The sequence below is a fragment of the Cupressus sempervirens genome, chromosome 3 (genome assembly GCF_028749045.1).
Source record: "Cupressus sempervirens isolate cs-2001-9-10 chromosome 3, ASM2874904v1, whole genome shotgun sequence".
Taxonomy (NCBI): Eukaryota; Viridiplantae; Streptophyta; class Pinopsida; order Cupressales; family Cupressaceae; genus Cupressus; species Cupressus sempervirens.
This window is the reverse complement of record NC_143120.1, coordinates 1,091,075,678-1,091,147,766: the sequence shown is the minus strand read 5'-3', so window position 1 is coordinate 1,091,147,766 and position 72,089 is coordinate 1,091,075,678. Positions and strand designations below refer to the sequence as shown.

At 34.9% G+C, this 72,089-nt stretch overlaps 1 protein-coding gene across 1 annotated transcript; it reads left to right on the top strand.

Annotated features, from left to right (window-relative positions):
- The first annotated feature begins 21,321 nt into the window (after positions 1-21,321).
- LOC149570576 (uncharacterized) lies at positions 21,322-50,608 on the top strand. Its single transcript, XM_089823158.1, has 3 exons — positions 21,322-21,491; positions 21,631-22,876; positions 50,165-50,608. The coding sequence occupies exons 2-3, from the start codon at positions 21,690-21,692 to the stop codon at positions 50,277-50,279; spliced, it is 1,302 nt and encodes a 433-aa protein (XP_089679284.1). The 5' UTR covers positions 21,322-21,491; positions 21,631-21,689; the 3' UTR covers positions 50,280-50,608.
- The last annotated feature ends 21,481 nt before the right edge of the window (positions 50,609-72,089 follow it).

Sequence of the window (72,089 nt, the reverse complement as noted above, 5' to 3'; positions counted from 1 at the left end):
AACCCCATGAGCTCTAGCCATTTATAATGACACAAATTATTGTGAGGAAAAGGCTCAATGCCTTATAAGTTTTAAAACTACCTTAACTACAATCAGATGTATTTAGACATTTGTTAAAGTGCATTTACTTTTATCATCTATTGCCAACTTTTTCCTTACTTATTTTTCTTTTCAGGTATGATACATCACTTAAACCAGCATAAATCTCTTTTATAATAACCTATTAGCTATTTTTTTTTTCTTGAAAAATATATATTATATTTAATATTTTTGATGCGAAAATGACAAATTTCCACAGATCCACGAAAAATGTAGGGCAATCCTTTTTCAAAAAACCAAAAGGAAAAACCCTAGGCAGTCACTCCTGAATGGCAATTTGTGACAAAATGTGTCTACTGATCAAGGCAGAAGGCGATTTCCCATGGCCATCCAAGATCGACATAAAGCTAAATTTGCAGTAGAAACAACAAATAGCTTAGCCATTCTAGAAAAATCCAAGGGTAAACACCACAACCATCAAAGGAATGAGGGGATTCGAATGCAACAAAAGATAAATAGATGCCAGGAAGTCGCATCCGAAATTCCTCACCCTCTCTCAATTTTTCCAGGTATTCACAAACTCCAACCTTTCTTCACTATTGAGCATCTAGACAAACAATTAGGATCTTCAATTTAACCAAGTACGCTCATCCTCTTTTTCGTGAGACATCTCCCAAAGCAAGTCTTCATACACCTGTTGCATCACCCTTGCTAGAAAAATCAAGGAGTCAGTATGCATCTAATTTGATTTCCTCGACTTCATACATTCCCCTACACCACTGATAAGCATCCTTGAATGCCCTCCCTTCACCAAACCCCAAGGTACCTTCTAGTTTGCAATCCTCGATTAAACTCACAGATAGGCCCATAATTATTACAAATAAAGAAGTCGAAGAGACTTGGATTGAGTGTCAAAAGGGAGGAATCTTCACGATTTGGAATGCCCCCCTGAGAGATCTCCCCCTTCTATTTGATTGGCTCGAAGAAAATTGTGAGGAACACGTAAGTATTTTTAATTTCTCAAATAGAATTCTTTAAATATAGTGTGAGGATGAATCTATAAAGAAAGAATTTATTTCAGTCTCTATGTGCTTCTTTAATGGTCATGTCATCAAATTTGTTGAATGGTCTCATGATTTTTGCATAGAAAAGCTAGAATGTAAGATTCCAACTTGGTTTAATATGCCTTCTCTTCCTCCAGAGCTGCTTCAATTAGATATTCTTAAGTCTATAGGATCTGCATTTGGGAAAATTATCGGTATTGATTCTTCATTTCATTGCTACAATAATGTTAAAATGCTCATCAAAACCAAGTTCAATCATCCAACAAAGATGCAAAAGAAAGTAATTACTAACAAAGCCTCATATGACCTTAATTTGCAAATCTATGAAGGCAAAATATCAAAGATTTTAAAAATAGATGATACCAACAAAATCAGACTCAAAACTCTTCCTCTCACTTCTAATTTCAGAAGTAATTTTCCCTGGATGAGAATAATGAAGAAAAAAAGGAAATAGAGGTATCTGGATTAGACATTTCCTACAAATTCTCGGGATAAGTATGAATTTCAGACAGAGTCATTTTGTACAAAAGAAATAAACACCAGACAGACAGAGGATCCTGTAGCAGACAAAGGAAGGCTTAAATTAGTCATAGTGGTTGATCATAGGGAGAAAGCAGAATTGATAACTGATGGTCAATCCCTCAAAAAACAAAGTTGAAAAGGGAAAAGAAAAACATCAAAAAACAACAAGGGTTCAAGTAAGATTGGAGATAGAGAGCCCCAACTCTCTCAACAACAATGGATAGAGAAAGAAAAGGGAAATGAAAATTCTGACAATAATATTGTAAAGTTGAAAAAGGCAGAGGTTAAACCTAATGAAAAGCCCCTTAAACTTAATTCAAATCTCACAAGTAAAGATGTTGAGCAGGGAAAGATCTTAAACTCCAAATAAGCAGTAGTCAAAAGGGATAATAAAGGGAGTAATATAGAGGATATTTAGAATCATTTTTTTATCAAACTTAGATAAGAAAAATGAAGAGGAATCTAAAATACAAAAGGAAACAAGAGAATTGGAGCACAGTTAGGGGCAGGAATTGGAAGACAAAACACTATCTCTAGTTACCAATAAGTTATACAAGTTTTGGCAAACTCAAATAGCTACAATGAGCTCTCATTTACTCTAATCAGTGGTCAATAGAATAGGGATATGAACACAAAGACAATAGATAAGGTACCAATAAAAGAATTCTAGGATTTCTTGAATAAGGATAGCATCATGGATCCAGTAATGGGGGAATTCAGCATATCAAAATCAAAAGAAGACAGTTTGAACCACCTTACTAACGAACTAGTTTAGGTTTTTTGTGTTGAAAATATTGATGAAAGCACCAATGCACAAAAAGAGGAATTAATTCAGAGAATCCTCAAATTAGGAGGGAATAACTACACATATGAAGACCTAAGAAAAGATTTATTAAATATTAAAAAGGAGGATAACAATTTGAGCCAATCTCAGATGAAAGAGCAAGGGTTAGCTTCAGAACAAAAGGACAAAGATATCAGCAAAGACAACAAAGTGGGATCAGATTCAAACTTAGGGCAACATTCTGGCCTTTTGAATCAAATACTAAAAGAACTAATATAGGAAGAAATGAAAAAGAACTCTAAAGGAAAAGTTTATGCTATTGAGATGGCAAAATCAAACCTAGATCAACTTGGGATCCACATGAACCAAGAAGGCCTTAAATCTCCTATCTATGGCAAATTGAAAGGTAAAAGAGGTAGAAGATCATTAAAAGAACTCAAGGAAGTAGATGGGCACAACAGAGAACAAGAAAAGATAGACCAGATTTTTAATGATGGGAAGCGGAAGTGCCTTCTCGAGGAGATATGAAGATCACCACATGGAATGATAGGGGTCTTATTGCCCCTGGCAGAAAGAAGTTATTAAAACATAACCTCAAATCCTTTGATTCTGACATTGTTCTCATTTAGGAAACTAAACTAAATAAGTTAGAAATTTCTAAATTAGATAAAATGTTAGGTCTTTGGAGTTATGTATTTCAAGAATCAATAGGGGTTTCAAGGGGTTTAGGGATCCTTTGGAACCCCAGGAAGGTATACATAAATATCCTAAATATAAGTAACAACTGGATTAGTTGTTGGGTTCAGAGCTTAAAATCTGACTTCAAATTCATTCTCATTAATGTCTATGGGCCAATTACCAACCTCGGTAAAAAATCTGTTTGGGAAGAAATTGGCTCTTTTATGGATAATTTTAAAGATAATTTGTTTTTATTAGGAGGAGACTTTAATACAATTCTAAATATTAATGAAAAAGTAGGCAGTAATCAGCAATTATCACAAGCTTCTGAGGACTTCAAGGTATGGTGTAATTCTCATAGTTTGATCAATATACCAATTAGTAATGGGATTTATACATGGAATAGTAGGAGACAAGATTTTGCATACATTGTTGAAAAACTTGACAGGTTCATGTTAAAAGGAGACCCGCATGCCAATAATTTGAATTTTCACTCTTTGATTTTACCAGTTGCTGGGTCTAATCACTTTCTGGTTAGATTTGAATTTTCAAAGCCACATAAACCTGTTAGGAATCCATCTAAATGTGAGAAAACGTGGTTTCTAGATTTTGGTTTTATTAATAACATTAAAGAATGGTGGGCACAGGACAACTTTGAAGGATCTAAGATGTTCGTGTTTGTTGCCAAAATGAAGAAGCTCAAGGAAAAAATCCTCAGATGGAATAAGGAACATTTCAATAACATTTTTAAAGAAAAAATAGATATAGAAAAGCAACGAAAGGATTTAAATGTAGAAGTGATCAAGAAAGGGATGGACAATACCAGCTACATGCTACAAAAAAATCTACTAGCAAGGCAAGAGGATATTCTAACCAAAGAGGAAATTTTTTGGAGACAAAAATCTAGAGAAAGATGGTTAGATGAAGGAGATCAAAACATGAAATACTTCCACAATTCCACCTTATATAATAGATCAAAGAGTAGAATAACTAGTATTAAAAATCATGTGGGCATTGTAACAGATAAACCGAGTGAAATTGTAGACACTTTCGTAAAATATTTTTAGAATATTTTAAATAACTATGAAGGTTCAAATAGAACAATGCAAGCTAATCTACATAAAGTGATTCCTAAAATTGTCACATCAGAAGATAATAAGGTTCTAAATAAACCTATTTCATTGGAAGAAGTCAAGAAGGTGGTTTTCAACATGAATCTGGATAAATCCCAGGGCCTAGATGGCTTTCAAGCCTTCTTTTTTCAAAAATGTTGGGATATCATAGGCACATATCTCTGTAATGCAATTGAAGCGTAAATAAATAGGGGTGCTCTTTTATTAGATATCAATCATTTGTTCCTCAACTTGATTCCCAAAAAGTCAGAACCTATAACCTAGGGAGACTTTAGATGAATCTCTTTATGCAACACTATGTATGAAGTTTTTTCCAAGATCCTAGCTAATAGGTTAAAGGATATACTTCCTAAAATAATATCAGAAGAGAAAGCATGCTTCGTGTTGGGTAGATCTATTCTGGATGGTATAATTACCATTCAAGAGACAATCCATTCAGTGCGTATGAACAAAGAGCCATGTATGTTCATGAAATTGGATATTCAAAAAGCATATGACATGGTTGATTGGAGATTTCTCTATAAGGTTTTGGAAGCTTTTGGCTTCTCCCATCAATGGATCAACCTCATTTACAAATTCACATCCACCCCCAAAATCTCAATTCTCATTAACGAAACATCTAAATGTTATTTTGATATATCAAGAGGCATTAGATAGGGAGACCTGTTATCCCCCTCCCTTTACATCATCATGGAAGAAGCATTTGGGAGAGCAATGACTAATGCACATAATAGGAAAAAAATCTCAGGAATCACAGTCACTAAAAACATGCCCAATATCACTCATCAAAAATATGTTGATGATACCATCTTACTGGGAAAAAGTAGGATTGATGAGGCTCTTGATCTAAAATCCATCATTAAAGCATACTAGAAGCTTAAATCAGAGATTTACTTTATAAACACGAAACCAACATTGGAACAACAAATTTGCAAAATCATGGGATACAAAAAAGGTCTATTCTCTTGTAAGTATCTAGAAATCGCCCTAGAGAAAGGGTCAAAATCTAGCAAGGTATGGTGCAATACCTTGGAAAAAATGAATGCCAAGCTTGGTTTTTGGAAGGATAGATGGCTAACAAAGGCTAGAAAATGTACTAAGATCATATCAGTATTATCAGCTATTCCGACCTTCCCTTTATCTTGTCTGCCATTGTCCAAGCGGAACCTCCTCAAATTCAAATCCAAAATGAGGAATTTTCTCTGGAAGGATTGTGAAGAGGACAAAAAATTGGCTCTCATTAAATGGGAGAACATTTGTAAACCTAAGGATTTGGGTGGGTTAGGGATCAAGAATTTACAATGGCAAAACAAAGCCCTAGGGGAAAAACTTATTTGGCATCTCTATAAGGATAGAGATCACAAATGGGCCAAGATAATATACAACAAATATCTTAACGAGGATGACCCTTTATCAATTTTTAGGATGAAACACCCTCCAAAAGGGTCAGAATGTTGGAACTTTATGCTAAAATATCGCCATTTGGTATCAAAGTATTTGACTTGGGTTGTAGGTAAGGGCAAAGAGGCCCTATTTTGGGAAGATTCATGAGATGGTCATCCCCCATTACATCTTAGCTACATACCAAAGGATCTCAAAGACAAATTAATTACTCAATGGGGAAACAAAGTCTGTGACTACAAGGAGGTGGTTTATGAAGATAGTGTACCTAAATAGGCATGGAAATCTTTGAAGGGTATGGATGTGGATGTTGAATCGATTAAAGTTTATGAAAAATTATTAGAAGACCGAAGGATTGGGAAATCAAAGAAGAAAGATGAACTTATATGGGAAGCTTCTAATGATGGTAATTATAGCGTGAAAAATGGATACAAAACCATATTAGTCTCTCACAGATGGGACAATATGGATATTCTGCTCAAGCTGTGTTGGGACTCCTCGTGTCTCCCTAAAGAAGGATTCTTCTTATGGTTTGCATTCCAAAATAGAATCCTGACTATGGATGGGTTGCGTAAGCTTGGTTTCCAAGGTCCATCTAGATGCATCTTATGTAAGCGTAATAGTGAAGACTCTGACCACATCCTTTTCAACTTTCCATTTTCCCAAAAATGTTGGGAATGGCTTAGGTGTATGTTGGGGTGTTCGACACTGTTCCCAAATTCTCTGTCTAATCTTCTTAAGGGATGGCCCACTAACCAAGTCAAGGTGTTTACAATAAACTATGGAACATTTGTCCTTCCATTCTGATGTGGGAAATTTGGAAGGAAAGAAATCGATGGATTTTTTGTAATCTAGAATTGGAACTTGAAGAGCTAATTATAAAAATTGAAGCTAGCATTGTGGAAACTACTAATTCACATCTTAGAAATGCCCAGAAAGAGGAAGGCTCCTTTTCCATATGAGATGAGCAAATGAAGAAGAATTGGTCAAAATTGATTAAGCCCCTGCTTTTCTACCTAAAGAATAGTAAGGAGGCAAGAGTTAATTGTAGATGGGTTCCTCCTCCAAATGGTTGGGCTAAATTGAACTTTAACAGTGCTATCCGAGGCAATCCTAGCATGGTTGGCATTGGATGCATCATTAATGATGAATCTAGTCATTGAATAGCCAAAAAAGCTATGTCTATCCAACCTACTTCCAAAAATATTGTGGAATTAGAAGCTTTGAAACAAGGACTTCAATTGTGTTATAAGTTAAAATTAACTAAAGTCATCATAGAGGGAGATTCACATATTATATTAAATGCGATTAGAAAATGAACAACTCTTAATTGGGTTCAAAATTCCAATTTAGAAGAAGTTCTCGCTCTCCTAGATATGTTCGCAGATAGCAGGATCTACCACATATATAGGGAAGGCAATTAGAAAGCGGATAATTTAGCAAATTTGGGGGTAGATGGGGTCAATTCCTTAATCATAAAGGAGTATTCATCTCTGTCAAAATAATGGCGGTCAACTTATTTTTTTCTAGCCCCACCCTCTTAATTTATTTACATCTGCAAGTATATTTTCTTAGTTTTGGATATATATATTTACATATATATACATCCATACACACACACACACACACACACACACACACACACACACACACACACACATATTTCCGTCCTCCCGCTTTGCAACCTATCTTGTTGTTGTTGATTTTCCAGATTTGCTTCCAATCAGAGTATCTTGGTATTAGCATTGTTGCTATGATATTCCATTCTTTACAGTGGTCCTCATGTATTCTTAACACACCATCATGAAATCGGATGGCCTCTTTATTAGCCCTAATTTGTAATATTGGCTTCGGCCACTTTAGTGATGTTTCCATCATGTAGATGCTAAGGCCAACTCATGCTAAGCTTTAGCATGTTACATCATTGGATGACATCACTTCTAGATCTTTCCAGAGGCTTCCTATGTCTTTATTTGGGTTTCCCTTGCTTTCACTGTCAGCTGCCAACCTCCTTTCTCAAACATGGAAACGAATATTTGTCTTTGTTATGTATCCAAAAATTGAACAATGGTCTTTTGTGGAAACATCAAATCAGAGAGATCAAATAGAATTCTCAACCTGGTGGATGATATGTCTCAAATTGTCATTAGTAGAGCCGTCGAGGAAGGGGTCTTCGACTATCAATTCACATGGAGGACCAACAGTGATATCAACAGCTCCTTCATCGGATGCATGGTGAGGGAAAGGGTGGAGGCATAGGCCATTATCAGACTTTTCTCTAACATACTTGTCCCAACTTGAAGGAAGGGATTGAAGAAAGCCGTAAAAAGTATTGATGACAAATATTGAATTCCTCTGCCAGAGAAGTATATGAAACTACCTTTGGGATCCCCTAAATTGGAAACTGCTTACTGATGTCTATTGCTAGTAATTCAGGAGAGCTTGGCCTTTTATCGTGAGTGGCCTAGAATGGAGGTAAGCATCCAATTTTTGCTTTGTTGGAGAGGTATCTTAGTTGATGATAGCAAGAAATGGTTAATGAATTACCTTACTCTGTCCAAGGCCTACATTCAACCAAGAGTGAACTTTGACAACCTTGATGCCCTAGAGTTTTGCACATCGAATTTGAAAAAGTCCAGCAGGGCTAAGATGGGCTTCAAATTCCCTCCTAACAATCATGTAGAGAACCATAATGACATACCTGAAGTTATCATGGTGGTCTAGAAGTAAGGTGTTGCCTCTAATGTCCTTTTGGGATTTTGATCGAGTTATGTTAGGGTTTAGTCTATGTAGCTAATAGATACTAAACTTTATATAGTCTAGGTTGTATATAGTCTGATCCATAGATACCATATGATTAGCAATGGCTTATATATACAGATTATAATGTATGTACTCTATTTTTGTATGAAGTTTTGTATCACAGACGATTGTAGTTATACCCACTTCTACAATAATGTACATATATTTTGTTGAATATAAGATGTATGTTTTATACTACTATTTGCTTGGTAAGATTTTATCATGGATGCCCACAGGTTTAAAACTATTTGGAATTTTGTTTTAGATTTTCAATCACTAGTGCATAATACTCTTTTATGTTTGATTTGTTTAAAGATTTGAATTTGTGTTTCATAGTTTAATCATAATTCTTATTTGGTCTAAGGATTTATCAACATGCTCTCTTTAATAATCATTTGTTGGAGATAGGATTATAACGCTTTCTAGTATATGTTGTCTCGAATCTATGATGCTCTGCATCTAGGGAAATTTATGAGAAAGAAATTTAAGTTTATTATTGTGATTTGAATTTGATTTTATGGTGTTGAATGGTATCTAGTGGATTTTACTAATTCTTGTACTCAACTAGAGGATGTGATGCAGCTTCAACTAAAGTTCCAATTCCTTCTTAGCTTGATGGAAGATCCGTTATACTTTGACTAAAGTCTTAGATTAGGATTCTTCTCCTTTAGATTAGGGTTTGGTAATGGCTTCAGTTTGACAGTACAAACCAAAACTTAGATTAGAGTTTCTATCGAGTGTCCCTGTTATCAGCTATGAGAATGGATAAGTGGTGGTTGTTAGGATTGCCTATTTCCTCTTTAAAACTAAGTAGATTCGGAATGGTGATTTGGCTCTTGTTGGTAGTGGACTCTATACATGAAATTGGTGTTGATGGTAATCCGTGTTTAATTTGAATCTTAATTGTAGGCTTAATGGAGACCCCCAAAGCATTTTGGGGTTTATGGTACTGTTTAGACTTGGCTCAGTTGTTAAATATTTCTTGATAATATAAGTAATATATTTTTGTTTAGAGGTATAGTTTTGGATGAACATCAAATATTGAGCACTCTGTTTTTTAATGATGCTAAAAATTATCTTTGAGTATAGGATTTTCCAACTCTTGGTATCCATGAAAGGTGGTCACTTTAATTTTGTTTATATTGTTTCCTAATCTTGTTGATCGATCAAGCTTAAAAGGAGGGACTATTGCTCTAATCAAGAGGTTTATGAGCATAAAGGCGGTTCTCAACTCCAGATTATGTGAACTTTGATAAATGCATTGATAATTTGTATTCAAAATGGATATTATTTGGCAGGGGTATGCCCCTCGTTATGTTGTTATTTTGATAATGTATCTAAATAGGTCATGTTCTCACTGGGGTATGCCCCTTTTAAGATGTAATTATATAGGACCTTTTATCCCAAGCTAGACTGGAGGTTTTCTTCTCTGTTCTTTCTTTACCGGTGCCCGTTTGAACGGAGTCAAGTTGATGTAACTTTTTATTTTGAATCAATAAAATCAATCAAGGCCTTGGTTGTTTACTGATAAAAAAAATAAAATTAATATTTTCGATTATATTAAATTTTATACTTTTGTTCGGGACATTTGAGGAAGTTCATTGGTAGTGATGTAATGATATGACAAAAACTCCATGGGTGAGTCATAAAAGTTATAAAAGTTAAAGAAAGTATCAATATGATAAAAAAATCCATTGATACTTCATTTAGTCATTTGTTTAGGTAACTAATTGTTCTGCAAGAAGACTCATGGATGTATAATGAATTAATGAATCTCAAAAGGAAAATGGAAAAGGTGCAACAGAATTAGGAAATCGACCATGCAAAGATCAGTCAGATGGGAGTGTACGTGGGTAATATACTGGAGAAACTAAAGGAGTATGAACAAAAACTTTGTTTGCTAATAAAAGAAAGTGGCAATAAGATGAAGCAAGTTACTTCCAATATTTGTGCTGCTGCTGCAAGTTTAGGGAAGCACACCAACGAGGAAATTATGTCTCCAGGGGGACCAAGTAAAAGAACCAAACACAGCTCTAGGAAAAGAGCAACTGAGGCTACTGGAGGTTCAACTATTGATACCATCCAAGTCACTACAGAGATTGGTAAAGAGGTGGTCAAAATGATAAAAGAGCTGCAATAGCAGCTAGTAGTGTCTCTGGTTTTTGGTTTCTATTTTTTTGTAGTGGTCCTGGTATTTGGTCGCTAATATTGGTTATTTTATCTAGTTTTTGTCTGTTGTTAAAACTAGGTTCTAGGTCCTTGTAAAACTTGGGTTCGTTTTATGGTCCTTTTATGTGGTTTTAGGTCCCTGTAAAACCTGATTTTGCTACTGTTTAAACTATAGGTTTCAGGTCCTTGTAAAACCTGGTAGTGCTTCATGGTTTATCTTTTTCTTTTCTGTTAAGGGTTTCAAGGCCCCTTCAAAACCTATTTTTACCTTAATCTAAAACTAATTGTTATCGACTAATTGTTTAGTGATTTATTTGATCATTTATTTAGTGACTTATCTTTGTCTACCCTTATCATATTAGTTGATGACTAGATTAGTCATTTATAAATTGTAAAATATTTTAAGTATTTGATCATTTTTAGTACATGACTAAAAATTTTAGTCTTGTGACTAATTTTTTAAGTCATGTAGTCATTTATTTGCCAAAATTTTACTCATGTATTTTCTCAAGGGTGGTGAATCCCCTTCTCTATATTTTAGTGAGCATACCATGAAATGAATTTCATTTTTGCATCATCTTTTAAAATATTGATCAATTTTCCATACATGAACATGGATGACATCCCCCCAATCCACCTTGATCCAGAGGACTAAAAACATAAACATAATATTCACATATTTAGACTTTCCATATTATGGAGATTCATCTCCTTTATACATCTCTACCATGATCATTATTAATGTCATGGCACCCATCATGGTTAATCCTACATTAAAATTGGTGTAATCACATAGGAGGTTCTCATTGTGAATTGATTATATCAAGTGAGATATGACAAGTGTCAAGATACCATCTTCATGCATAATGGTCTTCCCATTCTCCCTATGGAGTGTACCACCTTGGCTATCCTCACAGGACCCAAGGTAGTTTCTATCATACTCCTTATCATTCTCAAATATAACCTATTTTATGTAAAGCTAAGCATCACATTGATAGTCTTTATGGAAGTGGCTCTCTCATTGATTCACTATTGGATACAATTGTTCAAATTGTGTGTTGTCTTTGATGTCACACAAATGTCATATCAGTCATCAGATAGTGTCTACCAAGATCAAAAGGTCAGCAAGGCAAAGGACAGTGTCTACCAAGCTCAGAAGGTTAGCAAGGCAAAGGATAGTGTCTACCGAGCTCAGAAGGTCAGCAAGGCAAAGGATAGTGTCTACCGAGCTCAGAAGGTCAGCAAGGCAAAGGACAGTGTCTACCGAGCTGAGAAGGTCAACAAGGCAAAAGACAATGTTTACCAAGCTCAGATGGTCAACAAGGCAAAAGGACAGTTCCTACCGAGCTCACTCGGTCATCAAAGGAAATGTGGCAGAAACAGTTCTTACTGAGCTCACTCGGTCATCAAAGGGAATGTAGCAGAAGTAGTTCTTACTGAGCTCTCATGAAGGAATTTAGTTCTTACTGAGTAAACTCAACAGCCAAAGGATTTTACAGATATTGCAATATTAACCGAGTCAAGAAGGTTAACTCAGGAAATTTCTAGAAGCAGTATTTACCGAGCAGGGTAGGCCAGTAAAGGATTTCATTGTTTTATGAAATAACGTTTATTTGTTTAAAGTAATATCTGTAGTCGACTGATGTATGGTTTATTGGTAAATGTAACATGTAAATGGGCTGACTTGACAATCTAAATGGTATAAGTAAGAGGTCAAGTTGCAAATTCTAAGTGTGTGGAAGTGTGTGGAATTAATGTGATATGAAGACTGATTATTGTGGAAGCGAATTTGAAGGATGATTAGAGATCATTGAGGAGCAGCAGAGCCATATTTGATCAAGGAGGATCTAATGATGCTGAATAGAGACCTATAGCCAACAAATTCAGTTGCATCTTGTTCAGGTCAATTCATTGTTGCTTTCTAACCATTGTAGCGGTGATTTCAAATCTCTTAACATAGTTGGTTTAACAACCATTTTGTAAATCCTCTAACAAGGTGACAGTTCAGTTGAATTGTTCTAAAGACCTCTAGCAAGGCCACTCGTAACAGGGTGATTAAATCCTCTAACAGGGTCACACCTAACAGTGTGTATTGTAACCTTTAATAGGGTTGGCTCCTAATAGGGCTCACTTCAGAAGAGTGAAAAATTGGTGACTAGTTACTTGGTGGTTTTTCCCATACTGGGTTTCCACGTTAAAACTGTTGTCTCTTGTGTTCATTTCATTTTAAATTGCATGCATGAATGCTTGAATATAAGTAATAGTTTAATTTACCGAGTTACAACATTTGTTTACTGAGTATCAGTAGTAACTAGATCTTTAAGACATCTAAGGGATCTATGGATTAATTTTTGTGAGTAACTGATTCACACCCCCTCTCAGTTACTCTACCTTTAATTCCAACAATTCACAAGTGTTTAAATTTCTCTCATGAGGACATCAACCACACTATCCAAGATATTGGGCACTAATTATTGGTACCATGTGGGGGATTTCTACTTGATAAAATTTGGAATGTTTTCCTAGGTCCCTTTCATCCCCTAAGGATCTATTATGTAAAGCATATCATCAATTAACTAATAATATAGGTTAATATGCAGGTCCTTTGGTCCTACATTTTCTTTTGCACCTCCCTCTCTTTATTTGTAGCATATTTTTCTTGCCTCTCTCTTCATCTAGATTTAAGGGCCCAAATTTGTTCCTTAGGGTAGACCTTCCCTTCCATTGAATATTACATAGTATTTAGTTATGTCTTCTTTATTGCATGTAAGCTTGATAAAGACAAGGAAAATGCACTTGTGATGTTAAAGGCTAATTTTCAACCCCCTTTTGAGCCACCTATCCTTGTGGACATCCCTCACCTTAAAATGCATGAGAATGTTAATTGGTTACTACATGCTCACTCTTCAATTTTTCACTTGTTTCTCAACCTTCTAGGGAACTTCATGTTCCTTTTACTTCTTAAGAAAAAGAAGGAAATGCATACATGGTTAAATCTATAATTGTTACTTCAATAGAACCCTACACTTCACTAGTTGGGTATTCTCCTTTACTAGTGATGAAATCAATAACTTCTCCTATGGATTATGACGTTACTAAGCCTTTTTAGGCTTCTCTTCCTTATGCCCATCTTTTCTAGAACTAGTTCTTGTATGAGTGTACAATCATTATCAATAGGAAAGGGCTTTGAAATATGAAGAAACATTAAAGGTTGAGGGTTAATCATCAATCCTTTTGTCTACTTCATCGACATCGATGAATTGTTTTTACCTTATTATATATTAATTTCTTTTATCTCCATCTTTTGTGTTTCTTCATGTTTCTCTAGAGACTATTGATGGACCTCACCTTAAATGGGAACACATATTCATATCAACACCCTTAGAGATACTCCTCATCACCTTACTACTAGGAATCCCTCCATTTTTTCATACTATTAAAATTATTAGGTTGTCCAGTGTAGTCATTTCTATCGTTCCTATTCCATGTTCAAATCCTTATCATGAATTTCTTAGGGTCCTTAAGCCCACTAAACTTGATACAAAGTCTTTTCTTCCATTATTCATGCACAAATTCAAGTAGGGTATCATTCATAAAAAAATTCATTTGAAGTTAGTTCTCTTGCATTTCTATTTGTACTTGAGGATGCTTACTTTTTGTACAGTTTGTCATTGCCTATTTTCTAGAGTTTACCATTGCAAATCTTGCTTCACAACTTGGGATTGATTCTCTTGCTTCCATCAAGGCATTTATGTTCCACTCTCTCGAGGACATTCATCTTTACATGATACTTGACTCTTACCTTGGTGGTTTCACTAATTTTTTTGAGGCAACTTCACCCTTGGCTTTAGCCATTAGTGAGATGCTCGAGCTACTTTAGTAGTTGTCCCTCTTTAGGTTACCCCTTCATCTCCCTATGATCAAGATTCAAAGAATAATGATTTGGTCATAGACGATCATTAAGAAAACCTCTCTTCTTATCTTTAAATTAGAGTGTGTCTACTGGTGTTCTCCCTATTGGGAGGTTGGTGCCTCTGTCCCCTCTAGGTGAAGGTATTGTTCAACATAGACCGATGGATTTGTGACATGTTCTTAACTACTTCCTCTGGATCCTTGTCTCTGGTTGCTATGACATTCATTGATAGCTCAAGCTTTTGGTGTAACAAAAATGGTTGTTCCAACAAGTGGTATTAGAGCGCTGGGTTACAGGTTCAAATCCCTTAGATCATGCTGAGGGGGGATTGTTGGGAGGTTGGTGCCTCCATCCCCTCTAGGTGAAGGTATTGTTTATCATAGATTGATGGATTTGTGACATTTACTTAATCACTTCCCATGGATCCTTGTCCCTGGTTGTTGTGATGTTCATTAACAACTTCAGCTTTTGGTGTAATGGTAACAATGATTCCAACACTCCCATGCTTGTCTTTATGTGCTCACTTGAAGCACCGAAGTTACTTTATATGTGATTGGATATAATAGATATACCTATCACACACTTACTCTTGTTCTTATATCTTTTGTATTTTTCTTTTTGATATTTTGGGATGATGCAAAATGTTGGGGGTAATGAGGCCTTCATCCATGTACAGTAACTAATTCCCTCCAAAGTAGGCCTTCTTTCATGTACAATGACTAATGCCCTTTACTTTGAAATGCTTAAAATATCATTACAATGCCTACCTTATTCAGTTATTGGGTATTCTTATATCCACCTACAATTGGATAAAGGGATGATAATTTTGATTCCTCGAAGATATAACATTTTTCCATTTCTAAGGGATCTTGGTTGATGCTTGTTAGACCTATCCACTAGTTACTATCCCTAGCATCACTAGTCAATTCTACCCTATAGAACTAGATATAATTAGCCTTATTTCCCATTTCCATTAATTAGCCCACTAGAGTAAGGAGTTGTACTATCTTGAGGTAAGATGCTAACCATAGAAAGTGGGGGCCACTAGAAAGTTACGGGTAACCCCAACTATATAAAACTCAATCCAATAAATAATTATTACTCTAAAATCTAGTTCCAAAATATATACATTATGCCTTCCCATGATTAAAATATCCTCTATTATTAATTGAATTGCTAGAATAATTGCCCATTTAATAGTCTTGTGACCCAATGTGTTAGATATGTAGCCCTCATCAAACATTTGCCCCATTTGATACCACTGGTAGTAGTAAAAATCACTTTGAAACTCTACCTCCTTTTATATCGATCTCCTAGGTTAACTCACTAGGTTATTTCACTTGGACTTGGTTGTCATTTTAGGCATTCTAGGCTATGGAAATTTATCCATAATGTATGGTGTGAGGTCCATTGCACATCACCCAAGAGTATTACCTGCAAATTCATATTATCTATTCAAAAAATCATGCTAAAACTTCACCTAATAATTGTGACCTTTTGTTGATAATTGAACTAACATAATTTAATCAGTCTATGTATTTAATTATTCTCTTTTACTCTGTACTCATTTTATTTTTGATCTTATCTTAACAATTCCAATTTTGAAAATTAAAACTGACCAAATATTATACACTCCATCAATCTCTCCACAACTAATTCTTATTCTTATTATTATCATTTACATTTTGTATATATGATATCTTAGAAATTGTAATCACATAATATTTAAATATATAAATATTTATTCTTAGCCTTTGCACAGATCTCATAGCCCAAGTGGCCATGGAGAAGATCATGATGGTGGTTCTAAAAAGTAGAGAATCGTCTCCAATGAAGATTCTTTTCCTAACTTCACTACCAACTCCTTGCACAACAGTTTCTCCTCTTTGAGGGACAAAGATGAGATGCAATAAATTTTATCATGAATCTCCTCTCATGGAATGTGTAGGTCTTATAGACCTTCCTCACAAGTACTATGTGCGAGATACTAGACACCAACTTGGTAACCTAGATATTTTGTGTCTCTTAGAAGTTAAAATTTTAGGGTTTTTGCTCACTGCTACTTGCCAAGTTATTTGGCCAAACAATGTAGATTTTTCTTCCCATCATGAAGTTGGTCAATGTGGTGTAGTTACTCCCTTTTCCCCTTGTTTAATTTCTTCAATTATTTCTCATGGTTCTAACCCCACAAAATGAATTGTTTGGATTTTTTTGTCCTTCAATAATCATTCCTTTGGTATAGTTAATGTTTGTGCTCCCAATGATGTTGTGGAAAGATCATAGTTACGACATTGGATGAAGGATTCTATGCCACTTTCCACTTAAGTAGTATGTAGGGACTTCAATATGGTTGAGTTAATCTTTGACAAAGATGAGTTTTACCTTTTTGATGGATAACTAGGGAAAGAGAAGCCTTGTACTACATGCACAAATAATTAGGCTTTTTTTATCCCAATGCTCATCACCACCACCATAGTGGAATTTGACATACATGGTCTAATTTTAGAGCTAGTTCTAACATGATTTTTAAGAGGGTTGGTCATGCGATGATATTTGCACAATCTTTTTCTCCTTTTCTAAAGATAGGGAAACACTTATCATTCCTTTGCATGATGTGACCTTGTCAGATCACTATCTCATCCTATATACCATCACTTGGAAAACAACTCAGAGATGTCCTTGTAAGACATACTTTTTCCTCAACATGTCATTATTGAGTCATAATCCCACTATGGCTCACATTTTGCGTGTTTGGAATTTAGAAGCTTAGCCCCACACCCACATTGGATGGATTTAATGGTGGAATGATGTTATGTCCGATATGACAAGATTACTCTGCATCTACGACAGACAACTTGCTCTATATCATAAGCAATCCTATGACACCACCACCAAAGATCTACGTGTAGCTTCTGAGGCCTTGGTCTTGAATTTGTTTGATTTTGACCTACAAACTTGGCTTGCAAATCTTTGCCACCAAAGTAGACTACTAACAATTATGTCACCATGAGTGTTCGGATCAAGGCTCGTCTCCATTGGTTTAAAGTTAGAGACCAAGCTTCTAAGGAATTCTTCCAAGCTCTTAGAGCTTGTCATACCTTTGTGGGGATTAAAAGAATTAAGGAAGGTCATCAAATGTTCTCTGAGTTTTGACATTCTTCAAGCTTTTTTCTAACACTATGAGAAGGTGTTCACAATGCAGGGAAATTCGGTTGACAAGGACCAAGCCTTGAAGGAATGCATCACAACGAATCCAAAGAGACTTGTGCTTGAGCAATGTGCATTTTGTGACCAAACGCTTACCCTCAATGACCTCAAGGAAGCTTGTTATAAATTTTTTCAACGCTCTGCTCAGGATTCGTGACAAGCGCTCAATCGCCTCCTGTGTATTACAAGTTGAGTGGTTGGATCGAGCAGGACAAATTGGTCTTTTGGTGCAACAACAACCCCACTCTAACAAGTGGTATTAGAGCTTGGTCACAAGTTCAAATCCTTAGACCCTCGAGTAACGCTAAGGGGGAGATTGCTAGAAATTTATTCAATGCTCCCCTTGGGATTTGTAACATGGGCTTAACCACCTTCTGTGTACTATAAGTTGAGTAGTTGTATCGGGCATTGACAGATCTGTCTTTTGGTGTGATGACAACCCTACTCTAATAAAGCTATCTTTTTTATGGTGGATGACAAGGCCCCTGAGTGTGATGGTGCCACCTGCAAATTCTATAAAGCTTTTTGGGATTCTGTTGAGCCAGATTTACACAAAGTCTACCTTGAAGCCTTTCATTCCAAATCCCTTGGCAATATTATTAACAAAGGAATTATTAAATTCATACCTAAAGCTGAAGATCTGGAAGAGTTTTGCAATTGGAGACCCATTACATTGTTGAATGTCTTGTACAAGATCATAGCTAAAGCCTTGGCTCTCAAGATTTTCTACCTTTTGCCTTTGATTGTGTGCCCATAGCAAACTGGGTTCATTAAATTCATATATATTCTTGACAACATTATTGCTATTTGGGAAGGTATGGAATGGGCTCGAGTCTAATTACCAAACCCTTTTTGTCAAACTTGATTTTGCGAAGGCTTATGACCACATCAAATGACCTTTCATTCTTGTGATGCTTCAGGCCCTTGGATTTGGTCTTATCTTTCTTCAATCAATGGAAATGTGCTTCAGAGAAGCTTCGACTTGTATCACCATCAATGGCAGGGAATCTAAGGCCTTTGGTCTCTTCTGGTCCATCCAGTAGGGATGTCCTCCGACTCTAGCTTTACATGTTTTGACTATTGAAGGTTTTGGGTATTTTCTTGCCAATGCTATCTCCTCTGGTTACGTTAGAGGCATTTCCCTACCCAAGTCGCCTTTTTAGCTTCTTAATGGCTCCTTTGCTGATGAGTCCTTTCTCACTCTCTTATAGGATGAGGAAAATGTTTCAAATGCTTTTCAATATCTTGACACTTTTTGGTTGGCTTCTGGTTTTGCCATTCAATGACACAAAACTTTGTGCTACTAGTAGTCTTTTGTTCTTGCTTTACCTTGGCTTTCGCAATAAAATTGGAAATGGATTCAACATGATGAGATTTTTTGCTTTTGGGGCATTCCTTTTGCCTTCCAAACTTTGATTGTTGACCTTTGGAAAGCCGTGCTTGCTAAGATTTCCAAAAAGCTGGATTATTGGTTCACCAAGCCTCTTTATTTCATTGGTAAATTCCATATTTTCTCTAAGGTTTTGGTTGCTACCCATGTTTACTACTCATCCATTTGGGCACCTTCTAAGGTCTCTTATCTGAAGCTAGATAAGTTTCTTTGAGATTTCCTTTGGACTTTAGGATCCAACTACCACAAGTTTTACAAAGTCACTTGGGAGCATTGTTACCTTCCCAAGGAATTGGACGACCTTGGTCTTATTTCTACTCAAAAGCAGGGTATTTCCTTGTGTGCTAAATGGGCCATCCGTGCCCTCGCTGGAGATGAAGCCTAGAAAATTCTCCTTAGGCATTGTATTTCTTCTAAATTCCTGGTCAATAGGCCCGCTGGGAAGGGGATTGGATTTCAAACCCTTCTCATCATGCCAAAACCAATGTGAATCCAAGGCACTTTTGTTAAAAGCATCCGGAGAGCTTATGAATCCATCAAGCCTTCACTTCATTGGGCAAGTGCTAGTTTTAGGGATGGGCTATCTATGAACCAACACAATATTTGGTGGTCTCCCTTGTTTGTTGTACAAGGAGTTCCACTGGCCAAAATTCAAGGTGTCAGTGTGCTGCATTTTTTCAAACGTGGTATTAATACTCCCAAAGGTATGTTCTCCAAAGTTACTACGAGTCTCAAAACATGGGAAGATATGCAAGTCCAATATCATCTGACTCATCCAGATTGATAGATTTTTGACCTATTGGTCTCTAGTTTGCCTTCTCATATATTTCGCAAGCTGGGTATCCAACCAACTAAGTCGTGGTGCAAGTACTAGTATGGTATCTATGCACTCCTCTTGTTAATAACAAGCCCTAGCTAAGATACCTTTGCTGGTGCTACATTTGCCTATGGTTGATACTCTCGACCAACATTGACACTTCTAGTCTTCGTAGTATAATTGGGGACACAAGTTTAATACTATTTGGAATGCTATCACTGAGCTGAAGATTGCACACATTGTTTGGTGTGTCTTGTTTCAGGGATTGCCCTTGGGTCCTCGACTCAAGCACCTGGGTATTCCTGACCCTCATTGTCCCTTTTGTGGGAAACCTAAGTCTTTCCTGCACATCTTTTGGTTTTGTCGCAAAACTCAACATTATTGGCTAGATTCGTGATTTTTTCAAGGCTTTTAGGTCAGAGCCTTTTTCTTGGCACATGATCTTGTTGGGTGATTCTCCTAGAATTCCCTTCAAATATATTCAGATTTGTCATGCTTTTAGGTTGGAGATTTTGTTCACTCTTTGGAAGGATTCGAAATGTTGGTATTTTTAATCGCAACTTTCTAGATATAAGTGTTTCTATGTATACTAAAGCTTGTATATAGAACAATGTAATGGTATAGATTCAAGTACAAGCCAACAAGGTGATTCTTGAGGTGGCCCACCTATAGAAGTTGCTCAATCATTAGGGCAACACGCCATGTATGATTGCCTAGGTTTTGCTAGATTATGCCTCTATGGACCAACCTTCGCCTTGTGGCCACTGTTGGGGTCATAGTTCCTTGGCTCGCCACACTCTTAGGCTCCTCACCGCTCCCCTAGTGGTGGTTTTGAGGACCATCATCACCACTCTGCAACGAGGCTCTGGTTGGTCCCTTGTTGTTGCTCTTGTTGCTCCTGCTGCCTTTGGTTGGCCTTCCTCTAGTCATGACTCAAGATTGTCATTCCCTCGCTTGGACTTGGCGATTTCGCCTCCCAAGACAGAGGAAGAAAAAAGAAAAGAAAAGAAAAAGCGGTTGATGATGGGTGGGCTCCTCTCGAGCCACCCACCAACCTTGCTGATGTTTGGGGCCTTTGATGACTGCCATGATCCACCTCCTCCCTCGTCTGACACTGCATTAGCCACCATAAGATAGTTTTTTTTTTTTTGATGAATAATTTTTATCTTTCTGATTTTACCGTATTAACTCTCGCAAGGTATTCCTTATATCCCCCAACCCTTTTTTTTTCCTGAATATGTAACTTTAATATTTTAATTAATAGAAAATGACCCCCAGCCGCTCCCACCCCCACACTATATACATATATAGATATATTCTTAATTACCATAATTGGATTATTTTACATTTTCGAAATTCTTTGAAAATTATATAAACATCAAAAGAGATCAAATTTAAAGAGACAAGTGAAGTCAGAAGCATATCCGTGTAAAGATGGAGAAGACGATGATTTACAGAGGAAATCGGGCATGCCTACGATAGCCATTTTGTCAATCTGAAGATTTTGTCAAGTTGTAGAATTCTGTTCACGCAGAGGGAAGTCGTCTGTTCGATCCGAGCTCAAATCTTCGTGTAAGCAAAGCCTGTAATGGATATGAGAGTAGAAATCAAGAAGTCGATCACATACGATGTCTCTTTATTACCGTGATGTAGTGTGATTTTTTCTGTATACTTTTTTCTTTTCAGTTGAATGTCTTTAAACTTTCTGCAGGGAAAAACACTCCGTACCCAGAAAGGACTTCAGAGGGTTTGATTTTTAGGGAGGTAAAGATGTCGGTAACTGCTGGAGTTAGCGATACTATCATAGCCATCCGAGACAAATTAAGAGGTAAAATTGGGCAAACTAAGGTGAAAAGATATTGGCCTGGTAAAGCCCCAGAATGGGCCGAAGGTATCGAGGAGGAAGTGGATATTAAAACTGCAAGGTCTGCTGCCCTAGAGAAAGCCTTCCCATCCAGAGAAGATGAAGTCGAGGTTTTGGAAAGTAAAGCTGATGCCAGGCTTCGGCGTTTATCCGAAAGAAAAAAGGTTAGAGATGAGGCAATTGCTCAGCACAGGCTCATTCGAAAGGCTGAGATTGTGTCAACTCAAGAAGAGGAACGAAAGGCCCAGGAGGGCTTGGAGGCTGAAGAAGAGGATGAAGATATGCTGGAAGAGAGGAGGCGGAGAATTAGAGAGAATTATTTGCAGAAGCAAAAAGAGGAGGTCTTTCAGCCTGAAGAAGAAGAGGAAGAGGAAGAGGAGGAGGAGGAAGAGGAATCTGAGTATGAAACTGATTCTGAAGAGGAATATGGCGCCATTGCTATGGTTAAGCCTGTTTTTGTCCCCAAGGCAGAGCGGGACACGATTGCGGAGCGTGAGAAACTTGAAGCAGAAGAGAGGGCTTTTGAAGAGGGGATAAAAAGGAGATTAGAAGAAAGGAAGGTTGAGACAAAGCAGATTGTTGTGGAGGAGATTCGGAAGGAGGAGGAGATTCAGAAGAATATAGAAAATGATGGGGATGGAGGAGAAATTGACACGGACGATGAGGTTAATGAAGCTGAAGAGTATGAGGCATGGAAGGCTAGGGAAATTGCAAGGATAAAGAGAGATAGAGATGATAGGGAGGCCATGTTGAAAGAGAAGGAGGAGATTGAGAAGGTGAGGAACATGACGGAAGAGGAAAGAAGGGAGTGGGAGAGGAAGAATCCAAAACCTCTACCGCAGCCAAAGCAAAAGTGGAAGTTTATGCAGAAGTATTTCCACAAGGGAGCTTTCTTTCAGACGGAGGCAGACGATCGCACTGGGACAGCTGGGGGAGATGGTATTTATACTAGGGACTTTTCTGCACCGACTGGTGAGGATAAGATGGACAAGACCATATTGCCAAAGGTTATGCAAGTAAAGCACTTTGGACGGAGTGGGAGGACTAAATGGACACATCTTGTTGCAGAAGACACCACTGATTGGAACAACCCGTAAGTATATATTGCCTATTCTGAAGAATGTTGAACAGTTGTTTGCTCTGTCTGAACTTTTAAATTCTCTTATAGAATGTGTGCTAGATAGCATGTTGAAATTGATACTTAGTTATTTGCGATTTAATAACTTATAGTAGTTTAAGTAGCAATTCCATCCCAATAAGCTGCAATGGTTACGCTGATAGGAAGATATACTTGGGTTATATATCGCAGGGCAAAGATAAAATTTCTAGTATAACCACATTTTTTTGTTTAATTTTATACAAACACGTTCTTTGTCAAGGTCAATAACCATTCAAGAAAATTTTCTAGTTTTTAAGATTTTCCTTTAAACCTTAACAAAATGAAGAATAAGTATGTACATTTCAATGGCATTCATAGGGGATGACTAAACAATCTACAACTATGCCTTTGTTTTCAACATCAGTAACTGCTTTCACTCCTCTGTTTTGTCTAAGGTGATATTAGGTATGATTTTGCTTCAGAATAAAACTATTGAGTTAATAATATTAGTACCAGTATCCTCCAACCCTCTTTTATACTATTGTCAATTTTCAATTAATTTCTTGGATAGTTTAGGATTTAAATTAAAGTTTACAAACTCATTTATATAATGATAAAATCAATAGATGGTCATTGATTTCTTCAGCTTTCACTCTACTATAAGAACTACTGAATTCCTCTTTGCAATGGCTGCAAATCCACATATAACCTCCACCACTGGGCATTGGTTGAACCATTTTCACATATTCCATAACGGGGAGCATCTGTCTATTTTGAAGTGGCAGTTTCCGGTGCCAGAACCACTTGCAGCCATTCAAAGTGCTGAAATAAGAAGCTACAGAGTTGAGCATTATTTAGAAATTAGAATCATGGAAGTCTAACAATTTGATTGTGTATATAGTATACCAATTGAACACAGTGGATAGAAAAAAAAGTTTCAGAATAAGCAATGTTTTAAAGCAAGGGAATACAAAATGTAAACTCAGGAGGGACTGTGATCAATATGAAAAATTTAGAGTTCTTATAATTTAAATTTTAGAGTAATATTTCTAGACACAGTAGAATTTAGAATTAAATTATTAATTATAATTACAAAATGATTCAAAATAAATAATGAATTTAGAGTTCTGTTCTGAATGATTCTTCAGTGAAGAATCTTTCATAACAGAACTCAACATTCATTATTGGTCAGTCATTCATCTACAGAACTGGAACAGAACTCTACATTCATCTGAAATAGCTTTGAGAAAAAAAGGATTCTGCAGGTAACAGAACATAATTCTACATTGAATTTGTAAATCATACTGTTATTGGTCCAAAACGGCTGGGGAAAAAACATACTGCATACGGCCAAGAAATGAAGCTTAGAAAAAAGCACTTTGTAAAAGTCTGAGGAAAAACAGTGGACAAAACGCTTACAACTTTGAAGCTCCACCTCTGCAAGGAATAAACCTGAGGAAAAATGGCAAACAAAACCTTGTGAAAATCGTCTGTCGTGTGGGAGGAGAAAACCGGCGGAAGAGAACTTTGCTGTCACGGGAGGAAGAAAGCTTTGTTGTTGCAGGCCAAAACAAATTAATTTAAGTCTGCTGTAACACTATTTTAGGTTTTAATCAGCAAAATAAGTTAAAAATAATGTTTGAAAAGTTAATGAAATGCAAATTCACTGCAAAGTCATTGCCAAGTAATTCCGGGTTCGCATGGGAAAAAAAATGCCATCCAAAGTCATTGAAAAATCGACCAGGGTCCCGCACAAGGAATTTTGAACGAATTTGTCAGATGATAGACGACTTTACATTGAATCTGCACTGAACCTGACTTCCAAGCAAACTGAATGTTGATTTTAGCCTGGGAAGGGCAAATATGGTAACTTAGAAAATTGGAATATTTTACCTTATACAAAATTAAATGGAATGAGACAAACACCAAAATAGAGAGGATTCAGTCCCTTGTCTACTCTAATGAATGAGAATTCAAATGTTTTCAGTTTCCCTTAAGAAATAACGTCTGAATCAGACTGCCTTATTGATTAACACCAGGAAAATTATGCAGAAAAAAACTCTTTTCATTGATATTTTGGTTCCTACATCGACCATGACTTTTATTTTGGACATTTATCAACACATTAAACTTGTTCTCACCCCATCAACTGACTCAAACTATCAACTACCTTTAGAACCACCATTGGTCAGTTTGTAGATTCTTAATCATGTTGTTAAATGGACAACTTTTGATTCTCTTGTATCAGATATTAGATCATCCCTCGTATTACATTAAAATGGGCACATGAGACCTTCTGAAACACACAAATCAGCTATATTAATCTACCCTTTAGAGCCCTTACATTCCCTGATAGACCTAGTTACTCAATATGGCATCATTGTGACAATGGGATTACAATCAACTTGATACGGCTTTAATAGCCTTCATTACATCATAAAATGGTTAAGTAGACCTTATTATGTTCAATGCCTCCATGTATCCTTCGGTAGGGCCTTATAGTGACCCTTGTGTCTTAGGTGCTTCTGTTTAAAGACACTGATAAGCAACCATTGATACTGTCTTGACATTCTCCATTGAATATTGACCATTCAATTGAGTGTCTATAATATGAAACAATTTGTGCTTATCATTCAGATAAGGCTTTGCCCATTCTACTAGGATATAAAAATATTACGATCAAAGATCAAATAAAAGTTGATGTGTAAATTGGCACAATTGTGATTGTAAATTGGAGAACTAAAATAGAAAATTTGGAATTCTGGAGGAGCAGGGCAGCCCACCCAGTTCTGCAAAAGTTCTTTTATGGAAAATTCATGTTTTTCAGTAAAAGTTCTTTTATTTTGTGTCCTATTAATTGTTAATGCCTAATTAGCTGTCAAAAGTTTGCAAATGGATTAATGACAAATTTAAAAGATGCACAAAAAACTACAAAAATAACAGTATCGAGGCAGAGCGCTAATATTAAATGTCACTAATTACTGTCCCAAATAAAAAATGACATGCATGGACATGGTTGGACAGGTTTGGCAATGACTCGATGCTAATTTAGATTCAATGTCTTCAATTCTCTATATGATGAAACTTGAGAATGATTATTTAGCTTCATAACATTGACAAGATGTTTGGCCTAAATATAGTTTGTTGTGGCCAAGGATTTTGGAGCATCCATGGGATACTATCTGGAGTCGGGACCTTCTCCCCTAGAGATGATGAAAGGTTTGTGGGATTGGGGGTACCCTATAGCAGACTGGGTTCCTCAATCGTCGAAAGAAACAGAACCATCTGTCTATAATAATCTCAGATACACATGCACCGTGAGAACTTTTACTTTTTAAATCAAACAATCAAACGAGGCCTTGGAGAAATAACTTCAAAACCGGACACCCAAAGAAAGAATCCTCTCAAGCTGTGAATAGTATAGATTGAGTTTGATAGGATCAAGTAAATTTTAAACCAAAGAAATTGAATGGAAGTTGGAGAACTTGAAACAGTCCTCCAAGTAGTATTGTTTAGATTCACTTTAGTAGGTTTTGCAGGCTGATTTCTCGATGGTCTGGATAAAGATTGGTTGATTTTATTGTGTAAGGTTTTTGTTGTGGCCAAGAATTTTGGAGCAGCTATTGGGTACTATCTAGATCTTCTCCACCCAGATACAGTAAACAGCTGTAACTTCTGGAGTGGACAGAATTAGGTAGAGATGAGAAAGTTAGAAACAGAGTTGGAGCCCATGATGTTAGAGATAGAGGATGTTTCACATCAACATGCAGGCTATGCAACAATGCATGATCAGCTAAGGAGAATCATTTTAATGTAAAAATTGTTTCAACCAAATTTGAAGGACCCAGTCTTCTCAAGCATCTAGACTTGTGCATAAACTCTTTGATGCAGAGCTGCAAAGTGGGTTGCATGCCCTATCTATCACTGTAAAAACACCACTCCAAAATGGAGAGCATGTAACCTTTGTGAAAGTAGAGGAGGCTTCCTTGTGGTCTTTATGAGAATGAAGAAGTAATTCTAAGGCAACATTCCAGCTTATATAGTTATACATTTTGGGCTCATTCCTAACCTCCTGACAGACAGTTTTTCATTTATACAAGTATAAATAACAGTAATCAAGGCAGAGTTCTACTATCAAATGTCACTGATTGTTTTTCCAAATAACAAATGACATGCATGAACATGGCTGACAACAACTCGATGCTAATCTAAATTCAATGTCTTGGATACTCTATATGCTGAAACTTTAACATAATTATTTAGCTTCATAGCATTGACAAGATGTCTGTGCTAAATTTAGTTTGCATGAGCCAAAGACCAAAACAATAGATTATGATGTATGTCCGAGTATATAATCTCGCAAACTGTTGCCTGTTGATTTATCTCTAGATAGAAATCAGTAAATTGACAAATTTCAATATGCAAGCTGAGTGAGTTGATAACATACCATTTCAGCTCCAAGATGTTCGCCTGATGCATCTATAGTGTCAGAGCATTTAAAAAGGAAAAAGAGATTATCTCCCCAAATCTCTCTTGGTTCAACAACATGTATTTTATACTAAATCCTGATTGCTTGTCCTCCATGGATGAGGGGGTGATGAAAATTTGGGAATTGATGGAAATTTCTCATTGATGTCAAAGGTACAATGAGATTGATGTAAATTGTCATTGATGTCAATAAGGCAATGAGTAATATCATAGAGCAAGTCAAAGATGAAAGCAAAGGAAATCATATCTTATATTGCTTAAGACATTGAATTTATATTCCTTGAGAAAAATTAATCAAAAGAAGACAATTGAAATATATATGAGAAAGATGGAATATTTACTTGTCTATATACTTCAATATAAAGCAGCTCCATTCATCATTACTGACAAGGACTTATGCTTGACCAGATTTACAAAGAAACTCCAATGTATCTAAAGAGACCAAAGCACATCTATTAGTATCAAACAACATGATTATACAGCGATATGAAAATTGGTATACGCATCGATTTTTTATGCAGCATATGGTATATTAGCACTGCCATAGAAGATATAGGGCTGCAAAAACAACGCAGATTATCAAGTTTGGAAACAATATATGTAGTAGCAATGATGATATGTGTAGCAGTGATATAGAAGCAGTGTTGGTGTAATATGTTTCAGTTTGAAACATCAACATGAAGTGCAGGGTAGTAAGAGACAAAAATCGAAAGGCCCAGGTCCGATAAAAGATAAAACAACATTTAAAAGTTCAATTACCAGATTTGCCTCTATACAAATTTTCCTCTGTATACAGAAATTAAAGATTACTATAGCAAGCGATTATGGTCACCCGACAACATGGAAGTTTAAAGTCAAGGAAGATGATGGAACTAAGGGCATTAATATGAATAGAGATTGTACGATACATTTAAAAGGAAGAAACTATATCTTATCCATTCCAAAGTGGTGTTAAGAAATATGGAAAAACCAAAGCAAACCTTGTGAGCTATTACCTTTGGGAGTCGAGCACAAATATTGATTATTTCTAAATTGGAGAGGAGCAACTATGGAATTATAAATGACAATATATGGCAGTTATATGGTTGTCAATAGAAATATAATATCCGCACATACATAAGTCCAGCGTTATGGGACTTGTACTCACCTTTGACTCGGAAAGTCAAAATTGGGCTTGAACTCGGACTCAACAAGGACTCGGAAAATTGAAAAACCCATGAAATTCAAATACACAATAATTGAGAAAAATAGAAGCTACTTAACACACATACACAATTTTGCATAGATCATAGAAGTATAAAAGAGAATTTTTGAAGGAAAAAAAACTGAATAACATAAACATAGTGTCACTGTTAAATGTCTACAATATTCATGGATTATGAAATCCATGAAATCAAAAGCTCAAAACATATATCAAAATAACAACTAGAGTGTAGAAGACTAAGGCTCATAGTAGCCTATGTCCTCCTATGAATGCGCCTAAGATAAGTCATGGAAGACTTTAGAGCCATCCTCTCTCCCTGTGTCTGAGGCTGAACCTCAGGGGCATCCTCATCCTCATCCACATAATCCTCATCATCAGAATTAGATCCATCACTCCTAGCCTCAGGGTCTTGCACTCGGTCTCCTCGCACTCTAGCCTCCTCGACTGCCATCGCTACTGCCTCTGCCTCCCAATACACATGATCAACCCACTCCATGTCTTCATCAGTGAAGACAGGATTAGCAATCTTTATGTTCCACTCTGTATGTGGATCAACAGTCTCTAATATAATCGGTGATGTATCGATGCCCTGAATTTGTCTATGACAAAGTTGAAGTGCGTAGTAAACAAAGACAAGATCATTCAATTTTTGCACAAACAATGGAAATGCAAGTAAGTTTGTAGAAGCCTCCTTCAAATGCTTCCTTTAGCTGCTCTCAATGCTTAAGTGCAAGCTACAAAGTTGCATAAGCAATCAATAGTTGATATGGGAGAGCCAATTGGTTTGCTAATTTCTCTCTCAAAACCCCAATACTCTTCTATAATTCTTTTCTCTCTGTCACAGGCATTAGTAAAGGATGGAATGACCTCTTTAGGTCAAATAGATGTTATATAGAGCACAAACAATTCAGTTGACCCTTTTTTTTTGCACTTTATGAGTCCTATTGCTGGCCATAGTCTAGAGCTCGGGACTCTGTGAGTTAGGAGTCCTTGGACTTGGCGAGTCCATGGTGACTTTGCTGAGACTCTGTTGAGTCCGAGGCTAGAGGCAATCTGCCTCGTTTTGATGTACTTTGGCTCAAACTCGACGATTCCTGCTCTGATTGCAGAGTCCTGAAACTATGCATAAGACACAGATGACAATATTGACACTTTTGTGCAGCCTCATAAATAAATGGTGGAAGCAATAATCAATATAAATATCGACAAGGTGGCAACAACCAGTTCATACTAAAAATAGTGCTTATACAAATTGAGATGGCTTGATATCTACGAGAGTGTTGAAGAGCTATGATGCACCACACGTGGCATGTAGTGACTACAACATAAGTGTGATAATTTCTTTCAAAGCTCTAGTTGGGGATGTGTAATCAAGGTCAAACCATGGAAGAGCAGCACTATATAAAATGACGATATATAGTATGTAACAATTTGAAATACAAGGTTTGATATGTTAAAATGATGTTTGCCAATAGCGATTGGGGACTATCTGTGTTCGAAGGCTTACCATGGATCGTAATATTCTAAATACCCTCTATGCAAAGAATGAAGATATGTGTGAACATATATTATTGTAGGAGATTGACGTTTTGAGTCTTCATGGGCATGTATAAAGACACCCAATTGTTGGTATTTTTTCGATAGTCATATTGTACAATGATATATTAGAGTATGCATCGACAACCTAAAACTCATGTTCTAATAACTATCGTATGACAGGTTATGATAACAAAAATAATATCAAAGTTCTATAAGATTAAGGAGATTGACTAATGTTTAAGTTTGTAAAGGTGCAATTTGATATAGTAAAGTAAATATTATTTCATGTTGAAAAGTCACATCCACTTATGAGAAAGATATAAAGGAAAGAGCAAAATCATGTGTGGAAGATAAGAAAGAGTAAGAGCTGAACTGTAAATAAAAATGATAAAGTGATGAAAGGGTATGCAAGCAGAGATAAATATATACATATTATAAAGAAGCATTGAGGCATAAATTTGTGTGGAGCATGAGATAAAAGGAAGGTATATTGTGCATGTACAAGTAAGATCATACAAACTGGGAGCATATATAAAGCATATAAATATAAAGATGTAAATGAGATATAGATATATACGTGTATATATGTAAAGAATATAAAAGCATTAATATCCAAGATAAGAAAGGAAAAAAATAAAGAAAGGAATCAAGGAGTGATTTAAAATTTTAAGCAATCCATTATTAGTTAAGTAAGCAACATCATCAAGGTGGAAGAACAATTTAAGAATGGTGGGTCCACAAAGACAAGCAGTGAGATTTGGTGCTTCTAGTGGGTTGGTGCTCATAAAACACTAGAGGTTGCAGCCTCTAGTAGGTTGGTGCTTACAAAACATTGTAAAGGAGCAAGCTTATGTAAAGCAATTATTTTGTTGCAGTTTTTCTCGTATTGGGTTTCCAACTTTCCACGTAAATATTGTGTCATTGTGTTCATGTGTATAATTCTTTATTTTTGTATTTGAATTTATTATGTGGAACAAAGATTTAAATTGCAAAAGATATTTTTAGCCAATTGGCTAATTATGTGGGAACATTGCGATGGCATATTGTGAGGTGTCACCTGCTAATTGTTGTTGGCAGTCATTCAATTTTTGATATCGCAGGAAAAACGACATAACCTTCTACATTCAATCTAATGAAAGCAGTGCCTTAGCTAGCAACGTAGATTTTAGGGCTTGATCGCCTCTTTTTTTGTCATTTTTTAAAGATGGATATGGATAAGGATGTGCGGTTTACATGTGAAAAAATATTAGATATTTTCTTCAATATTAAAAAAGTTGATACGGAGGAAGTGGAAAATGATGGTCGGTCACATGTCGCCAAATAAAACATCAAATATTTCACTTTATATAGAAGGAACACCTACTAATTAAATTCATATTTTCCTAGAAGAACTTGAACTTAGAACCGCAGAAGACAATAAATGTTCCAAAATCTTTCCAAGCTTTATATTAACATTATATGTAAATATTTTGTCTCTGGGAAAAAAATGTTCCTTTCAAGCTAAATTAAATTTTAGTTGGAGAGATAAAGTTGACTGAGTTTGGCTCATCCAGGGATTTGAATGATTGGCAATTTAAACGTGTTCATTTTATTTTAATTAAGAAAAATGATAGAAACAATCTTATTAAAATATTATGCTGTTGTTGTTTATGGAAGGATTTAAACATGAAAGCTTAACCAAAATGTGTGCTCTTTCAAATTTAATTTAGTCAAACTTAAATTAATGCATTTTCCTTCAAATATTGATGGTTGTGAATAGTAAATACAATGCTCAATAAGATTGTTTCTACGTGGAAATACTTCATTTTTTTGGTAGTAGTGTTTAGTTTGCCACTTAGTTCTTAAAGATTTATTTAAGAAAATTTAATTTTTAATTATTAAAAATTTTACATTTTAAATCTTGAAAAGTTTATAGGTCAATAAAGAACATTGGATTTATAAATTAAGGTAAAAATACATATTTTCTATTTAATCTATTATTCAGATTGTAGATGTAGAAAAATTAAAATATAATGAGTTATCACTATCACCACTTAGGGATGACTGGATTGACAACTTTAATTTCTCATGTTAAAATTTTAGAATAAATTTGTAAATAGTCTTATACACTCATAATTTTTAAATAAATAATTATTGAAATTAGAATAAATTTGTAAATAGGCTTATACACTCATAATTTGTAAATAAATAATTATTGAAGCTCCTTTAATCAATAAAATAGAATTGCTATTGTGTGTGTTTTACTTTCAAATATTAAATATATTATTTTTAATTAAAAAACGTAATATGATTTAGATTAAATTTAGACTAAGTGGAAGACGAGCCTACAACACAATGGTAAATTGTGATCCTCTTATCTAAGAGGTCTTGGGTTCAAATCTACTCAAGGGCTTAATAAATAATAATAACTTAATCATAACGCATAATAATTAATCATGGCTTCGGCCTCTTACTGATCAAAAATAAAAAATAAAAAATAAAATTTAGACTAAGTGGAATTCAAGTAAGAAAGAACAGATACAATGTAATAAAATATCATTTATTATTGTTTAAAAAAATGTAATAAAATATCATTCATTTAAAAAACTAATCGAATATTATATCAAAAAAAAATGCGAGCTTTTTTTAAAGCTATATTTAAAAGAATGGAGATTTCTTACAAGCATCTATAATAATAATGGAATAGGGTGCTTGCAGGTTATTCGAAAATAGTTTTAGCATTATAGGCTTAAGTTATGGAGAATAGAGGCTTATTGTGAGAAATCATAGACATTTGGAGTGATGCAACAAAGATAGAAATGCCCCCCACCTACAACACATAAAGAGGGGACGCCACCAATTGACTCCTCTTCAATGAATTGGCCGAGCACATGTCAAGATAATTTAGAAGGCCTTTCCAACAAGATCACTTTGAATAATCTTGAAATAATAGAGGAATTTAGATTAACGAGCCAAAATTTGCAAAATGTTCAAGACCGTAAGATAGAGAAGGTGGAAGAAGCACCATAACACCGGCATTTGATAAGCATACTGATAGATAACCACTTAAATTAACAACGAGAAATAAAATATGACAAGTACCAAGAAATGAAGAGTTTCTCAACACCGAAACAAATGTCTCACACCTTATCGGTATTATGGTAAAATAATGAATGTGTTATTAAACAAAGATCATGAATGATCTCTATATACAAGATATAAGAGAATGTTTCTATAACGAACAAGAGAGGAAATAGAAACATTCTTGTAGAGTGGAAAAGAAAGTTTCCATAAGGCCCGTTTGCATGTATGGGCATGCCCTTCCTTCTACGAACATAAGGAGTTTATGGAAACATTACAAAAAGAGTGACCATTAGAAAAAGATGGAAGAGAGAGAAAACAAAAACTATTTAATATCATAATAATCGAATGATGCTTGGAAGAAGATATTTATATAGATCATGTAGAGAAAGAAGTCATTTTTGTAGCTAAGAACTAACATGCCATACAACTAATAATTTTTTACAGCATAGAAATGCAAATGATGTATGGTTGATATAATGTATCAAACATTTTTTGCTTGTATTGAAGATGTCAAAATAACACTTGGAAAACTTGATAATCAGTAGACTGTATACGATGTCTCACAAGTAGATATTAGATATAAATATTTACGTACTAATCAAAGAAGTAAGCTACCATTATTGACACTAGAGAAATGTGCTAACATAAAGACTGAAATCGGACTTAGTATGGAATCAATAATTGCAAATTGGAAGTAGATGGTGGAGGTGGATATGATGTATGGCATGTTCGCTGTGCTACCCAAAAGGAAGCAAGCACAAAAGATGATAGTGAGAATGATACATGCACAATACAAATAATGAAGATAAATGAATGGCAAACATTTTCATACATGGGGCTCTCAAGTAGTATTGGCTTAGATGAACTTTAAATGCTCAATAGGCAGGAGTTTGACAAGACCAATAGATGAGATCAAAATGCAATACCCGAGCATTTACATGATACTACAACCCGATTCATAAATTTCAAAAAGAAAAATGGGAGCTATGGAAACATCTTCCGTGCCCTTGACACTCCACATTATACAATGTCCATAGAACAAGAGGACGCATTCACATAAATTACAACACACGATAAGTGTTTTGGTACCCAACCACTATACATAATCATCTAAGGAATAAAAGATACATGAAAGTCTTACTTGATAACACGAATAAGGAATGTATTCAATAATGTAAAACTAGATATATTTTGACATCAACTAAAACATTGTACCCCTTTTGGATGCAACTGCTAGTTACATTGATTCACCCCCCAACTCTCAGTATAATTGCGTGCTCTTTGATTGGTATGAGATGGGGTTCCTTCTATAAAGCCTTACCACTGAAGATAGATTTAAAGCGCACAACTGGCTGAAAGTTTTCAAAACAAGACACCAACATTTGATGGGATAAATTATGCATTTGGAGTATAAAAATGGAAGCCTATTCAAATGCTATTGGATTTGATGTTTGGCAATCAGTGTTAGATGGTTATACACCTCCAATACCACCACCAACAGATACAATTGAAAAGTGGAGAAGTGAAAATAATGCCAAAGCAAAAGACACCATTTATGCAATCTTGTCGATTCAGAGTTCACAAAAGTTATGCATTGTAAATCTGCTAAGGAGATATTGAACAAGTTGAAAAATAATAATGAAGGAGCTGATAATACGAAGAAAGCCAAACTCCAAACCCATTGAAGGGTATTCAAAAGTCTTAAAATGAAGGATAATGAAAGCATAGTCTCCTTGCTTGATCGAGTAGATGAAGTTAATTCAACAAAGGACCTTGGTGAAGATGTAGAGGAGCATCTTGTGGTGGAAAAGATTTTGAGATCCTTACCAGTGAGATTTGGTTCTAAAGTATCTATAATCGAAAAGAGGAAAGATTTAGACACACTAACAAAATATGAATTACATTGGATTCTTACTGCTTATGAAATGAGAATCGAAGGCAAAGAACCTACAAAGGAAATAGCATTCAAAGCATTCAAGAAAGGGAAGTATAAAAAGAATGGTTTCAGCAAAGCTCGAGTAGTGAATTAGATGAAGTAGAGGCATACTTCAAAAGAAAGCTAAAAAAGGGTAATGGAAAGTACAAAGGAAAATTCAAGTGTTTCAATTGCGAAAAAGTAGGACATTATGCATCCAGTTGCCCTCTAGACAACAATGACTCCAGTAATGATGAAGAGGAAGAATACACAAAGAAAAAAGGAAAGAAGCATGCTAAGCATAATCATAAGAAGTTTCACAAGCACAAAAAGAGCTTCTACTCAAAGAAAGAAAGCAACTCATTAGAAGAGAGTGATGATGAATACCGAAGTGATGATGTAGATCAAAAGATATTATTTTACTCATTCACTCCCTCCCCCTCTGAATATAATTATGTGCCATAGTTAACCGCCCTAGGGGACGACGAAACAAGGGGACAAGTTTTTGGGACGGGGGGACAAAAGGGCCTTAATTTGGGGACGGCGGGGGACAAGGGGCGATTTATATTACTATACATATGGTACTTAAAATGCTAGTTATGAAAAGATTTATTGTAATATAAGATATAAAAATGTAAAAGAGTGAATACTTGAACATTGAATTGAATTGGAACATCGAACATTGAACATAAATAGTCAAATTGACAAATAGTCAACATCGAGATGTCCCCCCATCCTTGGTGCAGGTGGCATAATCTAGTGGTGTTGTTGGGGATGGGGGGAATGCAAAAAGGAGGGGGGGATGCATCTCCGTGTTACTATGTTGTGTGCTCTTCAATGCTTACATTTCAAGGCACTTCTCACTTGATGTGCCAGTTGGGGTAATCTTGGAGTATTTAAAAAAGAAAGAGATAAGATAACAATAAAGTTGGTAAATATTCAATGGTGTGTGTGTGCTACGGGCGTGTGCGCATGTTAAAATTATAGTTGCAGTCGGATTGATTTAATCTTAAGATGCAATGTTGATATATATATATATATATATAATATTATAAATCTATATTATATTATTTATAGACATATGTATATTATATTATATATATAATATATGATACATCTATATTATATTATTTATAGACATATGTATATTATATTATATATATATATATATATATATATATATATATATATATATATATATATATATATATATATATATATATATATATATATATATATATATATATATATATATATATATCATAATATTGTGATTTATATTATTAATATATATTAACTAATAATGATTAATCATAAAGACATCTCTTCATGAGACATGTCTTTTACTCTTATATTTATAAGAGTTTTGGGATTTGCATTTGGAACATATCAATTAGAAGGCAATATTATTATGTTTGTAGAGATCCTAACCATTAACATAGTATCAGAGCCAATTGCAAATGTAATCATATACAATGATAGATAGATATATCAAAAGTGCAAAAAATGACATTGTCCAAATAAATTTAATTTGGAACTCATATCACATAGAGATGAGAAGAAGTACAGTAGTGGAGTTGAGTAATTAAGAGGGGAGTCAAGCAACCATGCTTGTTGAAGTTAAGGTTGTAAAGATCAAAATAATCTTCCAGCACGATTCACTCTAATCTGAAGGATGTGCGGGGCATAAATTCCAAAGCCCTCTCCATGCTATGTTCTATGATTTTCAAGATGGCTTCTCTGAGAAGTTGTACATAAGTTTTTCGAAGCGCACATGTCAGGATCTACAGAGCTGTGGAAGGCTGCAATTATCGAATAATTTGGGCCCTGAGCCACATGGATTGAACATTTTATGGCTAAATGTCTATAGTGGATTTCATGGGAGGTGATTAGAACATCAATGTATATGATTGTGGCGTGGAGCTTGATAGAAGTCAAAATTGTTAGGACTGCCTCCCTACAACCCGACAAGCATGCGCTAGGAATGGGAGAAGTCTGTTTTTTGAAGGAACATGGAGCATGCAAAACAATGTTAACTTTCAATAATTGCGCATACACCGGTTTTTGGGCATTGGAGGCACTATCTAGGCCCACGATGGTTTTGCTCTCCCCTTTAGAAAATGAATGCCCTTCACCACTTCTCTCGGGTGGTCTGGATGCATATGAGAGAAGACTAACTGTAAATTTGAAAATTCTAGGTTTGGGGTGAATAAGACCGGTATTGAGGAGAGCTCTCAGAATGAGGTTTTTTCAGGCTTCAAAGGTGAATGGTTGGTTTGCAAGGAGTGATGATAGGCCAGTAGTTGAGATTCAGCCAAATACTATTGTGGAGGATGTCAATTATCTTTCTAATAACACCTTGATTTGCAAGTTCATGCAGATTGGGGTTTCACTACCGTTTTAGGAATACACATGGAATTGGAAAGGTGAAATGGAGGTGATGTTGGCTACCATCATATATTTTGGTAGTCTTTTTGTGCATTTCACATAGATATAATGCATTTGAAAGAGGGCCTTATTTTATTACAACTAAGTTGGGCTTTCCATTAAGCCGTGACATGTGGGTTCAACCCTACGGAGGAGCTTCCATCAAGGGCTCTAATCTAGGAACAACTTTCATGGCTCCAGCTGGAACTTTGGATGTATGTAAATTTGAAACATCAAGCAAAGGGTTCTGCATCACTAGTGACTGTGCCAAGTCTTCGAAGTTCTACCATGTGAGGGGGGAACCTACAACAACTTTAGCAGAGCAACAGATTTTTTAACACGATGCGCATGTAGATGCCATCTCATCGAGTAGAACGATTGCAGATGTGTGCCGAAATAAAAGAAAATAAAGTGGATGTGTTTGTGTGATTAAACTTTGACATTCTTTGTGTTGTGCTAAGGATAGATGCATTAAAAGACATTCGGTTCTCTGTTCAACATACACACAAAATGTTGAATCATAATTAATCCAATTGATATGTTTGATGGAATACTTCAAGGTGAAAGGCCATCTCATAATCACATGATTAGAGTAGTCGACATGTGATAACGGAAAATGGGAGGTAAGTATAAGAGGTGTATTATTATTTTATGTCTTTTTTATACATCATTTTTATATAGATATGTATATAAATGAAAATTTATAAGGAGAATATCTTAATGATATTTAATAACTTAATATTATGTTTTGTTACATATAAATATGTTAAACAATATAAGTTATTAGTATTAATTTGAGGTACTAATGTTTTTATTGAAATATAAATGAAATGAAATATAAAATATAATTATTAATATTGAATTTATAGGAGAATATGTTATCTAAGGGTAAGTCATATATACAAATTAATTATTGTGTTACCTTAATTCTATTATTGATAATTAGGAGAGATGTTATAATCATGTTTGTAATGTGCATGAATTAAATTACTAGCATTCATGTTGACATTCTTATTTATACAACCAAGAGCTATATACCTTGATATTTTCCTCTAAGTACGTTGTTGTAGGAAAAAAGAGGGAGAGTGAATTTTATTTAAGAGGCAACCTTGAAAGAGAGGGAGCAAATAGAGAAAACATGTATTTTGAAGAGTAAAACATAAACGATCTCCTTAAAACCAAGGAAAAATCTACTACATATCAAAGTGAAAGGTGAGATATATTCTACAAGGAAACTACAAGGACCCTCTTGAAATTGGGAAATCAGATAGAATCAAAGCCACTGTATAGAGGGAACTTTTCACACGAAGGAGACGATGATATGTGGAATAAGAGCAATGATGGATCATTCATGGAAGCATAACATCAATACATTCCTCAAGATACGAATTGCATAGAACAAAATTTTCGCTCATGAGAACTAAGTTTCACTAAATAGATACTATCACCCAACAATGTTGATGGAATTAGTGAGAATTTTACATTATAGGGGGGAATAATAACCAATGTTTGATTCCCATTGTTTGGCAAATGTTTATATAGAGACATCATCTTAATTGATGCATATGGACCTTCATCGGAGCAACTTGTGTCAAGAACATTAATGTGTAGATAAGTATTTATTATCCTTCAGTATTATATTTACTTGCTTATTGTACTCTCTCTCTTATTTGTAATTTCTATAAATACTATAAAGGTTATTTACCTTGGTCTTTTCCTTTATGTTTGAGGATGTTCTTACAGGAAAAGAAAGTTGATACTTTACACATGCTACCAGATATTGTACAGACTCAACCTAATGATGGTAGCTCCAAAGACCTTGATGATCAAGATGGATAAAATGAGGCTTTTGAAGCAAACAACTTTGATGATTGAGATTGTGAGACTCTTCTACATTAAGAGGGAGTATGACACTTCTTCAAAGGCAACGTAGGAGCTTAGAAGATTGATACTTAGAGGGAGTCTAGAAATTCATGTGTGTGACTGCATGATTATAATGGGCCTACTCTTGAGTGCATTATGGGGAAGTATTGACTTATCACTAGAAAATCAAAAGATTGATATTAGATTCAGAGTGAGTTTGACAAATATCCTTGGGTGAAGAGAGTTCCTGAGGAAGTAACTACAGGACCTGATTTCCCAGGATCATTGTTCAGAGGGAGAAATTTTGAGATGCAATCTTTTGTGGATGACATCTTCTCTATGAGGAGAAGTTCTAAGTGAAATTCTTTGTAATGCGCTCTCCTCTATGAGAGAGAAGTATGAGTTGAAAACCCTTTGTTCCACCCTCTAGTAGCAACTATGGTGGGTTCACCCTCTGGCTTGGTTCATGTTGGATATCATGTGAGTTACTATGTGATGCTGTTGTGATTATGTCATGAAAGGTGAAGATCTTTCATTGATGTATATATTTAGAGTGGAGCTATTGAAAGGCGACGATCTTATCAATAGCTGGACCTATTATCATAACAAACTACATTAAGTTGTTGTCCTGGAGTGTTGGAAGTTATGATAACGAATAGAAGGTAACTATTGTAAGGTGATGATTTTATCAATAGTTGACCTATCTCCTAACACCAAAATGTGTTGGAGCAAGTGTTATCTTGGTTCTCTAGGCCGGATTTTACCAGACACCATGAAAGTTGTTACGGTTCTTCAGGCCGGATCTTGCAGGACACCATAACTTAAATTTATCCTAGACCACACTTAAGGTGAGGTTCAAATCTTGTAATCAAATTGCTTTAATTCTCTCTTTGTTAAAGAGGGAGTGTTGAGTATTTTAGCCTCATAGTGAAATGAAGCAAATTCCATATGTAATATATGTGCGAGTTGATGGTTTTTTGTTGATATATGTAAATATCACATTGAAATGATATATCTCCATATGCTTGAGAGCATATTGTGTTCCATAACAAATCCTCCCTAGCTAAGAGGGAGTGTTAAAATTATAGCTGCAGTAGGATTGATTTAATCTTAAGATGCAATGTTGATATATATATATATATATATATATATATATATATATATATATATATATATATATATATATATATATATATATATATATATATATATTATATTATAAATATATATTAGATTATTTATATACATATGTATATTATATTATATTATATATATATATATATATATCATAATATTGTGATTTATATTATGAATATATATTAACTAATAATGATTAATCATAAAGACATGTCTCTTCATGAGACATGTCTCAAGTTTGGGATCTGCATTTGGAACATATCAATTATAAGGCAATATTATTACATTTGCAGAGATCCAAGCCATTAACAACACATGCCCAAGGTGGGTTAGTTTTGCCTCGCTCGCCCCAAAATGAGTTGCTGGGTGGGTAGCAGAGGCACCCCCTTGGTTAAAAATAAATGATAAAGTTGGTAAATATTAAAATTTTTCCAGCGAAGAATATTATATATGCTAAAATCCTTTGATATTCGGATTTCTAATTTTTATCATCCTAGTTGGTATCAAGCAGCTATTTAGAAGCCTCGTTCCAAGGTCTCAACTAAAAAGGAAATAATGTTTATCAAGGAAATGCCTATAAAGCCACCATATAGACATAATCAAATACACAAATCTTCTTTCGAGTTTTTGTGAATCGTAATTATTTTCAAGAACAAAATGCAATTGGTATATGTATAGCCAATCTAGGAGCTTTCGAATAGGCTAATAACATCCATCAAAGCATGCAATCATGCCATGCTATCAACCATGCCAATGAAGAAAAATGAGCAGAATTTGTAGGAAAATTATAAAAAAAACCCTAACAAAGAATTGTTTTAATAAAAATAAAACAAACCAAACCAATTTTGCTACATCTGCTAAAGCAATGGTGCTTCCCTCTACCAACTATGCAAGCTATAGCCTATGGTTTTGTGAAGTTCAGATTTTATACTTCAAATCCAGTCATTGTGGCCGTTATGTAGAACACGAGAATATATAGAAAACCCTAACAAATACCTTATCAAAGGCTCAAAAAATATTGATGCTTGGTTGATGAATGGTGCAAACAAATGTTCAACATGTATCCTGTGTTTGCACCCGCCTTTTTTACATGAAAATTGAAAAAAACTTATTGCTTCGGCTAACTATCATCTAGTTACTATTTTCAAACATAATTTAAGATTTTTAAAAATATTTTATTAGTTATAGTTAGTAATTAGCCAATAGGCCATTCTATTTGGAAAGAGCTTACTGTCAGAATCCTTTGCTCTCACGTTGTACAAAGGAAAAATTTATCACACAAAAAATTGTTGGCTGCTGGAAAGACCAAAATGGTAGTGACCCAAAAGAAAATGGTCGTTTTAGTTAGGCGACTGAAAATTGCCTATTAGGAATATTGTTTTTTTTTTTTCCGATCAAATAATGTTTGCATCCTCTTTTCACTACGGTTGTTGACACAGAGTTAACCCCAAGTCATTCTTCTCCTACAATACAGTCAGGGCAATGATTGGTAGGAAATGAGAGAGACTTGTGTCTCAGGGAAATGGGAATTTGATTCCATTTTACCATGTCTCTTCTGGTGGAAAATTGTTTCTAGCACTTAAAATGAATAGAGAGACGTTTTTGTGTATTTTCCTTATTGACAAAAACCATTATATACCTATTAAGTTTTCCAGCTTTTATTTTTTCAAATTTGAAGATGATGGCTAATTCCAATGAGGAAATCAACATTGGTAGATATGACAAAGAGCTTGAAGCTTAATCCATGGAATTGCAATCAGAGAATCTTTTTGGGCACACGGCAATGATGATAATATTACAGAGAACGGTAAAGATCAACAAGAAACAAAGTGTGGTGATCATGACAATAATATTATTTTTTCTTCAATGATTCTTTTGTTGATTGTATAGAAGATTGTTCTGTACATTTTTCTCATGGTTATCCCTTGTTTCAAGTGTTACCAATGGACATTTGTCAATTTTCATGCATTGAAAATTATTAAAAAGAGTCCTTATATTTAACTTGATAGCAGAGCCGTATTTACTAAAGCCCTAAAACAAAGCCCCTGGTACAGGCAAACCAAAAAAATCTCTTCCCACACACATGTTATTGCTCCTTTGCAAGACGTATATAAAGATGTGGAAGTAAGAACAAGGCCAATCAATTGTTTGACAAAATGCCTCGAAGAGTTGTGGTTTAATTGCATGCCATGTTTGCAGGATATTTAGGAAATGGACTTGCTGAAAAGGCTTCAGAAATTGTTAAACAAATTAAATCCACAACTGTAACATACAATTTGACAACCTTTTTTAGCTTCCATCCTATCTTATGCTCGACTTGCAGATTATGAAATTAATAATTTATGCCAATTTTTTCTTAAAATAAAATATATTTAAAAATTATTTGTATATATAGTTATAAAAAATTGGACAATTAGCACAAGAAAAATCACATAAACTCTCCCTAAATTTTTTTTAGTGTAAAATGACTGAATGAATATTGTATACGATTCTATATGAACTATAGCTCTTTTACACGCTTTCACTTCAATAAGAAGAATTGTATACTATCAATGCTTTTACATAATCGAGACTAACACCATGATTATTATATCCTTGACTAGGTAAACTTTGAGAAAGCCGCCTCCAAAAAAGACATAAAATATTGGCGAATCTTTCATTATTTTGACAAAATTTTTTTTCTATTGGCGAATCTCTCAATTTTTTATTCTAAATATAATTAATATTGGCGACTCTTTTCGAATTATAATTTTTTTGTATAAAATATTGACAAATCTCAATAATAATAGAAAGTTCATTAATTACCATTGAATATTACAAATTAAAATTCTATTTTTTTTTACCTCGTGAAATATTATGAGGATCGTTACATATACTTTAAATCAATAGTGAAAACTAAATATTGGTGATATATCCCTAAAGTAACTAATAATTATGATAATTATTGGTCAGTTAAATATATTTTCTCCAATAATATATTATATTTAGGTGACTCAAATCTAATCATGTAATGAATATTGTGGTGAATATTTGAGTTTAAGTTTTGTTATAAAATAAATTATTGAGCGATTTTAAATATTCTAGAACTAAATTTTATAAAACTATGGTGATTTAGGTTGTATCAAATCTTAAACTATTAGCCAAATTACTAGCCAAAAAATTCTAAAATTAGCCAATTTGCGAATATTAGCCACTGAGAAATACCTTGATCCTTGAGAAGACACATATAAACAGACATGTAAGAGGGTTGTTTAGTAAAAAGTACAGATCTAAATTTATAGTCCATCCAACTTCCTTCTCATTCCCAAAAGCATTTGTTTCTTAATCACTCAATAGAATTTCCTCCCCGTTTTACCTTCTCAAATTACATTTTATAATCTTAATCACTCAATAAGATTTCCTCCACATTTTGCTCTTTCTAGAATCACATTCTAATCTCTTTAGTAGGATTTCGTTCGCTTTTATGGCTTCTCTACTTAATTGACCTAGACTATAGATAGTGAAGCACATCAATAAGAAATATATTTCACAATATGTAAAATTTCTTAAATATAATTAAAATTATGCAATCTATACTTGTGCAATAGATATTTAAATTCTTAAATTCGACTCTATGAAGCATAAAGAATCTGATGTTAGATCGTTTTTAGTTTCTGTCAAGGCAGGAGGCTAAATTTTTTTGGTACTTCCAACATTAAATTGTTTTGCACCACATCTCCTTAAACTATTATTTAATTGAATTTTAAGTTTTTGATTTCTTTTTTTTCTATTGGTTGTCGTATTTTTCTGGAATTCTTTTCTTTTTCTATATTGAAATATTAGACAGAAAATGTGGGTGAGTGATTTCAAGTTTACATGTTGGCTTTTGTTCACTGTGTACGTGTTGACTTGTGGCTAGGTGACATTGTGCAGAGTGCCCTGTCTTTTGGCAGCCTGCGAATCTAATAACTTGAACATCCCTATTGATGCTAAGTAATTAGGTTCAACAATTTGATGGTTTTATATAATTAGCATAGAGATAAAATATCGATGATTAGATTTTTTTTGTTGCACAAGTTTCATGAACTGAGATTTGTGAAAAGAACTATTCTGAAAGCCCTAGCGAGTATTCTTCCTCTAGAAGCCATTAAATTTAACTACAAAGTGGTTGATGTGAAGCAATGTCCACATTGATGTGAATAAGAGCCAAAGACCTCTTGGAAATTTATAATTTTTTATAAATAATTTGCATTATAATTTAATTTTACATTTGGAAATAGTTTATTTTTAAATTTAAAGCTAGGAACCTATTTGTGAGGCTTGGAATGTGGTGGATTCATGCCTCAGTGTTTTGTTCAGATATCACTTTTCTTCTATTTCTTTTACAACATATCATAGAGTATGTATTACTATCGGCCTAATTATTGCACCTCCTTTTGGTGCAAATGTTAATAGATAATAAAAAAAAAAAATCAAAAGATTTTATTATTTGTAGGCTTGTCTTTATAGCCAAATTCTTTTTGCACATTGTAAAACTAGCAATTGTGCGTTTTTGTATTCGCAACGATTTGCCGATAGGCTGTTTGTGTTGTATATGCTATAGAAGATATCATAAATCAAATCAGTCCCATACGCATTGTAAAAATGATGCAGCATAATGTTCTTAAAAATCTTTTGAACTTGAAGCATTGGCAATGATCCGTAACAGAAAACTTTGAAGACTACTCCATTAAGACATATAATAGCTTCTGTTGACAATTTTGTCTTGCAATCTGTCATTCCATGCCATCAATTTTCACAAATTTTAAACAAAGACTAAAGATATTGTGATAAGTAGGAGAAATTTTTCCACAGTAAGTCAAATTGTGATATTGCTATCAGGATTTAATCGTGTAGTTTTTGAGTCAAACTCATTGACCCATGTATCATGAGTAGTGATTCACCCATGAATCCATCTCTCATGAGAATAAAATGGAACATTTAGCACTCATTGGATCTAGGTGATGCTCACAGAGTTGAAACACCGGGACTTCCTGGGAGGTCACCCATCTTGTCTACAATTTTCATTTGGTAATAATACGTACCCAACAAATGGAAAAGTACCAAGATCGAGAAAATGAATGATCTTATGTAGCTGATGCTGATAGTGACTTGCCTGTAGTTGACTGATGTTATTGTAGAAAGATGAAAGAAATCTCTTCTGTACATGCAGTTCGAAATAGAATTAGAACAGGAATATGATTATGCGTCTAATGTAGAATATTCCCATTCAAATCTATTAAGACAGAGTCTGATCGATCTCAAATTAAGATAAGGGAAATAAATAAAATAAAATTTAGAAAAAGGCAATACAGCTAAATATTTTAGATTTCTTATCCGGATATCCCTTCAACTTCTTCTAGGTGCAAGTGTTAGTTTTTAAAAGAATATTTAATAATGATTAATAAATGTGTATCATGATTCCTAAAAATGTAATAGATAATTTGTTTTCCTCTATAATTGAACATATGCATCTCTTTATGAGAACGAGTAAGATTTGTGTTCTTAAATCTTAAGAAGATGCATTTTTTGGGATAGTAGGAACTATTCAACCACAGATTTTGGGATAGTAGGAACTATGCATCCACAGATGTTTTAAATGCAATAGATTCCAAAGATGTCTTCAACTATGTACAATGCACATCATATTTCTTCACAATTTTGTGTCATTAAAATTTGAAAGCATGCACAAGTCATGTATATTATTTTATAAGATGTCTCTAAGAAATATGGTCTCATTGTATATCATGATTGGAGGATATGAATAAAATTTAATGCACTCATGGAAATCTATATCCATTGAACCCAAAATTATATTTAAGTCTTTGGAGATTTATAATCCAATGGCTAAGAAATGTATCCCATATTATGTGTCATTTTCTCGTGAAATAAAAATGTGATAAAAAAAACAGAAAAATGAATTATATTATATTATGAAAGCATGGGATTTTGTAACCACCCTTAGGATATTATTAAAACCCATAAAAACAAATAGAGAGGGGTCATACAAAGATACAAGCATAGGAAAGATAAATCATTATGAAGGGCATGCAAAAGGGCATAATTAAGTGATGCAGAGCATCCTACAAAACCACCAATACATCAAGGATCCTTCTAGTCCAATCACAATTCAATATCTTTCAGCTGAGTGAAGAAAAATCTCAAGAATCACAATATGTAAACAAGTTATTTCATCAGGAGGCATGTTTTCCTGTCAGAAGTAGAATTTTATTTGTCTCATAGCAGTCAATCCTGTGTCTACCTCTCTTCACTCACAAACATATGAGACCTTAAAAATCGAAATCGGTATTACTCCTTTGATTTGCTTTTGCCATTTAGTACTTAGGATATATTACATTATTATGTTTATTAAATAAAGAAATCTACCAGTCAAAGAGGATGGGTAAAGAGTTAAAAGGACTTGAGCTTTCATGATGCAGCCCCAGATTCATATCCCTGTGTGATGTGATTACGTGTTGAAAATGGGTAGAATACTGCAAAGGTCAAGTTCTGAATTAGCCAAACTGAATGAACCTCAAATATTCAGTGCAGGGAGTTAAAAATGAAGGATGTAAACATATTGGATCTTTCATGTTCTAAAATGACTGATAAGGAGATTTGTCATTGTCATACACTATTTCAATAAATATATTGGATCTTATTTTGCAGAAAAAATAAACACACGACTATAAATACCTGTTAAATAGAGTATATATGCTCTAAAATATGCATTCGTGTGAATCCTTTCTCACTAAAGAAAGTACTCGATGATGGCCACATCTTTCCAAATCAGTCAGTTGGAAACAATATGGTAAAAAATAAACCTCTGTGAATTATCTCTCTTTTCTCACTGCAACCGCACATGAATTTAGTGGCGTCAGTAGTAAGAATGGCACTATTTAACTATTTTTTAAGGATGCTTATCTGTAAAATATGTAATTTAATTTATACCCCCTAACTAGGACTACACTGAGTTTAGAGAACATAAAAACATTAAAAATACATTTTCACCTCACCTCTTCTTCAATGAGCAAGTCAGAACGTCATCTTCTGAAATGCCACTACGAGCATCTGAATGTCTTCCAATATCACATGTATCAAAGAGCACAGACATTCTGTCATTTTCTTCCATGTCTGGACCACTTTCAGTTAGTGTGCTTGCAGAAATATCCATATAAATACAAGCAGTAGAGATTGGTTCAGATATTGATCAACATATTGAATCCAACAAACTACTTGGTGTTAAAGGCTGAGGTATTGTCCGATGTGGCCATAAAGTATAATACAAGGATAAGAAAACAAGTTGAGAATCCACCTCTTTGCTTGCCTAAAATTGAAAGTATAGGAAAAAAGACTTAAAAGCCACACACCTACAATGCAAGATAATTTACACACCTACTTATTAAACAGGAAAATACACAATACACCTACAATGCAAGATAATTTACACACCTACTGATTAAACAGGAAAATACACAAAAATGGATAAATATCTGTCATTCCAAATATGAGCATAAGGGTCCAATAACAACAAGGAGATAGTAAAATCTTTAAAGGGATTTAGAATGAAAAACATAGCTTATCATCATGATGTTTCGTCAATTTTTAAATGATAAGCAGTTCGGAAATTATGTGCTTTCAAAGAAATGAACAGATGGCTTAGAGAATCGAAGGTCAATAATCATAACTGATATATGCTTTTTGCCTACTAATTGAAAAAAATATTATATTCTTAATGTAACCTTGTAAGGTGCAATAGACCATGGTATAAATCTAAGCACAAAAAGTGGCAATGATGATTACTCAGTTTAAAACTTTAAAGCACTGCTAGGCAAAATCTCCAAACGAAAAAAAAACAGGCCAGCAAATAGGAGAAGGTGCAAGTATTGGGTAAAATAGATACCCCTCAAATGGGGCATCTAATCCAAAAAGTCAGAGATAATGTTTGTTCATGCATTTTCATTACTGCCATGAAGCATTTTGCTTATAACATCTTCCAATTACCTATTCTGGAAAGAAGAAAAATAACATGAAACATGTTTAAAGAAATCATTGAAAGAAATGACACCTAGTGTTTTTCTGGATCACTGTCAGGAGGAATGAAATATGACAGTAAAATATATTTGAAGGAATTGTTCTAGTTGTTTTGCACACTTCATAATTTATCTAAACAATCATAAGATGCTCAAAATAGGAACCACCACGGCATTAACTCAGCAGAGGTAACCTTTTACAACCTGGCCACCTCACTTGATCATTCCTACCATTGTGCTTTGCACACATTTCCTCCAACTCTAAGAAACCTATTTTAATGAATAATTCTTAGCTTATCCAATCACTTACTTGAAAGATGCTCATAAAAACCACAGTGACATCAATTTAGAAGAGGCCATCCTCAACCATCTGACCCACCTTTCACTTGATTATTCCAACCATTGTTCTTTGCACGCATTTCCTTTCAACCCTGAGAAAATTCTGAATTTTTCCAAAAAGTGCCCAACATTCAGAAAAAGTTCAATGAAAGAGAATGCCAATCTGTGGGTTAATACAGGTGTAATTTTTTTTTAATAGGTTTTGATCACATGAAATTCTGACATATGGTTGGAGATGGAATGGGTGTGATCAGCAGTCTTATTGAGAGTTTTCTAGTTATTATGTCTATCCTCTTTTGGATTGTGTATAGATTGTGCAGTGGCACAGGCCTCTATAGACTGTCAATTAAGAATAGTAGGTTGAGTATAATTGCTAGAAAGAATTCATAACTTTAGACACCTCAGAGTACTTGAAGGCAAAGTTTCCAAGTAACTATTCTAGGAGACTGCCAAGAAATTACAGACACCCTAAAGCTCTTGAAGGCCGTATATACCAAAAATTGTTCACAGTTTCAATGTCCAACACCATAGCTTTCAGTAAGAAAAGTAAAAAGTATATGATTATGGCATTATTATAACATCAAAGTTTGCATTTAAGTATGACAAGCACATAATCAGCCCATTGAAACATTTTCTATCTTCCATGTGGTGTGTAGCATTGCAAATAAAGTTAAAAGTGACTACATATTATGAAAGGAATCACTTTGAGCCTTGCAGGGATAAAGAGACAAAAAGTAAAACTACAAGGCAAAGACACCACCCAATTGAAAAACTACACTATTGTTGTAAAAGGAAATACTTAAATATTATGCCATATATGATTGATATTAGTGATTTGGGATTGCCTTGAAAAGCTCAGTAACTAATTATTCTAACATACTATAATCACCATTCCCTACAAACATTTATTTATTTACTAACCTCTAATGAAATGTTCCAAACTGAATTTTTTAGAAGTGGGAGGACTAAATGGACACATCTTGTTGCAGAAGATACCACAGATTGGAATAACCCTTAAGTATCTATTGCCTACTGTGAAGAATGTTGAATGGTTGTTTGCATTGTCTGAACTATTAAATTCTGTTATAGAACATGTGATGGATAGCATGTTGAAATTGGTATTTGGTTATTTGTAATTTATAGTACTTCAATAAAAAGTAATCTCATCACATTGTTTGGGCTTTATTTGTATTCCTTTATTAAAATAACAAGCACTGCTCTTTGATGATTGTTAACATCTCTTTTGATTTGTGCAGATGGACTTATAATGATCCTCTTAGAGCCAAGTACAATACAAAAATGGCTGGGATGAACATGCCAATAGAGAAACCTAAAGGGAGCCGTAAATTAAAAGAATGGGAGTCAAAGTAGAACATTTCTATATATAGTCAACAGTCAGGTCAGCGGCTGGACACCATTGCGGTGGATGTGGATTCTTGTTTTCCTGTCAACAAGATGTGGTTTAAATAAGTATTCCAATTTCATTGCAATATGTACTCAAAGCATGAGTAAATTTCCTGGCAATGTACACCAGTTTCTATTTTTAAAAGATATTCTAATTCCAATGTTTTCTAGAGCTTCCTTGTACATGAGCTAGGATGAAGAATATTCTTACCTCTATTTAATACCTTTTGTCTTGTGTATTGATTTTGAATTCTTTTACTGTGAAAAAGTAATTTCATAAACGCTATATTCTAGTATGCTGAATACAGAGCTGAGCTTGAAGATATAAAAAGCTTTACTCTTATAGAAGAGAACATTTTATAACTCTTTCCAATGACACCTACATGTAATGTGTTAATTGAAAAGTATTTTGCACTGGAAAGAGATCTAAACAAGTTGGAGACAAACATTGGCAGCCCATGCTTGCATGCCATCCAGGCATGATCAGCTTCTGATGAGAATCCTCACATCAATTGTTCAGTGTTCCATTTTTAATTCTGCTTAAACAAACTCCATTAAATTAGCTTTGTGCAGTGGAATGAGAAATTGAAAATGATACATCGTAGCTTCTGTACATTTTGACAGTTTACTTGGATTAATTGACAGTCCCTAGTCTTCAAGGAGGCTCTTTATGCCATTTTTTCTGGAACTGGTGATTTTTCTGTGAAGCAAGGAGAGGACCTTCTAGCAAATAAATGTCAATCTACAAACATGCATAATCAGCACATATTTGGTTGAAGTTCATAAAGAAGTCTCAACACTTGCAATGCCTGTGTGTGTTATATTACATGTCCATTTCATGTTACATTGGAAATTGTTTGAATATTTAAAATTTTCAGAATCTGGTCATGCCCATTAAAAGGCCGAAAATGTCCAGTAATTTTGATTTGAAATTTTCTCCAGATGAAGAATGTCATTAGTAACATGATGCTTGCCACCTTGACTATGAGTAAAAGATGCCCATATGAACCAATCTTGAGAAGTCCATTTTCTGGGAAAATATTATAGATGTATCATTTCCTGCTGGAAGTGTGAAGACTGTGATTTAGTTTACAGTCTCACATTCTGTCCTAAACTTTTAAATGCACGGAATTCTCACACCACAATAAGGATCCTTCAAATCCTGGATTGCCTTGTAATCTGTCCTGAAGTTACAAAATCTGAATGCGATAACAGATACAATACAGTTAGAGATATAACCCCACCCTAAGAATAAGACGAGATAATATAACATAATTATACTGTAAGACTTGGAACCTGCAACCAAATTGGATGATAATATAATCATAATACATGCAGTACATCCATTTTTAGGGTTAAGAGAGAAACACACACATAGCACACAATACTCACGGGCTTAACCATAATGAGGGTTGAGATAGGAAGGACATGATGAGGTTTCCTAATTATCCAGAGTCCTAGGCCAAGAGGGGAAACACTGTTCCCCTTGGCTTCATGCAGTCTTGACCATACTCATGAGGTGATGTACCTTGTGGAGCTTGTACACCATTCCCCTTCATCATACCATTCTTCTCTCCTCTAATGATCCCTTAGTTACCTTAATAACTAATTCATATAGACTCGGAGGGAAGATTGCAATAGGTTGCATGTAGCATGACCCTAGGCCCGAGAGCCGAATCTCTGTTACCCTTGGCCTCATGCGGTCCTTAACCATTCTCATGAGGTAGTGCACCTAGTAAGGACTCACTGTTCCACCTCCTTGCACTTCCTTTTCCTAATATGGCTGATTACTGTAGGTGTACGATAGTACCAATTGTATAGATATAAATATAGATTTAAATGCTCATGTTTTATAAACATTTAGATATGGTAGAGTTCAAAGTCTGCAAAACACATTAATATCCATTAACCATGCACAAGGAGTTTCATTTTTCCTTCATACCACAATGACAGTAAGTGTTATTACATTTTGATTTCTGTAGATGATACTGCTGTTCGATCATTATCTTCTTGTTAGACATCATATGTTAATCACTTTTATCAAATGTTATGGTTGGCTGCCTTACTTATGAGTCAAACTCAGGTTCTGATTCCTTATTTTTCTGATACTCTGATTTCAGATCAGATGCTGTTTTTCTCTAATTGTTCCATTCCATGGTTGGCCAGCGTTAGATATAGGAATTTAATATTATATTTCTTAACGTTAACTGGCCCTCCTGAAGGTACTGCAACCTGGGGCATGATGCCCTTGACTCGGGTGGGGGCATGACTGTAATAATCTGCAAATAGATTTGCTCATCCATCTTTTTTGGCCTTTACTTGATTTCACCCTTCAAGAATTTGTCAAATTTCACTTCTCTTTGCTGCCATTAGACTCATTGAATTCATGTTCCCGTGGCTTAGGCGTTTTGACTTCATCAAAATTTGGTGTTTCTTTCTAGGCAGAGCTTTTAGGATTGGAGGAATTTCCTGGGATGGAAATCCTCTGATTAGAGGAATTTCGATCTGCTTTCACCATGTTCAAAACTCCTCTTTCATGCCTTCAAACTCTCATTACTTTGACCCTTTGAGCATCAATTTTATTTCTCCACAAATTGGAGGTTCGACTGCATCAAGATTAGGTTTCAGCTTTATAGGAGTTCATGATAAAGATTTTAGATTTTGGGAGTTTCCAAAAGAGTCCAGACTTAGTCAAATTTTAAGATTCAACACACTTTTAACAATGTTACCTGCCATAACCTTTTCTGACTTTCCAATCTCAAATTGAGATTGGAACAAAGAATCTTCTAAAGGCTCTAACTTATTTTATCACAAATCATTTGATTTGATCTCCATATCCTTGACGGGTTTAGCTCAATCCTCATTCACATCTCAGGCTGATTTGACTTTCTAGCAGGCCAAAGTTGCTCAAACTCACACTCAGACTTGCATATGTATTTGTTACAAAAACCATATAAGAGCATCTAAGACCATTTCTCCTACTTCCCAAAGCAAAAATAGGGGGATCCCATTTGCAATTGTAATAGGGCGATGGTATGAAAACCTCAGAAAAGGAGGGAAGATTGCAATAGGGATCCCTTAACTCTAGGCCCAAGAGTGGAATCTTTGTCCCCCTTGGCCTCATGTGGTCCTCAACCATTCTTATGAGATTCCTAGTGAGGCCTTACCCTTCCCCCTCCATGCACTTATTTTCCCCTAGTATGGTTAGTTATTGTATGGTTACTTTCCCCCTCTACACAATGTTATCAATTATCTAGATATACCATATAAATATATGTGTACTTGCATATGTATATTATAAGCATAAAAATATGTTAGAGATAAAGTCTTGCAAAATATATTGACATTCACATCCACTCAAATATGCACAAGGAGTAAAATTACAAGTACTCGCCACCATGACTGTGTTAGAAATTGACAATACTGAGAAGGCAAGTGGGGCTTGGGGGTTGGTGGGGTGGGTAAATCAGCATTGCAACCATTCTACTCCAACTATATATTTCAAAACTTAACCATATGCATCCACAAATGACTAAACTGAAAAGTAAAGTACACAACAATAAGAAACTCATAACACCATGATTTGTTTTTGGGGAAACACTGGTGGGGATGGTACTTACAACTATGCAATAAGCTGAAAGTTCTTTGTTAGGAGATTTGACCATGTTAGGAGTCATTACTTACATTCAGTACATTAGTCCTTGTGAGTTTCTAAACCTTGTTAGAGCTCTCAAACCTGTTAGGAGTTGTATAACAATGAGAGCTCACTGCTCTTCAAAGATATTAGATCTATACAATAAGTGATAGATACAATACCAAAATGACTGTACAGATATCAATATCTAAGAAGTTCTTTGAATATCTCACATCTGGTTTGGCCCATACAACAATAGTTCACATCTAACCATCAAAATAACATCATAGCATCATCAATAAAGCTCGCATAACATGTGCATCACAATACCATGCTTCACATGAAACAGTTGTCCTCATTATATACCCTTCCAAATATGTTGTCCAGTTGGCCTTGGTGATGAAATTGTTGCGATTTTTCAGATTACTGCAAATGTATTTGCATTGCCTCTTAGGTTTAATAGAATAATGAATTTAATTATATATATGCATATATAAATTTAAATATATATCTCAAGTATTATTGTATGAGAAATTAATATAGGTTTCTTCGACAAAAGCTACCAAACATCATCACTCCCTCTTAGCTAGGGAGGATAAACATATGACCATATATTACCTCAATGTAATATAAGAATATCTTTGATTAGAAGATATTCTACATTTTGATATCACATTTGATATCATGAGGCCTTCAGAGTATATGATATTCACTGAATACTTTGAGTAATGGTCTCTAGAGTATCAACACTTGATACTCACCATGTACTCAATAAGGTAATGGTCTGCATAATATCAACATATGATATTCACCATTTTAATATCACATTTGAGTATTGGTCTACAAAATATCAACATATGATATTCACCAAATACTCTTTGAGTAATGGCCTCCAAAATGAGATGCAAGATATTTTATCAAGTACTATGAGTAATGGCCTCCAAAATATCAAGTTGTATGATATTCACCACGTGCTTTGTGTAATGGCCTCTAGAACATCATTTCGCATAACATTCACTATATACTCAAAAGTGTTTATAAGGTATGTGCACATGCATTCTCATAATGCATACCATATAAACATCCACCATGCAAAAACATAATCTATTATGATCTACACAGATATCGTAAGATATCCATCGTAATAGAAAATTAAGTTATTGTAAGCTCGTCACCTTTCAATAACTTCTACAAATACAAATGACATGATTTGGAAGTCGTCACTTCCTCATGATGTACACAGGGTGTAGGCCCATTAAAAATCGCATATTCATGAGGTATATTCATCAATCACAGTCCTCTTGACTGCTACAATTTATTGATCACTGGAGAATCCATCTCAACGTGGTTTACTCCCTCTGAATCAATATGACTAAGATCATTGAAGGTTGACTGACTCCCTTTCTTTCAAGGTTGTCTCTAATAAAAGGTTAGATCTCTTCTAAATCTCAATCTCTTGAAGGAAAACATCAAGGCACATAGCTCTTATAGTACTTATTGAAAATAGAATGAGAGATAGACTAATATAATAAATAATATCTCAAAGATAACAAATACTTATCTGCATATATATCCTTTTATTTAATCTTTCATCCACTTGACTTTGAGTAATAATTCCATTATATATATATATATATATCTCTATTATTTAGAAATGATAAATAATACTATTCTTTAATATGAGATATATAAAAGAATGTATATACTCAATAAAGTATAACCATACCCAATATCACCTACTTGATAGGTGGCAGGTCCCTAGTACCTCTGAGGCATGTGAAATTGCTGACTTGGTTCATTATAATATGAATTATATCTTTCTCATTATGTGGTGGGATCGTATGATACAAGTCACCCTGTCCACTATTTATATTGAATTGCCGTCTACTTTTCTTCGTTGCATGGTTGGCATTAACAACTCTTCCAAAATAAGATGACCGCTCTAAATTCCAAGAGTGCAAAGACCTAACTAGGAGGCCACCTTGAAAAGAGTGCCTGTAACAAGATGATAACAAAGTCTTTGAAAAGATGCTAAACATAAAACATTGAACTGCCAAATGCTAGACGCCCTCTGTGCTCTTCCTCTCAACGACATACCATCTTCCATATGTGTCAATTCATTCAAATCCACTTTCTCCACCAATGTATTTCCTCAACAATATAATACCATTCCACTTTGCAATTTAACTAGAGTTGCGTCAAGAACAAGGGCCATGTTAAGAGTGGGTCAGGGTTGAATGTATCCCAAATCACGCAGGTGAGGAGAGCTGATCTTGCACTGCACATGACCCAAATGAGACATTTTTCAACTATGCTAAGGTGAAAAAAGAAAATGATCGATCGATACAAGTCTCGCAAATAAAAAACAAAGGGTTGCAATAGACATCTTTGAGTATACGTGGTCACCTTGCGGATCTAATTTCAGGCAGAGAAGGGTCACTCGAATAAATGGAGCCATCCTTTGTTTTCCATGCAAATAGCGTAAATAAGTATTTCAGTTGAAGAGAACCCACACTAAAAAAATTGGGTAACATTTTAATCAGTCAAGTCATTGACACCATTGTTCAACTTCTCCATCATTTTCTCTACAGATTTGAGTGTTTTTATTATAATATGCAGGAACTCAGTTCTTTTATTTTCCTCTGCAGATGAAATGATTAAACAATCTTTGATGAATTGTGATATTGCTATCAGGATTTAACTGTGTGATTTTGAGTCAAACTCATTGATTATCTCCTACTTATCAATCTTTGATGAAGTTTGTTAACTTTTTTGGGAAACACATCAACATCTTCATCAAATTCACGACCTTATGTGTTTAGAGAGATATTGAATGCTTTGCTCTAACATAGTTATGAACATGAAATGTTTCGGAACATTGGTCGCCAACATGCTCAAGCAATTTGTCAAGCCTAATTGAACAAGGGCACAGTGCACTAGAGCAAAATCCCGCAATCAAAATTGTATCTTTCTGCATGCAAAAACCATAATTATGATGCCTTATTTTCTCCCCCAGACTACAAGTGCACTTATGCCCATATTTCATCTTAAACTTGGCCTATTGTTTTTGAAAACAATATTTCTCCCATTCACTTATTCCATAGTAAAGTTTTCTTTTCTTCGAGTAAAGTTTATTCTGTTGATCTATAGAAGACAATTATAAGATAGACCTGCGCCTAAAGACTCATGATGGCTATTATCCAACTTGCATGTCTCCTGGGTATCGTGTGTCAACTCACTGGCTTCAGACCTGCAAAGAATATGTTGTCAGACTGTACGTGTTCACCTCCAGTCAGCATTATCACAGTCAGGTGGAAGCTATGTACCATTAATTGCCATCCTTCTTGCAACTATGCGAGTAGACAAATCCTGATATAAATTTGCTCAACATTGGGATTTTGTAAAAACTCTGAAGCCAAGAGGTTTCCATCTCTAGACTATCTTGCAGGTTAATAAAAGTTTATCAACACCAACGCATGCGTTTCCTTCACCTTCCTGTAATATTCTATTCATTTGCAGTCTGCTCTGATACCATTGGATTTCACAGAATGCTGCAAATATATTTGCATTGCCTCTTAGGTAATGCTTTCCAAATGGCAGCGTCTCTTATTTATAAAGAGCACAAGCCAAGAAGAGACATGTCCCATGGGACATCTCTATTCGATTAAAAGGAATTAATATAATAATGAATTTAATTATAGTATATATATATATATATATATATATATATATATATATATATATATAGGTTTTCCAAGACATTTTTATATTAATTTCTCATATAATAATACTTTAGATATATATCTCTTTTATATAACCAACATATATAAAAAATAGGTTTATCCGATAGAAGCTACCAAACATCAACAGAAATGTGTAACACTCCTCCAAAACCAATTAACAAAACTTGCTAACTTAGTGTTAACATCTAGGATGTTGGCCCTACATTGCTAAGTAATTGATTGACAACGCAATTCAATTCCTTTGGCCGGAATGCCCAATCTCTATCTCTTATCCTGTATTCTGCGATATAAACCAGCTTTCATATTTATCAACCAAAACATATGCCAACTGGCATATTAACTCAGACGAACATACTGAAATCATATATAGACTCAACTCTATCATTATCCAAGATTGTGGTCAATAATACTTATCATGCTAGGCTCGCTGATCAAAACAATACGTCCACTGACAGTTTTTCTGAGTTAGGCAAATTTAAATTAAACCAAAATCAAAACAGAACACATAAGTTCAAGCGACCTTACCATCTGATTGTGTTGCCATTAATGACAACATTCAAACCTTCATAACTGATTACTTGCCAACAGACTGAAGGTGTTATTACAATTTGATCTGCTGTAGATGATCTTTCTGTTCAATGATTATCTTCTTCCTGATCTTATCAGGCTATCAGCTATTAATTGCTTTAATCAAATATTCTAGTTGGCTGCCTTTCCTGCGATTTAACGTTAGGTTCTGATTTCTTATTTTTCTTATCCTCTGATGTCAGACCAGATGTTCTTTTTCTTTAATTATTCCCTCTGCATTTTTTTGGGGAAATGACAACTTCCTTATATACCTTGATATTAAGGGAGTCAGAACCCTTCATCATTAGACCCCCTTTTAAAATGGTCGCAACCCTTCATTTTAATTGGAGTGCTGCCTTTACAAGTGTATAAAACCTTGAATCCTGTGTTTATCTTGTTCTATAATCATTGTCTTTTATAATATAACTGCTGCATATTAATCAAGCATAATCCTCCATTGATAATTGCTCACGGATGCAAAGAGTCACTGCCTTTCAGCTGGTGTCTTCTTTATCTTATATTGTGGCTACTCCTTCCATAATCGCTTCTTTTCTACTTATATTCATTCTTCCAATTATACTCACTACCTGGGGTATAAAGCCCTTAACTCAGGGGGAGTCATGGCAGTAATAATCTGTCAGTAATATCTGCTCATATATCTTCAGTAATCTCATTAATGTCTGCTGATTTATACCCCTTATATCTGCTCCATGGCCTGCTTATAACTACTAGAATGGGAATGAGACTCTGTGAATTGTTCATTTGAATGATTTTTAAGTGACCACTTATTTCTACGAACACACACAACTCTAACCATCTGTTGCATCATCTTATGCTAGGTAGGCTAGGGCATCGATATATGAGTTAATTTATTTACTTTCTGATTTTCTGTGGTAAATTGATGTCTATTAAACAAAGTAGATTAAAGCTTCTTATATAGATTTACAAAGATGATTGTTCTAAAAGAAACAATTGTGAACTAAAGATGAAATCAAAAGCTACTCAATAAACTAAGACTATCTAAGATAACTGTTAAAGAAACATCACAATATTCGCATACCCTCCCATGCTGGTCATTGTCTAACTACCCTACAAAAGATTGTACAAGTCTTGTGGTCATAAATTTGTCAGAGCATTTTGTTGTTGCTGAGGCCCTTTACTGATCTGTAGAATGTGAATGACCGAGAGTAGCCAAATTCCATCCAAAATAGAGAAGGCTGCCACATTCGTCAAAGTGCTCTACAACAAGAGACAAGAACTTGCCACTAACTTTGCCACTGAGATGAGTTTGCCACTAACACTCCTAGACTCTGTAAAACTTCTGACCAGAAATCATCGCAAATGTCCAACTCGATGTTAGATAATAGAGTTGTGCCTCCTTGTAGTTAGAGACACTTTGAACAATTGCCATGATTTTGAGGAAATATTGACAAACCCTATAAAATTTTGTTGAAGGGCACTACACCCCAAAACATGTGAATAATCATCACAATCTTTGAAGGAAAAATTGCAAAACCCAAAATTGCAAATCATCTTTTTTTTTTTTTCCGGAAAAAAATGGTAAAAACCCACAGGAATCCCAAAACAATTTTGCGAACTACAAAATTATTTTTGGAGGATAAAATAAAAAACTTAACAGATAGTTGACAGAAAATCCAAGACATTGATCAACATACAAAATATGGGTTTTAAGGAAAAATAAATTAAACCCTTTCTAGAAACCAGAGAGCCCTCCTTAATAGGAGCAATCGTTAATAATCTTCTTTAGGAAAATAATTATAAACCTAAAATAATTATTCTTCTAGTTATAGATTTATTGAAACTCAATAGAAATTTTTTAAAGGGAAAAAACTATGAAAACCCATAATTTTGTTTTATGGAAAATTTTTTAAGGGAAAAATTATGAAAACCCATTAGAAAATTTTGAAGGGAAAAATTATGAAAACCTATCAGAGAAACCTTTATGTGAGAAAACATGAGACTTCACATGGTAAAACAACACATGCAAGTAGCTTACAACTCACAAAACACACACACAACCCTAAAAAATCAGAGGCTTTTGCTCAAACCAAGAAACTGCACAATCAAAACCCTCGACTAGGCTTTGCAAATTTCAGAATGACTTTTATTTAAAAAAATCGAAAAACAAATTTTTGTAAAAGAGGCTAAACATTTTCTATTTAAATTGTCAAATTTTATGAAATCCTATCAACTAAGTCTGATACCATGTCATGGTAAATTGATGTTATATTAAACAAAGGAGATGAAAGCTTCTTATATTGATTTACGAAGATGATGTTTCTAAAAGAAACAATTGTTGACTAAAGATGAAAATAGACACTACCTAATAAAAAGTAAGGACTAACCAAGATGACCATTAAAGACACATTACAATATTTTGATAAAGTTGTGCACCAAAAATAGAAAGGGTCATGTTTTTTGTCAAGGGTTAATTTATTTTTTGTTTTTACACATTCTTAACATGAGTCGACCCATTGTTATTTATTAGTCATTCTTTACTATCGACATATAAACCCTAGATTGACTTAGGGACATGACACAACTTTTTGAATAAATATCATCTTCTATCCACAAAGCTATTCAACTTTTAGAAACAATTAATTAACAAATGCTAAGGAGATTCCCAATTTATTGTTGGTAAACTAACAATATTATAACCCTTTTTTTCAAGTAATTTCACCATGATATCCCCTTGTAAAACTGATTTTTTTTTTATTACTCTAGAAAACCTACAACTAAAATAAAAAGAATTCTAACCGAGCGCTAGTCTTTAGAATTGACATGGTCTCACAACCAAGCTTTTGTAAATTGCATACAATGCCCCCTTGACTTATGAAACTGTAATGTTCTTTTTGGGATATTCGTGATTTGAGGCTTTGTAAACAATAGCAATTACTAAAGACTGATATTAGTACTATTAGATAACATGAAATCATGATCATATTCAGATCCATACATAAAACATCATACTATTCAATCAAAAAATGATAACATCAATAATATGCTGCCAAAGAAAACATCAATAATATGCTAAGTAATTGGTTCGAGCATGGGGATAGGTTTGGGAATGAGAACTCGGTATGTGGTTCATGATTTTTTTTCTATGGTTCATATGGGTTCGTGACTCTCTCTCTCTCTCTCTCTCTATATATATATATATATATATGTATGTATGTATGTATGTATGTATGTATGTATGTATGTATGTATGTATGTATGTATGTATGTATGTATGTACAAAAAATAAGAGACATATACATGATTGTAAAACTAAATCATTTCATAGCATGAATCTATGATGCTTGATCATTGCTCAATACCAAATGTCAAATGTAAACATAAAACATTCAAATACTTGAAATGTCAAATTTGCTTAGTGGAAGGTATTTGACACTCCACAATTGAATACAATCACCTCACTTCAAACTGATAAAATGGAGAGTAATTGTGAAAAGGGTATTTTTGGAGGCTTCATAATGGACCGTTTTAGGGTTAGAACAAAATAATAATAAATGTATTTATATGTTTTTGGACCAACTTTTTGAGTTGGATGCTATGGGTCCTCACAGGGCCTTGCTTGGTCCGTCCAGGTTTGTGCTGGGTCTAGGCAGGGTTCTTGCCCAGCCTTGTGGGCCCTCCCAAGTTTGTGGACTTGCCTGGACCCAAGACTAACCATTTCACAAACTCGAACCTAGTTTGAACCCAAACCCGGTTTGATGGTCCAAGGTGTGAACTTGGTAACTTAGATAATATGGGAAGCAATACATCTTAGCATGAATGCTGATGGTATTCCTTTAGGGGAGTATCGTAAGCATTGGTGAGCATGTAGCAGTATTGACATGTTGCATTCATGATTGTGTTTGTCATTGATGTCAACATAGCAATAAATCTGTGAAGATTGACAGAGTAGCCGATAGAGATCAAGGTTGTACGAACAAAGTTTTGATTGTCAGGTGACACATAGATAAGGACGTGTTCCTTAATGTGTCCTGATGATAAGGTTCAATGCACATAACATGAATGGAAGTCTCGCAGAAGTTGTAAGTGATTTACATAGAGCAGTACAGAGATAGAGTAACTATTAAGCATTCTGATGATTGCATTATATGCTCTAATAGAGATATAATCTGAAGATGCGCAGTTAGATAGTAATAGAAGACAATCTAATGGTGATGTCAGCAAGTACGCAAACCCCCAGTGTTGCACATGTGAGATGTTGTATAGACTGTGACTCAACAGTGCTATTGTAATTACAAAATAATTAATTATCTTATTATAATTAATTGGGAAAGCCTCAAGGCTGACTTGAGGAAATATTTTGAAGATAGGGTATAAAGGAAAGATGTTTTCCTTGTTTGGAAAAAGTGTGTGAAGTGCAAGGTATTCAAGCAAGTGCAAACAAGAGCAGAGTATTTGGTAAATGCAGTAAGCGATCCAAGGGATTATTGGATGCGAAGTTGATGATCTGGTATCGAGATTAGAAGGGGGAGAAGTCCGGTTGACAGGACAGAGAAAGAGGAAGGAGCAATACAATACAATTCTATTATTCTGCAAGGAATAATACAAAGATCATTTGGACAGTGGGTTCATTGGTCTTGCCCTTGAAGCTGTTTGGGTCCATCTGCCTATAACTCCTAACAGGGTTGGAATCTCCTAATAGGGATTCAAAGTCTCCTAACAAGGACTGATATGTACTTAATGTTTTCATAGACTCTTAACAGGTTCCATTTTAACAAGGAATATTTGTATTAGTACAACATCTTGTGGGTACTATCCCCACCAGAGTTTTCACTCTGATCAAGGGTTTCCTTAGTTATCATATTTGGTGTTATTGCGTATGAGTATTGTGTTGTGCTTTCTGATTATATTGCTCATATGGTTAACCTTTATTAAGGTTGATAATTCTGGTAATAGTTGGATAACTAATTCACCCCTCCCTCTTAGTTATATTGGTGGACTATATATTCTAACATATTCTTCATGGCAAATCACATCACAAATTTCTTGGAGAGGCTTGTAAACTGCAATCTCAAGGTTTGCCATCCTTGTATTGCAAGAGCATGAAAGGTGGGTTGCCCTTCCATTTCTCAATCCACCTTGAAAGTTGTTTGTCCTCCTTGATCAAACCCAAGAGCATGAAGGCCAATCTAACATTCCACCTCCTGAACCATGAGCATGGAAGGCTGGTCATTGGTTCCATCTTGGGACAACTTACTTAATGAGAGGATGAAGGCTGGTCTTCATTCACTTTTCATGAACTTGGACGGATGGCTGTCCTTTTTATTTGCAAGACACCTTGCAAATCAAAGACATGATTTTTTATGGAATTTGTATATTGTTATTAATTTAAAATCTTTTAATAAATTGATAGATATGCTTACAAGTGTTGCAATAACTTAATCAATGCATGTTGGTCACTACAATTGTTTCTTTGAGATTTATCTTGTTTGCTCGAAAAGCAGTGGCAATTACATCAATAGTTGGAGAGATTGCAAGTAGTTCACAATCTTCCTTTGTGTTTGAGAGGGACAACTCCCTCATATAATGCTGTTATTTGTATACTTTTCACTTGAAAGTAGAAGGAGATGAGACAAAACTAAAGTAAATAGATGATATAAGCCCCAAGAGTATGCTTACGAATTCTATTTGATATTGACAACGAATGAAAATTACAAAGGGATTTTAGAATAAAATGCAATGGTGAGAAAAAAAGTATAACAAACTTTGAGATGTGAAAAAATAGGTTTTGCCAATACATTCAAATCAAGATACCAAGAAATGAGTGCATGTCATCACCTCAATTACATAGGTTAGAAAACCATTGCATTCCACCAATACATAAAGAGATTGCTAACTTAACATACAAAAAACTAGGAATGACGATTGATGAATACATTCAAGACATACGATTAAGTGCATTTTTCATTGTCTCATTGAAAATATACAAGTTCAAAAAGACCCTTTTGAACATAGTGTAAAGCCAAAAGTTTTTTTGACAATTTCTCCATAGTTTCTCCTTTGTGTAAAAGTCCCCTCTACATTACAATTGCTTTGTATTTATAGACTTCTTGATAACCACCTGCAATTCCCTAGTAACTGCCTTCTTTCCTGGGTTAGTACAAATTGAATGAATTTATTAACCTCATAACTTGTGTAAAAAGAGTCAATTGATTAACCTTGACCAAAAGTGACAAAAGTTACTATTTACAAAAATATAACTTAAAATCTATACATTTTGAGAAGAAAATCAAACAATTGATTTTGATGAAGTAGACACTGAGTCATCTCACAATCTACTAACATATAAACTGCAACTGTATTTGGTAATAATCCTTGTCTTTCACAAATATTCTATTTTCTCTGAGTGATAAAGAAGAAATACTATGTGCCGTGTCCACAAATACAATACTCCCCTTAAACAAGGCTTCTGTTCCAATACTGGAATGTGTGAAGAGATATATCTGATGACCTTTTGAAACACCGTTTGATTTTGACTTTATTGTAGGCATGATTGTAATTGAGACAAAATATGCTCAACATAAACAATGCGTCCTCCTTATTGATCGATCATCTCCATGATGGCTATTGGCCCAATGATTACTTAAATTTCTTTTTCATGCAACTTTGTTAGGAAGATCAAATGTCTTAAATTTAGACTCTTGCCTTAATTACAATCCTAAATTGTCATTCATGTCCACTAATCATCTCGATCTCAGAGCATTATGTAGAGAGGGCCAATTTTCTATTTCTTGCCCATATTTCTCTTCATTTAATTTCCATAAAAAAAGTTTGTTCTTAGATAAGAATGCTATCATTCAAGACCAAATACACTAACAAGTGGGACATAAACACTTTTCTTGACTAGTCTATTGTTGGGTAGACCATGGCAGTTTGATAGACATGCAGTGCATGATGGACATGCAAACACATACTCTCTGACAAAGGATGGAGTTCGCCACAAATTGAAGCCCATGAAAAAGGAAGGTGAAAAGGTATGTAGCAGTGCTAGGATTTGTCTTGTTGATGGAATGAAGTTTTTAGATGGCATGAAACATCAGCATATGTGCTATGCTTTGATTCCTAGGAAAGATAAAGAAGGTAGTAGTGAAATACCACTTGAAGTTTCAGATTTACTAGGGGAATTTGGAGATATTATCTCTGATATGCTCCAGATGGATTGCCACCAGTAAGGCAAATCAGTCATCAGATAGATCTGATTCCAGGAGCTAGTTTGCCGAACAAGGCTGCTCACAAGATGACTCCTACTGAAACAGAGGAGCTAAATAGACAGGTTCAGGAGCTGTTGAGGAAGGGCTTGATTCGAGAGAGCCTGAGTCCGTGTGCAGTACCTTCCGTACTCACACCAAAGAAGGATGGAGAATGGAGGATGTGTACAGATTCTCGAGCTATAAATAGGATCACCATCAAGTACCAGTTTCCTTTGCCAAGGATGGATGATATTATGGACTGCTTGAGTGGAGCTCAGTACTTCACAAAGATAGATATGAAGAGTGGTTATCATCAGATACGGATTCGAGAAGGAGATGAGTGGAAAACAGCCTTCAAGACCAAGGAGGGTCTTTATGAGTGGTTAGTCATGCCCTTTGGATTGACGAATGCCCCAAGCACCTTCATGCGGCTCATGAATGAGGTACTTAAGAAGTTCTTGGGAAAATTCGTTATTGTCTATTTGGATGATATTTTAATTTTCAGCAAGACTTTGGAAGAACATTTATTGCATATTCGTAGTGTCCTTGAAAGGCTAAGGGAAGAGAAACTGTTAATTAATCTAAAGAAGTGTGTCTTTGCAAAAAGGGAGTTAGTCTATTTGGGGTTTGTTATATCACCTGAAGGTCTCAAAATGGATCCAGAGAAGGTAAAAGCCATCTTGGAATGGCCTACTCCGAGGTCTGCTACTGAGGTAAGATCATTTCATGGTCTGGTTAGTTTTTACAGGAAGTTTATTAAGAATTTCAGTGGCATATGTGCACCCCTAATTGATACAATAAGAGGGGATAGAAAAGAGTTCAAATGGACTGCAGCAGCTGCGAGAAGTTTTGAATTGCTGAAGAAGAAGGTAACAGAACAGCCTGTGTTGGCACTTCCAGATTTTAGAAAAGTGTTCTAGGTGGATTGTGATGCTAGTGGTAGTGCTATTGGGGCTGTATTAAGCCAAGAAGGTAAGCCTATTGCATATTTTAGTGAAAAATTGAATGATGCAAAGAAGAAGTATTCTGTTTATGATCAAGAATTCTATGCAATAGTTCAGGCCTTAAAGAAATGGAGGCATTATTTATTGCCAAAGGAATTTGTTTTGTATACTGATCATCATGCATTACAGTACCTAAATAGCCAAGGTAAATTGAATCAGAGGCATATGAAGTGGGTAGAATTCTTGCAGAGTTATACATTTGTGTTGAAGCATAGAAGTGGAAAATCTAACAGGGTTGCAGATGCACTAAGTAGGAGACAGTCATTGCTTACAGTAATGCAGGTTGAAGTAGTTGGGTTTGATGAACTCAAGAATTTGTACCCTGAGGATCCTGATTTTGCTGAAGCATGGAAAGCTTGTAAAGAACCTGTTGCTGTAGATAGAACCAAGTGGTTAGACTATTTGATTTAGGATGGCATGTTGTTCAAAGGTAGTCATTTGTGCATTCCAAGGAGTTCCATGAGGGAAAATTTGATTAAGGAGAAACACAGTGGAGGGATGGTAGGACATTTTGGTCGAGATAAGACCATTGCCATTCTTAGAGAACATTATTTTTGGCCTCAAATTTCAAAGGATGTGAAGAAGTTTGTACAGAGTTGCCAGGTTTGTCAAGTTGCCAAGGGGTTTAGTCACAATACTGGTCTATATCAGCCATTGCCTGTTCCATCAAAGCCATGGGAGGACATAAGTATGGATTTTGTTCTTGGATTGCCAAGGACACAAAGGGGTAATGACTCAGTATTCGTGGTGGTTGATAGGTTCTCCAAAATGGCACATTTCATTCCATGCCACAAAACTCATGATGCTGTCCATATTGCAGACTTGTTTTTCAAAGAGGTGGTAAGACTACATGGTCTTCCAAGGAGTATAGTTTCTGACAGAGATACTAAATTTGTGGGGTATTTCTGGAGGACATTGTGGAAAAAGCTGAGAACAGACTTGAAATTTAGTTCCACGCATCACCCACAAACTGATGGCCAAACAGAAGTGGTAAACAAAAGTCTGGGCAATTTGCTGAGATGTTTAGTTGGAGATAAGCCCAAGGGATGGGATTTGATTCTACCACAAGCAGAGTTTGCTTACAATAACTCTATAAATAGGAGTACTGGAAAATCACCATTCCAAATTGTATATGGGAATAGCCCAAGGACTGCACCAGAATTGAGGAAGATAGAACAAGGGGAGAGGAAAAGTGCTGAAGCTGAGGAATTTGCTGAACATATCAAGTGTCTACATGAGGAGGTTCAAGCACACATTACCAAGATGAATCAAGAGTATAAAGCTAGGGCTGATCAAAGGAGAAGACATAAGGAATTCCAAGTAGGAGATCTAGTCATGGTGCACTTACAAAAAGAAAGATTTCCAGTTGGTACTTACAACAAGCTGAAAATGAAGAAATTTGGCTCCTGCAAAATTATGAAGAAACATGACTCAGGAAATGCATATGAGGTGGAGCTACCAGAAGGTATTCACATTTCTCCCATCTTCAACATTGCAGATTTAACAGAATATCATGATGATGGTGCAGATGAGGAGCTGGTTTTAGAGCCATGTCCAATTCCTGCTTCTAAGAAGGAGGAGATAGAAGACATTCTAGATCATCGTGTGGGTAGGAGTCCCAGAAACAGGCAGTATGAAGAGTATTTGGTCAAATGGAAAGGACGACCGATCGAGGAATCAACTTGGATTTCAGCAACTGAGGTTTCCCATTTGGGATTTCCTCTACCATCCATAAAGTGACAGGGTCACTTTTCAATCTACCCTGGGTGTCTGATGCAGGAGCATCCAGAGGTATAAGGGCAATCCTGTGTCACCCAAAAAAATGTACTTAGACTTAGTTTCTGTTTCATGTCTTTACATTTTTGGATACCCATTTGGCTCAAATAAAGGTTCCAACTCTCATAGTTCAACTATCAGTGCGTTTGAAAATTTCAAAAAAATAGGAGCATGTATTTGGGCCATCATTTCAGTAAACTAGAAGGTGTGAATTGGCCAGATGAATGTAATCATGATTTAGAGCATTCCAGAAAAAGAATAAGGTCAATAGGCCCCACAGTTTGAAAGTTATTGCAGTTTTTTGGGTTTTGGAGACCTCCTAAGAATGCTTCAAAGTCAGGTTTGGGGCATTAAATGACCTCAAAAAGGGTTGAAAAATGGGGGATGAGCGAAGCTGGTCCATAGGGCTATAGAGCGCTTCGAGAGCTTTTCGAAAATGTAAACGGTTCGTCAATCGGAGCTACGGTTCAAAAGTTATGCCTCTCGGAAGTTCGGTTACCGTTTCTGGATTCTTCTAGATTTGCACCGACTTCTAACGCAGCTTTCAGAACCTTCTATTTCGTCGGTGGATGCCTACTAGCACTTTCTAGAATGTACTCTTAGTCCTTAACCCTTCGAGGTCTATTTAAGGAGATTTCTGGCATTGTAAAAGGCAGTTCGGAGTGGAGTTTGAGAGGAGGTCCTAAAAGGAGAAATTATCTCCAGATTTATGCTATTGTAGCCCTTAGGGCATGTTTTGAAGTTTATTTTCTTTGTACTATTTGTACTAGCTTATTTTCTCAGTTAATATAATTTTCCCTTTCTGTTGGTTCCATTTTGTTCTTGGGTTGTGTCTCTATTACCAAGCTACCTCCAAACTATGATGTGGAAACTATTGTGATCAAAGAGGAAGAAACTAAAATATGCAAACTCCATAAATAGATCCAAGCTATGTAGGAATAATTGTAATAAATGATGACATACAAAGATAAACCTGCTAAATAATACACTCTGGACTCCATTTGTTTGTGTTTCCATTTGACAGGAATATCTACATGCCTCCTTTTCCTAAAGGAGTTGAGATACCAAAATACGACAAGTACTTTGGCACTTTTGATCCTCAAGACCATCTAAGGGAGTTTGACACACTTTCTATGGAGTTAATGCACGATCAGACTTACCTCATGTGCTTGTTTCCACATAGTTTGAGTGTACAAACTGTAGAGTGGTTTTCTAGGTTGTCCATTGGAATCAAAAACTTTGATGAAATTGCAAATATGTTCATAGAAAAATACTCCCACAACATTCAACATCTAGTTAATATAAATTATATTTTCAACCTGAAACAAAGAATGAGAGAATCATTATTGAACCTCCTTCAAAGATGTAGACAAATATATACGAAATACTCTCGAAAGATCCGTGAAAAATGAAAAAATTGACATCTTCAAGGATAACCTTATACTTGATTTTGGTTATAAACTACCACTCCAAGGACCCATGACATTTATTGAGATGATTAAACAAGATGTGCACATAGAGTAGTTCATGGTCAAGAAAGGTGAGTTGACCCTACAAAAAGAAAACAAATAGGGTTCTAACTTAAGCAAAGATAAGACCAAATATGTCAACAAAAATTGTGACGTAGTGAATGATGGAATAGTGGACACTGTAACTCCCAACCTCCTAAAATTGTCTTCAATCTCACAAACAACATACAAGCAACCAAAGCTACAAAAAGGCTTCCATAGATGCTAAACTAACAAGAAACATCTTCAATGATAGACTTGGGGTGTCTAGAATCAAGCACAACTATACACCTCTTGATGAACCTTGGGAAGTGGTCTTAAAGGCACTTATACAAATCAAAACATGATTCCTCTAGATAACTCTCAACCATACGATCCATAACCTAGATCCAAATGGTGGAATGATGCTGATTACTATGAATACCACTGCAGCAAGGGTCACAAAACAAACAACTAAGACATATGATTCAAGATCTAATCAATGACAGTGATGTAGTTGTTGGAGGACATAACAAAAAATTTGATCACATAGAATTCAAAGAAAAATTTCCTCCATATAAGAAGGGAAATATATCTAAACCAAAGAGCAACACAAAGGTCAACTATACATACTCCAATGATGTCGATGTAATCAACATTGTTGAACTTGTGGAATCCAAATATTGCAGTGTCATAACGATAAAGGGGAAAAGTGATAACATAAATAAAACAAAAAAATCCAAGATAAAATAAAAAACCCCATTTATCATTAAAGGAGTTGAATCCTTTGTACCCAATCAAGGACAATCTCAATTTTTTGCAAATGATGTTACACAATCTTGTGCAAAACTAGTACTCAAAGGTCTTGCACACTTTGCACTAAACAAGAAAAAACAAAAGAAAACTATAGCACTAGAACCCTCAGAAATAATTCAAAACCAACAAACTCTTCTACCATGACCAACTACAAAATATTAGAAAAAATGCAACAAACAATGCACTGACCACGATATTTGAGTTGCTAAAAATCTTGCCTATTCAAGGGAGATTCTAGACAAAGCTCTCGCTGAGTCAAGCGTACCTAAATATTTAGATCTAGAACAATTTCAATCTATGGTGGGTCATTTGACTTCACCATACTAATTATCCTTCTTTGAGGAGGACAATAACTCTTTGAATCACCCTCACAATCAACCACTGCATATTGAGGTCATGATCTGTAAGATGCATGTCCATAATGTTATGATATATGGAGGTGCTGGTCATAACAATCATTCTACTAATCTATTAGCATAACTCTGATTTTATGAGGATTCCATTAATCCTTTCAGAAGAATTACCATAAAAGCATATGATGAAGAAGAAAGACAATTTTAAGGGTCTTGTTGTACTACCCATCATAGTGAGACCTGCAGAGAGAGACATCATATGCCAAGTGCTAGGCATACCTTTGGCATACAAAATACTACTAGGTTGACCTTAGATATATGATATGTAGGTAGTTTCTTCCACATACCATCAATGTATAAAATTCCCTTTTTGAGGGACAAAAGTGACCATACTTTCCAATGTCAGCTATGCCTGCATTACACTCACTCAAGTTGTAGAGTGCACTATACCAACCAATAGAGGTTACTGAACACCATATTGAAAATTTGAAATACATGGAAAATCATCTCAAAATGAAAGATATTGGGATGGGAGAATACAAAATAGAGCATGTACTATCTTTGAAATCACTCCCATCGTCTCCTTGATACTATGGGAGACCTAAAGAAAATAAACCTTCAACTACATCACCTAAACATGTTCTTAATGAAACTTTTGCATAGGAAACTATACCTTTGGAAGATGAGGATGAGGATAGAGCTATTTCAGCTTGGATATATAGAGGACAAGACACAATTGATATTGAAATACAAAATTGTGAAATAACTCTTGAAACATATAGGTGAGGCCTTAAGCTAATGAAATGACTAGGCTATAAAGAAAATGGTCCTCTTGGAAGAAAAAAAAGAGGCTTGATTGACTCAATTGAAACTAGATTTAGAAGACCCTAGGGCACAACAAGTCTAGGCTTTAAGAAAGTACCATTTCACCTAGGGATAAACAAATTCGTGCTAGAACTTGATAGTCTGCTAGAACACGAGGATTAGTTAGAACCTAAAAATCAAGAGGAAATATTAGATGGGAAGGATAATTTCCCTTATCCCATTCCTACAGAACTCACCACACTATTTTCAAAGATTAATGATTTCATCCCACGAGTCGGTATGAATGAAATTTACAATCATTTTGATGAAACATCTTTTGTAACTCCTCTAGTACATGAGTGGC

Excerpts from the sequence above, each read along its gene's own strand:
- LOC149570576 (XM_089823158.1), top strand. The coding sequence starts at position 21,690 with ATGTCGGTAACTGCTGGAGTTAGCGATACTATCATAGCCATCCGAGAC. Across the intron at positions 22,877-50,164 it reads ACCACTGATTGGAACAACCC|ATGGACTTATAATGATCCTC; the intron begins GTAAGTATATAT and ends TGATTTGTGCAG.